Source organism: Pristiophorus japonicus, chromosome 6 (assembly GCF_044704955.1).
Source record: "Pristiophorus japonicus isolate sPriJap1 chromosome 6, sPriJap1.hap1, whole genome shotgun sequence".
NCBI classification, from domain to species: Eukaryota; Metazoa; Chordata; class Chondrichthyes; family Pristiophoridae; genus Pristiophorus; species Pristiophorus japonicus.
In genome coordinates this window covers 256,244,915-256,315,912 of record NC_091982.1, presented here as the reverse complement: position 1 = coordinate 256,315,912, position 70,998 = coordinate 256,244,915, and the positions used below count along the sequence as shown (strand labels likewise).

General features: G+C 45.9%; 3 protein-coding genes and 3 non-coding genes across 13 annotated transcripts in view; 5 read left to right on the top strand and 1 right to left on the bottom strand.

Moving 5' to 3' along the window:
* The first annotated feature begins 20,244 nt into the window (after nt 1–20,244).
* Nucleotides 20,245–46,305, top strand: LOC139265469 (thiamine transporter 2-like). The gene is made up of 5 exons (XM_070882486.1): nt 20,245–20,415; nt 31,818–32,643; nt 37,944–38,136; nt 43,682–43,823; nt 45,968–46,305. The coding sequence occupies exons 1-5, from the start codon at nt 20,245–20,247 to the stop codon at nt 46,136–46,138; spliced, it is 1,503 nt and encodes a 500-aa protein (XP_070738587.1). The 3' UTR covers nt 46,139–46,305.
* Nucleotides 46,306–52,828: 6,523 nt separating this feature from the next.
* eif4a2 (eukaryotic translation initiation factor 4A2) lies at nt 52,829–62,025 on the top strand. 4 transcript variants are annotated; one of them, XM_070883875.1, is made up of 11 exons: nt 52,829–52,922; nt 53,937–53,985; nt 54,068–54,200; nt 54,692–54,831; nt 56,821–56,989; nt 57,416–57,525; nt 58,212–58,355; nt 58,499–58,636; nt 59,641–59,730; nt 60,059–60,138; nt 60,475–62,025. In XM_070883875.1, exons 1-11 carry the CDS (start codon nt 52,897–52,899, stop codon nt 60,617–60,619), a joined length of 1,224 nt encoding a protein of 407 aa, XP_070739976.1. In that variant the 5' UTR covers nt 52,829–52,896; the 3' UTR covers nt 60,620–62,025. The 4 variants fall into 4 exon arrangements, with proteins under 4 accessions (XP_070739976.1, XP_070739979.1, XP_070739980.1 ...); XM_070883876.1 differs by lacking the exon at nt 52,829–52,922 and adding an exon at nt 53,546–53,628; XM_070883878.1 differs by lacking the exon at nt 58,499–58,636.
* Nucleotides 54,376–54,445, top strand: LOC139266499 (small nucleolar RNA SNORD2). Its single transcript, XR_011593742.1, has one exon. It is a non-coding gene; the product is annotated as a small nucleolar RNA SNORD2 (small nucleolar RNA).
* Nucleotides 57,031–57,100, top strand: LOC139266498 (small nucleolar RNA SNORD2). The gene has a single exon (XR_011593741.1). It is a non-coding gene; the product is annotated as a small nucleolar RNA SNORD2 (small nucleolar RNA).
* On the top strand, nt 57,639–57,815 carry LOC139266497 (small nucleolar RNA SNORA81). The gene has a single exon (XR_011593740.1). It is a non-coding gene; the product is annotated as a small nucleolar RNA SNORA81 (small nucleolar RNA).
* A 5,032-nt stretch (nt 62,026–67,057) lies between the features above and the next one.
* rfc4 (replication factor C (activator 1) 4) overlaps nt 67,058–70,998 on the bottom strand; it is a 34,990-nt gene continuing 31,049 nt past the window's right edge. For all 5 annotated transcript variants that reach the window (XM_070883873.1, XM_070883872.1, XM_070883870.1 and 2 more), the window contains 2 exons: nt 68,161–68,277; nt 67,058–67,316 (listed from right to left, as the gene is read on the bottom strand). In XM_070883873.1, coding sequence (XP_070739974.1) covers nt 67,221–67,316; nt 68,161–68,277 — 213 coding nt within the window. In that variant the 3' untranslated portion in view covers nt 67,058–67,220. The remainder of the gene's footprint in view (nt 67,317–68,160; nt 68,278–70,998) is intronic.

Genomic DNA, 70,998 nt, shown 5'->3' with positions numbered 1-70,998 from the left:
AATCGTCCCAATCATCACCAACACAGTACCTCTCGTCTGTGCTGCTAGTGGCCATGCTCGCGTGGTTTAAATCCCAGTTTCTCGTCGCCAATTATATGTCCTTACTATACAGTACAAATGCACACGAGGCCCATACTTGAGAGAAGGTCACTCTGTGAGCAGGAACGTTTATTCCAGCACTGAAATGAAGAAGGTGGGTGGAGCTTCCCCTTTTATACCTGAAAGTCCAGGTTAGGAGTGTCTCCCACAAGTTCACCACCTAGTGGTCAATGTACTCGCGGTGTATAACTTAGGTCAGTTTATACATGGCTTACAATGACCGTTGAACACATGACAGACTGTGTACATCGTGCCCCCCCCCCCCCCTGACCTGCGAGAGAACAGCTCCGCAGGTTGGGCCATAAGAGAGCTGGAACGGTGTACCAACTCCAGCGCGAGCTGCTCCAAGGATTTTGAGATGGGCGACTGGGTGATGTCATCAAAACCCTGGTCACCGTTTTGGAGCTTGGGCAGAAACATAGTACAGAGGAGTGGGAAGGCCGGGGCGGATGAGCGGCGAGTGTTTGTGGCGAGATGTGGTGAATGTTTATGGCGGAGAAGCGGCGAAAGATTGTGGCGGAGGTGCGACAGATGAGGGTACGGGGCCCAGAAGAGGCGAGGGCCCAGGGGCAGCACGGGCCAGCCCACACTGCGATACGTGTGCACGTCAGGTCTGTGCAGCAGAGCAGGTCTCCAGTCGTCTTGGTTAACCCTTGCCACTGGACCAAGACCTAGCTCTGTCGAGCTGGTGTGCAACGGCCACCCCACGTTAAAAAAAAATTCACGCACAGGCATCTTCCGCCCACTCTATTGGAGTTCAGGATCTGGAACATCGGGTCATTCATCGAAACACCTGTGAACTCGTGGAAGCGAGTCATCCTCGTTCGAGGGACCGCCTATGATGATGATGATCACAATAGTAAATGGTTAAACTTGCCCCACGTCTGGGCAGCACTGAGCAGTTTCATTGCTTAACCTGACAGTACTGCAATGATACAGTTGGTCTAAATGCAGAGTCTGCCCATGATCAATGGTGGATGGTAATGACTCACGGTACCGGAGATGGCGATTAATGTTTGCCACTGCTGGTGCTCGTGTCTATGAGGGTACTTGAAACAAAAAGCACCCCTTGCAGTGGGTGCACCATGCCACCGGAGGCACTGGATCGAGGATCACGTCAAAAAGTTTGCAGGTGTTTCAATGAAGGACCTAAAATTCCAGGTCCAGAACTAAATCTTGAAGGGTGGAAGATGCCTGTGCGTGGATTTTTTTTAACGTGGGGTGACCGTTGCACACCAGCCACCACACGGGCTTGACGGAGCGAGGTCTTGGTCCAGTAACAAGGATTAACCAGGACGACTGGAGACCAGCTCTGCTGCACGGACCTAGTGCGCACATATCGCACAGTGTGGGCTGGGCCCGTGCTGCCCCTGGGCCCTCGCCTTTCCTTGGCCCCGAACTCACGCCTCTCCTGGGCCCCGATCACGTCTACAATCTCTCGCCGCTCCTGATCATGGCTACTGAAGTCGGGGCTGCTGTCGGGAGCAGCCCTGTCATACAAAGGGGGCATTGGGCAAGCCGTGTTCTCACTTGGGCATTACACCCTTGCGGGCCTCATCACTCGGATGTTATGTGCTGTTTGGTCCACCGATTGTGTGAATATATTAAACTAGGACCTGTGTGGCATCCTCAAATGGAGTTACGCAAATGGAGATGTAAAGGATGCATTACAACTGAGTGACGTCCAGCCAAACTAACTGTGATTGTGTTCCTACCGACACTTGCCATTCTTCCGTCATCAAACGTATCGATATCCAAACACTACAGCACAAAGTTCACATGAGTTTATTAAGTCTTATTTTGAGAAAAGTTGCACAAATAAATAGATATTAAAAGAAAACATCTGGAAGCTTGTCACTGCACACAGCTCTGCCAGTACAAATTTCAATCCCAGTATTGGAATTTGAAAACTCAACCATTTATTTATAAGTAACTGGCCACAGATTCTTAGAGCTGCCTGCAATTAAATACCATAAGAGTTAATTTTTAAACTTGGTAATTCCAGGTAATATACTGAGCTATTTTATTGCTTAACCATGATAGTGCAATGATTTACCTGACACGATGAAGGAGAAGGCACAGTAGGTCAAATTTCCTCATTGCATTCTGCTTTTTGTTGCATTCTCCACCACTGATTGGGCCCAAAGTTAGCCAGGGGTTGCTGTGTTTTTTTTTTTTGGAGCAACTTGATTTTTCTGGAGTATCTTAAAAATCCCCACTCTGCACATTTAATTTGCGCCAGTGTCAGTGAGTTAGTTAGGATTTTTTTTAGTTTCGTTTTTTTTTCCAAAAGGGGGCGTTACCAGCCACCTATGCCTGTTTTGGCCAGTTTGGACAGCTAATAGTTACTCCAAACTAAGTTAGGCCAGCATATGTGGCCACTTGTGGCCGCACAGAAATCCCTTGTGGAGAGCTAAGAAATTAGCGCAGGTAGCCAGAGATGCTGGGTGGGTGGGGGGGCAGGGAGGGAAGCACAGAGGACCTTGCAAAGCACTAAACACCTTCACAACAACAGTAAAGAAGCATTAAAACCATCAATAATAAATAAAAAATGAATAAATAATAAAAAATAAAACTTAAGTTCTACTCTGCCCCCCCGAGGGACTGGACTTCTCTCCAGGGAAAACTTAATCAGTGTTGGGTCATAACGATTTGACATGTGCCCATACAAAATGCAACGTTCTCTCCACACTGCTGCCTGATAGCCCATGTTTTATCGGGAGGTGCTGTTGAAGATTATCGGGTCGTTGCTTCGGCCAGGGATAGAGTGCGGCGAGCATCGGGTCCCACTCAGCCTGCAGGATGCGCTGGGACGGGCGAGGAGCTACTGCACATGCCTCCGCTGCACATGCGCGCAGTTGCCGGCACTGTTTTCGGCGCAGGGCTGTAGCGCTGCCCCTCTCTCCACGCGAAGGGCCGCGCCGGGACCCGGGACACACAGCAGCGCGGCTAGAATTGTTAGTAAGTTTATTGGCGTCGTTTTGAGCGCACAAAGTCGGCGCATCTCGGGAGAGTGCACCGGAAAAAGGGGTTGAGGAAATTTGGTCCCATTAACATTCTTGAATAGTTCCCAGCCTCCCAGGGGATGCTTCACTGCCAAAGTGGAAAATAACACCATTTGCTGCGCCCTGATGAAAGAACTGGAACGAGCAGCGAATGAAAAGCAAGCTCTTCCTTTCGCTGTAGAATTTCAGCCAATTCTTTTAAAGTCATTTGCTCAAGTTCTCTATTGTGCAAAAAAAATAACACGACCCCGCCATAAAGATGCACCCTGACCCTGACACTCTGACCCTGGCCCTGGCTTTTGGGATCAATTTAATATTTCTAGTGGGCTCTCTGGTTCTTCGGCAAGGAATCCGCCAGTATCATGGAGGGAGACCTTGAAAGCCTGCTCCAGCCGCTGGTGAAACTGGTCAAATGGTTTGCTGAAATATTCGAATCTGGTGCCATGGCCTCTACAATCGCTCGCTCTCCAGCCCATTGCACAGGTTTTCTGGATTTTTTTAATTTTAAATTTAAATTACTCTTCCATCACCATAGCAATGAACATGCATCCAGCATTACTGTAGGCCAAGTGATGGGAAATACATCAAATGATGTCTGTTATGTATTGATGTGTGTATTGTCGTCCTGCGCCCTGGTGGGGGAGGGAAGTGTAATGTTATGTATTGATGTGTGTATCGTCCTGGTACCTTAAATGTAATGTAAGCACAATGCTACACCACAGAGGGCGCTGTGAGGGGGAAACCTGGAAGTACCTGCAACAGGCACTATATAAGGCTGAGCACCACACCTGGGAGGCACTCTGGAGCTGAACAATAAAGGACGAAGGTCACAGCAGTTAGACTTACACCAGCCCGTGTGGAGTCAGTGATTTGTGTGCTACATACACCACAATGTTTTTCTGTCATTTGAATAACATTTCTTTACTACGCCATGGATGGGCAGTTATATTGAAGAACAATGCTCCATTCGCACAGCATCAGGCGGGAAATCTAATGAGCGGAAGAATGGGTGGACACAGCTGAGTCAATTTGCCACCCCACTTGCCCCAGTTCCATCAGAAAATGGAGGGGGGAGATGGTGGAAGGTTCCAGCCCACATTTCTTACTATTTCCTGGAAACTCTCCAAATGATGTGCTGATTTTTTTTGTGGAGCTCTGGATAGATGCACCTCAACAATGTTAAAACTGTTTCCTACAGACACATTAACGGGGTCAGTCAAAAATATCAACAGTTGGTAGAAAAAGCTTAAAATGTGCCTGCAACCAAATGATCACAGTGAACCTTACTGCCATTCGGGAACGTTTAATGGTCTAGTCTCACTGACACAATGGAACCGCTAATGTAATGGTGGGCGCCCGTATTATCAAGAGCATTGGCTTAAGGCCTTCAATGTGACAAAATGCATAGCAGGTTGGGAGCCTGTGAACAACCTGGGTGCAAGGCTCATTGTGGTCCCACATGCCATTCAAATTAGGGGGCTGAAATGCATGATCAGCCATGACCATATTGAATGGTGGTGCAGGATCGAAGGGCCGAATGGCCTACACCTGCAGCTATTTTCTATGTTTCTATGTACAACACCCCTTTCCACAGACACTGACATGGGCGGTCGGCATGCAAAGGGTCAAACTTTGATCGAGAATGGCCCTCTCCTCATTGATTGGCCTTCACAGCCTCCTCTTACACATTTTTTTCCAGCTTTCAATGAGCACTTCCTGCAAGAGGTCAGAGATCTCCACCAAATTAAAAATAACTAGAAATGACAGCGTTTGACTGGCAGCCCTTCACAGGTTGTTGGCACCTGATAATCTGGACTTTGACCAACGCGTTTCTCCCAGTGTATCACATGCTACATTAACATATTTAAATGAACTGATCTTGCATTTTTGTACAAGGTGAGTTTATTGATAGGCTAGTGTTCCAGATGATGCAGCACTAGGACTGTTTTATCAGTCTCCACTGGCCTACATGGTCTTTGAAATTTGGGAATGTTAACCTCAGCCACTAAGACAAATTCAGTCGAATTTGGCAATCTTTCACAGTGTCATGGCCAGCCAGAGACCTCAGTCCAAAGTATCAGGAGATCTGGACCAATTAATCAGATAGGCAGCAGAATGGAAACTGCAATTTGATATAGGTAATGAGGTGATTTATACTGCAACAATAAAAAGCAAACTTGTACATAGTGTTCCATCCAACAATACACATGGGTATTCACAAGCAAAGGGGGAAAATGGTTTGTGAAGCAATTAAATGTTGGTTTACAGCACCAGAACATTTGACCATGAATGGAAACAAGTTATTTCAACATTTATTTTTTTTATTCATTCACGGGATGTGGACAATGCCAGCGTTTATTGCCCATCCCTAATTGCCCTCGAGAAGGTGATGGTGAACCATCTTCTTGAACCGCTGCGGTCCGTGTTGTAATGGATTATCACATGGTTTGTCACATGGTTTAGTATAAGCATGCTCAGTTCTCTCTGGCCTAATAAAACAAGCACGTGGACTAACAACTCACAGTGTCTCTGTCCTTCATTTGTTCTTCCCACATATCTTACATTTGGCGACGAGGATAGGATCCCAAGCCACTTTTAGGGATCATGGAAGGACACAAGGTTCAACCTTCGAGAGGACAAGTTTAAGATGAATTTGTGACACCTAAACTGAATTTTTTTCGATATTTTACCGCTTATGCAGAATCGCCTCCGCATGTCTGTATACACAGCAACAGCAGCGCTGATTCTCACAGGTACACAGGTTGCGAGCTGAGTCACTGTTTGATGGGATCGGGACAATCATGGCCATGCCAATAGGATTCTTCGGATGCCTTGTCATGTATGAATGAGCTCGCGAACCATTCAGTCCTTACATTGAGCAGATGGAGATGTTTTTTAGGGCCAATAACATTATTGAGACCGAAGGTGCCAATGAGAATGTTCAAGCTCAAAATAAAGTAATCCGTGAGTTAGCAATTTTTCTAACGGAGATCGGGCCAGATGTCCACGGAAAATTGACAAGCCTACTCACACCAGGGAAAGCGAAGCATGGGTCATTTGAAGACATTGCTGAGAAACTCGAGGTCCGTTTTGACCCAAAGCCGTTAGAAATAGCAGAGAGCTATAAGTTTGGCACCAGAAACCAAAAACAAAGTGAAACCATCAGTGAGTACATTGTAACTTTTAAGAACCTGCATTTGCATTGTAACTTCGGCACATTTTTGGATTGTGCATTGCGAGATAGGCTTGTGTGTGGACTGGTGGATCAGTGCACACAGTCCAAGTTACTGAACACTCCGAGCCTAACGTTTAACATAGCATGCAAAATTGCCCTATCTATAGCGATGGCGTCTAAGAATGTTAGGGAGCTGTGTCCAACCCAAGTGACTAGCGCAGCTGAGGTCTGCAGAGTCACAAAGCCACCGCCAAACCTAAAGCTGTGAGACCGAGTCTATAGCCTGTTGGTGAAAGCAGTTCAGTGACTTGTTATCGCTGCAAAGGAAGTCACTCACCACAGTCCAGCCAATACAGAAATGTGAAATGTTTTCACTGCCGGAAGCAAGGCCATATTTCAACAGCTTGAAGAGCTAAATCTAAAGTAGGAAATAAGAACCATTCTAGTGGCAATGTAAATCAGCGACAACAAAAGGGAGGTGTTCACACGATTGAAGTGAACACACCTGTTGAAGAACTACACATCTACAGTATCTATTCCACTAGCGGCAACGCTAGCAATCATGAGAAAGACTTCCGTACAAAACTTTTGATCAATGACCAATCTATTGATATGTATCGATACAGCGGTGGACTGCTCTGTCATGAGCAAGGGCACATATGCACATATAAGAGTAATCAAATACCACTTACAAAGAGTACCATAGAGTTTAAAAACCTACTCCGGAGAAATTCTAGAGACATGTGGACAAATGGAATGTATAGTTCAACACAATGCCCAGTCAATAAAGCTGCCTATTTTTGTTGTGAGCTATCAACAACAGGCCAACCCTCACGGGCAAAAATTGGTTGCGAAAGTTAAAACTAGCTGGAAAAACATCTTTAGTGTGGATGCTTCAAAGAAGCGACTCGATACAATGCTGAACAAGTCTGAAAGCATGTTCACAGACAGTTATGAGGGTATCACTGGATATGATGCCCATATCCACATCAAGTCCAACGTGAAACTTGTCTATTGTAAGGCAAGCGGAGGAAGAGCTAGCAAAGCTCAGAGAGAACGGAGTGCTAGTAAAACCTGACAAAAACGAATGGGACACCCTGATTGTGGTAGTGCCCAAAGCAGACAAAACTGTAGGTGACTACAAAGTTGCTATCAACCAAGCAGTTGACGATGAGCAGTACCCGTTACCTACATCACAACATTTCTATGCAGCACTCTCTGGGTCAAAGGTTTTCTCCAAGCTTGACGCATGCTTACACTCAGCTGAATGTTGACAAAGAGAGTCAACAGTATCTCACCGTCAACACACACAAGGGATTGCACTCGTACACCGAGCTGCCGTATGATATAAAGTCCTCCTCAAAATCTTCCAGGCTATGATGGATAAGATTTTGCAAGGAGTTTCAAATTGCTTATGCAATAAAGACAACGTGCTGATCGCAACAAGCAGCGAGGTGGAAAATCGAGAAGTGTTTAGATATAGTGCTTCAAACGTTGAATGCCCCCAACGTCAAATTGAAAAGGAGCAAATGTGCTTTTATGCAGTTCGAGGTTGTGTACCTTGGTCTGAAAGTTGATGCAAATGGTTTGCAACCAGTGAAGGAAAAGGTTGATGCTGTCATCAATGCCCCAAAGCCACAAACTGTGTCTGAGTTAAGAGCTTTACTTGGAATGGTCCAGTACTACATGTGTTTCTTACCTGAGTTAGCGACCATGTTAGTTCCATTGCACGAGCTCCCCAAGAAGGATGTCCAGTGGAAGTGGATGAAAGCACAACAGGAAGCTTACGACACTTGTAAGAGATGCTCTAGCGCGCATGTGCAGAGGTCCCGGCACTGTTTTCAGCGGCGGGACCTGGCTCTGCCCCCCACAGCTCGTGCTGCGCTGCGCCGAGTCCAAAGCCGGCCTGATCATGGAGGAGAATACCGAGGTAAATATTAGACGCGCTTTTCGTGCTAGAAAGTCGGCGGACCTCTCGGAGGTGCGCTGTTCTAAGGGTCGGTCGAAACTTGGGCCCATCATGACTACGCGATTGAATATCGCACTTCAAAGCAAAATGCAATCACAGATGCCTTGTCCAGGTTGCCACATGAGGACTCAAGTGTCGGGAGTGAAGGTGTGATTTACATGCTAGGTGCAGTTGACAAAGACTTTCCTGTGAATGCAACTGAAATTGCAAATGAGACTCAAAAGGACTCCGTATGAAAACACCATATATGGATGGACTGAACAGTGTATGGACACAGAGTTAAAACCATTCTATCACCGTCGTGCTGAATTGTCTTGTGAACAAGGTGGTATCAAGTGGGGAAACAGAGTGGTGGTACCTACTTCTTTGAGAGATAGAATTCTGTCTGAACTTCATATTGAACAGCCAAGAATCGTCAGTATGAAATCAATTGCAAGAAGCTTTGTTTACTGGCCTGAATTGAAAGTCATCTTGAACCACTTGATCATGAACACATACATGAATTTGACTCAGTTCAGACTTCAGTAACTGAAGTACCAGGTTCAACCAAGTCTGAGATAGAAACAGGATTATCCTTGAGTTTGGAACCAAAACAAAACAGCCTGAATATTAGTTCAACACCAAAACCTTCAGTAAGCAGATCAGGAAGGCTCTGCAAAACTGTTGTTAAAATAGATTTGTAACTAATTTAAAAGAAAAAAGGCCAGGGGCTAGAACCTCCACTTTTGAGCTTATCGCCCAAAAATGGGTGCTATTTCCGGTGTGGGCGGTAAAAAAGGGTTTTCAGATCACCCATTCTCAAAACACCTAGTTTACATTTTTGAAAATGAGAGTTACCGTGAGCGATCTCAAATGGGTGGTAGCATTAAATTTTTTTGACCTCCTGCCGTAAAGTGTGGCCGTCCTTAGCAACGGCATGGCAACGCTCGATTCCCGCGCTTCTGCAGGTCAAGGGTCACCATGACATGCGCAGAAGAGGAGACAGAGAGCTCAGAGGGACTGAAGGCATGGCTGGGTGTGGTGTGGCTGCTTTGGGAGGAAGGAGGGAGATTTTAGAGCGTCACCAAATTTGCCCTATAATGGAGAGAGAGGAGGAGGCATCACAGCACGCTGTGGAGACTGACGCTGGAGAGAGGAGTGAGGAGGGAGAGGAGCACATTGGAGGCCGCAAAAGAGCCAGGAGGTCGTTGGACGAGGCAAATGCCTCCCTCCTGCAGGAGGTCGAGTTACGTTGGGGTGATTTGACACAGGGAGGGCGTGGGAAGCCCACCCCAAAAGCCTACCAGAGGATATGGACCGAGGTAGCAGAGGTGGTCTTGTTGGCGACCGACGAGGTTGTGAGAGGAACCAATGCCGTAAACGATGGAACGACCTTGTGGGATCCGCAAGAGTAAGTATTACATTGATTTACATGTACTTATATATTTATATAATTTGATTTGTAACGGTCATGAGTGACTATCAGCAGATGTGAGGTCTTACACTTTTACCGGGAATGTTTGACTCAAAGCCTGTGGTCACGGTGTACATCTTTCGATAAAGAATGATAATAATCACAATAATCATGATTACTTCTGTTGGTTATGTGTTGTATCAGTGTCTGTGACAGTACCTAGCAATAATATCACGCAATGATCTCATGCCATGTCGTCCTGTCACCTTTTACAGAAGAAGCTATCGACGATGAGGTCCGTGCAGAGGCGAACGGGTGGGGGGCCACCAGTCCCCAGCGACATCACGGAGATGGAGGAGCGAGTGCTCGCACTCGTGGGGAAGCACCCCCGGACAGCCACGGACACATCTGCAGACCCTGAAGTGATGGCATGTGAGTAAAGCTTACACCATTGCGTGATGTAAAGTCTATAGATGCCACACCCACTCACATCCGACCAATCATATCTGATAGATGATTTCTAAAAGTGTCATAGAAATAATGCTGGCCTAATGAAAATCATTGCAATGCACAATATGTTGATGGCCATGAAATGTGGTGTCTGCGATGATTTTGAGAGCGGTGGTGCTTTTGTCGTGCATGTGCTGTGTGTAGCGCTGGACTCACCAAGTCACCCTAGCACCCCCTTCTCCTCTAATAACCTCATTTATGTCTTGCAGCTCAGCCAGCAGCATGGCCCCAGGCAAGGCCACAGAGGCCAGAAGGTGGGGGCACGGGGCAGGAGTCGGCGGATGATCCCACTACATCTGGTGCTGAGGGGCTCCGATTGTCGCCCGTCAATCCGCTGGGTCTGTTCTCGACGGATGAGAGCACAGACTTCGAAGAACCTGCATCGTCACGCTCCAGAACCCATTCCACCCCAAGGCCATCTAGTGGTCCTCCGCTCATTCCTGCCTCCACTCTGGAGGTGCCTGCCCCAAGCACCTCTCCACAGGGCACCCCATTTGTCCCCAGGACGGCGCCGACCCCGTGAGGTCTCGTGGACGCGGCAAGTCTGTTCCACGAGCGCGACATGACAGCGGAGAGATGGTACAGTTGTCCAGGGGGACTGTAGACATTGGTGACCAGCTCATCGAAGCATTGGGGGGCATATCCCGACAGCTGGTCACCATGACCGAGTACATTCCGCGCATGGCGGAGTCCCTGGATGCGATAGCCAGGAACACTGCTGTCACAGGGCTCCCAGTGGTTCCAGAACATGGTACTCAACCCCTAGGTTCCACACCACCACTGCGAACAACAGATGAGAGCAAGGACCAAGATCCCGCTTCTGCATCAGAGAATGTTGCCCCCTCGGCACCCCCCGCTCCTGTACCCATCCAACCAACTCATCTGCCTTCACCCCCGCCCCCCCAATGAGGCACTGCCTGAGGAGCTCCTCAGCCAAGCGCCCTGGAGTGAGGAGGGGAAGGGGTGGAGCTATGGAGAAGAAGGAGAGGAGAGAAGGAAAGTGAGGTGCATGTGCGCAGGTGATGGTTGTGTTATATCTCCATCTGGGTGTATGCAATTTGTTGCAATGTATGGGGGCTGGGGACCACGCTCCTGCTTTGCCTTTGTATTCTGTGTTGCTGGACATGTTGAACATGTGATTTATGCCAATGGTGTAAAAAGTGAGATGTAGGCGGGTTGGGTTATTGGCTATGATAATTATGATTTCAGACCAATGTTGGTATTAAACTTTTGTTATCGAACATAACCTTGTTGCACATTGACTCAGATAGCTGCACCATTACACACTGGTGATTCCTTACCGTGAAAGGGTTAAATACAACTTTACATCAATCAACGTTAACTTTAACTGGCACCAAGGTGATGGGCACCATTGATGTCTGAGCTGCACACACACAGCAGTGTGTCAGCGTTGTCACTCACATCAGCGCTCTTTCAGGCAAATCGTTCCGATATCAGCTCCTCACGTAAGAGTGGGATTTAACAAATGCCAGCCACACCGCTGGTGTTCGTTCCGGTTAGTTCCACTTTTTGTGGGCAGTTTTTTGAGCGAGCGATATTGTGGGCGAAATGTGTGCGAGGTGGTGAAATTGACAATGGCCGATCTCTATGGCCGCTAGTTGTCGGGCGTTAATATTGAATCTCGGTGTTAATTCCGTGCGGAAAGTAACGCAGGGCGATATTATGGCCGTTGAATTCGCCAATTCTGCTGATTCCGCCCCAAAAAAGTGGGCAGGCAGTGATATTTTTTCTCGGCGGTAAGCCCATTTGGGAATATAACGCTCGGCAATGTCGCCTAAAAAAGCCCATCAGTTTCCATTTTGTGCCTGAATGGGCGATATATGGGCGTTATACGTCATTTCAGCGGTAAAATGGGCGTTAATTGGGCATTAAGCATGCAAAAAAAGTGGAGGTTCTAGCCCCAGGAGTTTTTGTTGTGTGGTACGTGCAGTGCTGGGAAAGGTGAGCCCATAGTTTTGTTGTATTTGAGAGGGTAATACAAAATTGTTTTGAAGGAGAAAGAAGTGTAATATATTATCACATGTTTTGTCACATAGTTTAGTATGAACATGCTCAATTCGCCCTGGCCTAATAAAGCAAGAACATGGACTAGCAACTCATCGTGTTTCTGTCCTTCATTTCTTCTACCCATATATAACACGTGTGGTGAAGGTACTCCCACAGTGCTGTTAGGTAGGGAGTTGCAGGATTTTGACCCAGCAACAATGTAGGAACGGCGATATATGTCCACGTCAGGATGGTGTGTAACTTGGAGGGGAACGTACAGGTGGTGGTGTTCCCATGTAGCTGTACTGGGACTGGAACAGTAAAGCTGGAGGTGCAGCTAGTTCTGGAGCACAAGTCTTCAGCACAATAGTCAGGATGTTGTCGGGGCCCATAGCCTTTGATGTATCCAGTGCGCTCAGCTGTTTCTTGCTATCACGAGGTGTGAATCGAATTGGCTGAAGACTGTCTTCTATGATGGAGGGGACCTCAGGAGGAGGCTGATATGGATCATCCACGCGGCACTTCTGGATGAAGATGGTTGCAAATGATTCAGTCTTGCCTCTTGCACTCACGTGCTGGGCTCTGCCATCATTGAGGATGGGCATATTCATAGAGCCTCCTCCTCCCATTAGTTGTTTAATTGTCCACCACCATTGACGACTGGATGTGTCAGGACTGCAGAGTTTTGAGCTGATCTGTTGATTGTGGAATCTATCCCATTCAGAACAGATCCCATGTTCTGAACCTATCCCTCACCTCTCGTAGATTGGTGAGGACGAAGTCAAGTAGGTTAGTTCTCTCACCACCTGCTGCAGGTCCAGTCTGGCAGCTGTGTCCTACAGGACTTGGCCAGCTCAGTCAGTAGTGGTGCTACCAAGCCCCTCTTGGTGATGGACATTGAAGTCCCCCACCCAGTGTACATTCTGTGCCCTTGCTACCCTCAGTGCTGCTTCCAAGTGGTGTTCAACATGGAAGAGTACTGATTCATCAGCTCAGGGAGGGTAGTTAGTGGTAATCAGCAGAAGATTTCATTGCCCATGCTTGACCTGAAACTATGAGACTTCATGGGGTACGGAGTCAATGTTGAGTACTCCCGGGGCCACTCTCTTCCAAATGTATATCACTGTGCCGCTAGCCCTGGTGGGTCTGTCCTGTCGGTGGGACAGGACATACCCAGGGATGGTGATGGAGGACTCTGGGACATTGGTTGAAAGGTATGATTCTGTATGATTATGCCAGACTGTTGTATGTCTAATCTGTGGGACAGCTCTCCCAATTTTGGCACAGGACCCTAGATATTAGCGAGGAGGACTTTACAGGTGTGCCAGGCAGGTAATGTACGCCTGCTTCATGCTCTTTGGGGATACTGACCAGCATTCTTACAGAACGAATCACTTTGCCAGTCCTGCCTCTTTTCCTAACATCCCAGTAGTGGGTAAAATGATGGAATCAATTATTAAGGATGTCATAGCAGTGCATCTGGAAAATGGTGACATGATAGGTCCAAGTCAGCATGGATTTGTGAAAGGGAAATCATGCTTGACAAATCTTCTGGAATTTTTTGAGGATGTTTCCAGTAAAGTGGACAAAGGAGAACCAGTTGATGTGGTATATTTGGACTTTCAGAAGGCTTTCGACAAGGTCCCACACAAGAGATTAATGTGCAAAGTTAAAGCACATGGGATTGGGGGTAGTGTGCTGACGTGGATTGAGAACTGGTTGTCAGACAGGAAGCAAAGAGTAGGAGTAAACGGGTACTTTTCAGAATGGCAGGCAGTGACTAGTGGAGTGCCGCAAGGTTCTGTGCTGGGGCCTCAGCTGTTTACATTGTACATTAATGATTTAGACGAGGGGATTAAATGCAGTATCTCCAAATTTGCGGATGATACTAAGTTGGGTGGCAGTGTGAGCTGCGAGGAGGATGCTATTAGGCTGCAGAGTGACTTGGATAGGTTAGGTGAGTGGGCAAATGCATGGCAGATGAAGTATAATGTGGATAAATGTGAGGTTATCCACTTTGGTGGTAAAAACAGAGAGACAGACTATTATCTGAATGGTGACAGATTAGGAAAAGGGAAGGTGCAACGAGACCTGGGTGTCATGGTACATCAGTCATTGAAGGTTGGCATGCAGGTACAGCAGGCGGTTAAGAAAGCAAATGGCATGTTGGCCTTCATAGCGAGGGGATTTGAATACAGGGGCAGGGAGGTGTTGCTACAGTTGTACAGGGCCTTGGTGAGGCCACACCTGGAGTATTGTGTACAGTTTTGGTCTCCTAACTTGAGGAAGGACATTCTTGCTATTGAGGGAGTGCAGCGAAGGTTCACCAGACTGATTCCCGGGATGGCGGGACTGACCTATCAAGAAAGATTGGATCAATTGGGCTTGTATTCACTGGAGTTCAGAAGAATGAGAGGGGACCTCATAGAAACGTTTAAAATTCTGACGGGTTTAGACAGGTTAGATGCAGAAAGAATGTTCCCAATGTTGGGGAAGTCCAGAACCAGGGGTCACAGTCTGAGGATAAGGGGTAAGCCATTTAGGACCGAGATGAGGAGAAACTTCTTCACCCAGAGAGTGGTGAACCTGTGGAATTCTCTACCACAGAAAGTAGTTGAGGCCAATTCACTAAATATATTCAAAAGGGAGTTAGATGAAGTCCTTACTACTCGGGGGATCAAGGGTTATGGCGAGAAAGCAGGAAGGGGGTACTGAAGTTTCATGTTCAGCCATGAACTCATTGAATGGCGGTGCAGGCTAGAAGGGCTGAATGGCCTGCTCCTGCACCTATTTTCTATGTTTCTATGTTTCTATGTTTCTAAATGAAAAGCCAGTATTTTTTCCAAGGGGTGTAATTTCCCCAGTACATCCTGGTGCTGGGGGAGCTCGGCTGCCCGCAGTGTATATTGGACAACGACCTCCGTAGTGTTTCACGGAAAACACCATCCCTTTATTTGCTTGTCGAGGGAGAAGAACCAGGAAAGATGTGCATTATTTTCAATGGGATGGCATTGTGCTGAAGTGACATTACCGCCTACTTGCAGTTTGTCAATGTGCATTTGTAAATCAAAGAAAGAAGATTTGAAAAATGTTTTTTTATCATAAAGACAACGCCCCTTTAGGCTACAACAAACAATTGGGGCAAATGGAATAAAGGGAAGGGACTGAGATGAGTGAAGCAAACAGGAGGGAAATAGCAGATAAGGTCTTTTAAAATAATATAAAAACACTTTCCACTTCTGCCCTCGTCAAGCCTCAATTTTCTGGCCATTAAATCGCAGAAGTAGAAAACTCTGGCCGTCATCTTTGAGCCATAAAGACCAGGAAGATCCCAGGTTTGATGTTCAGCCTTTGCTGAGTTAACTGATCGCTGCAGGAGCATTGTTACAGGTCCTATGATTGGCCAGTGCTCCTGGGATAGGGAGAGAAATAACAGCCAAAGCAATCCAGCAATTCCTGATGGAAGTGATGTAGATAGTTGTTGGATGAGAACAGTATCAGGCTTGGCTGTGAAGTCCTCCACAGTCAAATAGCCCGCAAACACTCACTGTCTGGGTTCCCACGTGAATAATGGTCACTTGGTGAGGTACAGGAACTACCATTCAGCAAGAGAGTCAATGCTTGAGGAGAGAGAAACAGCACAGTGTGAATCAGAGTGAAAACAGGAGCAGGGAGCAAAAGCAAACATTGTAAGAATGAAATGAAAGATAATTGAAAATTCTGTTTATATCCCATTCCCTTTTCACCTGGTTGAAAGCTCGGGTAGCTTGCCCTTGCTCCTTGATTCTGATGCTGACGCTTAATTATAAACTAGTTTATAAATTCAACCGAGGATACACACATTCGGCATTTGTGCTCTAGATCTGAAGGGGTAATTTCCCCTGCTACTTTCTGTGCTATTCTTATCCCCTTTCAGGATGCCTTCTGCCACGCTGTATCCTTAAAGACCACGGAGTAGATTTGACCTTAATTTGCGCTAGCATTATCAGCGCAAAATTGGTGAAATCCGCTGAACCATCACAAAATATCGAGGAATTTTAAACGTATGCTATGTCCAGTGTAAATTGAGTTTCTGCAATCTTTTATGTAGTTTAAAAAACATTGCGTTGGAAGCCGGCCCTGCCCACTAAACCTGCCACGCCCCCTGAGTGAAATAACGAGCATGGCGAGTTTCCACCGATTGCAGCTGTTTGGGGAGACTCTTCAAATTAAGTAGTTTTTTTTTTAGATGCACAGGCACTAAAAGCTCGTTTTAAAAGCTTTTTTACACGTTAAAAACTATTTAATTTATAAAGTAACTGACTAGTGTACACCAATGAAACTAGTAAATGGTTCCTTATAGTTTTTTTCAGCCATTTTCAATGATTTAAAATCAGGTTGCTCACAGGTTACACGTTAAAACAAAATCCAGGCATCTTCCACCCTTCACGATCTAGTTCGGGGTCTGGAATATTAGGTCCTTCATTGAAACACCTGTGAACTCATCCCTTTTTGGCGTGGAAACAAGTCATCCTCGCTTTGATGAGCCGGTTTTCGTGTTTTTCCGGCCATCGGAACGTGTTTTTGAAGTCCAAAGTCCGGAAACGCCCGAGCCCAGGTTCGGGTATTTCCGGATTTCGGAACGCCAGGAACGCATGCCAAGTCCGGAAATGCCTGGGCCCAGGTTACGATATTTCCGGTTATTGGACATCATTTTGTAATTCTTCTCTTCGCAGGCCTTGTAGTCCTCGTTTCTTCGCAACGTATGGTAAGCCTCCCTCTCTGGTTTTCGCCACGCAGTAACTGTACTTAAAGTGAGCTTCCCGGCCTGTATCTTTTGCTACCATCTTCAAGTTTGAAAAGGAATGTACAGTACTCAAGGCATGAAATATAATAAAGGTTTTTAATTTGTAAAACAGTTAAGTTATGAAATATAAAACAGTAAATGAAGGCTTTTATTTGTTAAACAGAGTAAAAATAAACATAATCCTCACTGCTTTCATCCTTTCTTCTGGATGCAAACCCCTCTGCATGATTTCTTCATCTGGAGGCTGTGCTTGAGGTAGAGGGCTCAGCTCTGATGCCTGGGGCTGGAGGCTGTGCTTGAGGTAGAGGGCTCAGCTCTAATGCCTGGGGCTGGAGGCTGTGCTTGAGGTAGAGGGCTCAGCTCTGGTGTCTGGGGCTGGAGGCTGTGCTTGAGGTAGAGGGCTCAGCTCTGGTGTCTGGGGCTGGAGGCTGTGCTTGAGGTAGAGGGCTCAGCTCTGATGCCTGGGGCTGGAGGCTGTGCTTGAGGTAGAGGGCTCAGCTCTGGTGTCTGGGGCTAATGAAGGGCCAGCAATAGGATTATCAAATGTGGAAATTACTGGTGTAGTTGCATGCTACAGGTCTTGAACCTTGTGATGTGACATCTTTTGAAAGATATTTAATATTGTTGTTTGTTTAAATAATTTGGGCTTTTCGTTCACTCATTTTTCCCGAATTCTGTAGACTGCATTATTTCTTTTTCACTTATGAAGCTTCATTGCTCTAAGGCGTGAATTAATTCTTAACAAAGATTGATTGCTTTGTCAATCGTTACTTTTTTGACTTGATCACAGGCATCATCATCCTCACTGCTTTTCTCCTTTCTTCTGGATGCAAAACCTTCTGCATGATTTCTTCATCTGTCACTGCATGCACAATGGGAGCATCGTTGTCTATGTCCATGAATTCTGCGACATCGTCCTCATTCAATTCCTGCGCAGCTTTGCAAGTCAGCCCTCGTGCATTATCTAAAAGTTGAGCAATCATTGCTTTCTCCTTGTACACACGAAAGCCTTGAAAGTCCTGAGAAGCATCATCAGCATCATTGTCGTCAGCAAACATAGTTGTTGACCAAGGTGTCGGCAGTTACCAAGTTCCATGCATCCACAGCTGTACATATGGCGTCCTTGATAGAGAAAGTTTTGAGAAGGCTTTTATTCCCATGCCTGTGTTCACAGCATTAAGCAAACACCTCATAAACTCGTTTTTGTAGAGACACTTCATCGATCTCAAAATTCCTTGGTCCATTGACTGTATCAGTGATGTAACATTTGGAGGTAAGTAGATTCCATGGGACATTATCCTTTACCAAAAGCTCAGCATCAGGATGTGCTGAGCAATTGTCTAGCAGCAAGTATATTTGAATGGCGGAGCAGGCTCGAGGGGCTAGATGGCCTACTCCTGTTCCTAATTCTTATGTTATGTTTTCCTCAAGGCCAGCTTCCATGCAATGAGCACGTGCCTGAGGGACAAAATTCTTCTCAATCCAGTTCAGAAAGATTACCCTGGTTACCCATGCTTTCTTATTGGCATAATAATGCACTGGCAATACTCTCAAACCCTTGAAACATCTTGGACGCTGGCTTCTCCCAATGACCATAAGATTTATACTTATGTGTCCCAGCCACATTTGCAGCAGCAAGCACAGTCAGCCTATCCTTGGCGTCTTTTACACCTGCTGGCTGCGATTCTTCTGCTGCTAATGTCTTTCGCGGTTCGTAGCGCCAAAACACTGCTGTCTCATCAACATTGTACATTTGCTCAGGTGAAAGGTTTTCATCAGCAATTAGTTTGATGAACTCATCAATATAATTTTCAGCTGCCTCATGATGTGCTGAGGGTTTCTCACCACATGCTTTCAGTTGCCTGAAGCCATGAAGCCTTTTAAATTTGGCTAGCCAACCAGAAGAGTACTCGCAGGGCGTTTCAATCCCCAGTTGTGCATGGAATATTTTAGCTTGTTGCACCACCATTGGGCCAGACAAAGGAACCTTTTCACTTTGCCTCTGTCACCACCACTCCATCCCTGCTCGATCCAAATCATCACATCTCGGCTTATGCTTGCTTTTTCTCTTACTCATTTCCTGATGGACATCACCTTTCCGCATAAAACTTCATGAGCTATTCGTTCTGTTTTCTAATATCACAGATGGTGAAGAGTCCCAACACCATGCTCCTCACTCAATCTTCTCACTGAAGCACCTCCTATCTAATCTCCACTTTCTTGGCAATTGAAAGTGAACTATGCTTCCTCTTTCCTTTATCTGAATCCATTGGGGTATCTGTTGACATCTTTGCAATGACACAACACAAAGTCACAAAATTTGTGAAAAACACCATAGCGATGGAGTCAGGTTGGGTGGGGTCTGCTCATGGGGTGTAGATGGATCAGCTGGGGTAACCCTATAATGTTTAATGCCACTAATTTATTTTTTTTAAATGCTGACTTTAAAAGTGCATGTACAGTGCAGGTACAGGTAATATTTTTTTATTACAGGTGTGCAAACTTAAAATCACGGTGAGGTCGGGTCAGCTCCGCTCGGAGTCCTGGGGCTTGGCGATCCCGGCGCGAGGTTGCTGCTTTGGGGAGCTGCGGTGTGCTGTGCAGAGTTTGATTCTGGCCGGGGACTTTGGTGCTGTACAGAGTTGGTGCCTACCCAAGAGCAGTGGTGCGGTGCGGTGACTCTGAAGACCTGGCCTGGAGCAGGTGGGATTGGCGTTTTGTATTCTTGCAATTTTTGTCACTGTTCAGTAGTTGGATTTAATTTTTTGGCGGCAGTAACGGTTTGGCAGGGTGTCTGGATCCCGGAGCATTTTATGGATTCCGGACGACCCTGCCATCAATCGTCCCGGAGTCCGGATTCTGGAACTCCAGATTTTGTGATTAAGCCAATAAGTTCAGGTGGAATCTTGAGCTATAACTTCACTTTGGAAGAACAGCGCAATTTTGAGTGCAATTTGTGCCCAATTTATCGATTGTGATCAAAGCGGTAACTCTAGCCCAATATCTTTGAAATGTTTAAAGTAAAAGATCACATTCTGATTTGATCTGAAGATCTTTTGACCTTATTTTGAACTCTGCTGATAGATTGAAATATTCAGTAACTTATCTCTGTCCTAATTATGCTGTTATTTGAAACGTGAAAACAGAAACATTGAGCATGCTTCCAGTAAGTTTAAAGTCTGTGTTTCAGTGATAAGGAGTTAGATCCATTTGATAAGGAGTTAAATCCAGTGTAGAGCTGCAGCTGTAAACTTGTGCAATTGGAACAGACTAAGAAGGGATTTGCTGCTGGTTGGCACCATGTTAACCTGCTGGAAAGCTACAGGTTGCTGCAAGCCAGCAAGAAGCAATGAATGGCGTTACCCCACACTGCTTCTGTGTGTCTTTGGATTTTTCTCAATGATGAAGCCATCAGAACCTTTCTTAACACCTTACCTTGTTGGACCCGCAAAAAATTTAACCCTTGAGCAGGTATGTATCGGAATACATGTTTTCAATGCAAAGAAAAAATATGTCTAGTTCTGTCATATTTTGCTCCAGGCGGTGGACAAATGCCGTCAGTTATTCATTAGAAATGCACTTGGCCTGTGACCAATCAGATTGAAGAAACATTGACAGGCAGGAGAGTATGAACCAGGTAGTGCCGGTTGGAATAGTTAATTCAATATCAAATCAGGTGAATAAAGAGAGAGTGAGTGAAAGATTCAGTTAAGAGAGAGAGAGCAATACAAGAGATAGAAAGAAAAAGTTTAAAAAAAAATGTCGGGGTTGAAATTTGGTTATGCCCCATTTGGGAGCGGTAACCGGGGTGAGGCGAGATTTCCTGCGCCTGGTGAAAAAGTCCCGCCCCGGACGCGAAATTCCAGTTACCGCCCCTCACAGGAAGTGGAGTGCAATGTTGCGCTATGGGGGGGCTCTCCGCGTAGCACTGACACGTTTCAACGCCCCACCCACCCCCACCCCTTCCGTTAAAGGGGAGGGATGCTGCAAACTCTGCAGGCCCTTTGATGGCCTCCACTGGGCCAACAGGGCTAAGGGGGGGGGGTGGGGGGGGGGCGGCCAGTGCAGCATTGCAGCCCGGACGGGCGAAAGGAGCGGCGAACGGCCTGACCGGTAAGGGGGGGGGGGGGGAAATAACAAAGATGGCAGCGCGCGGCGCTCTTTCAGGTTCGTCCCGCGATGGGTGACCGGCCCGGTTCGCGACGCGCGGCGGCCTCATGGGGTGCTGGCCAGATTCTGCCGCAGAGTGAAAAGGGGCCGTCGCGCATGGCGATGATGTCATGGCCGGAGGCGCAGTGACCCGGGGGGCGTTACCGGCGGGGGTGAGACGCTACCATATTCACTCCTCCAGTGGCGCTAACAGAAGGCGCAGAACATGGGAATTTCGGCCCCAAGGTGTTCAGGAAAGATAGGGAGTGAAAGAAAGGAGGTGGTGTGGCAGTAATAAGGAGAAGCTTACATGCTGGAGAGAGAGGATGTCCTGGAGGGGGTCAAGGACAGAAGCTATTTGGTTAGAATTACGAAACAATAGCGGTGCCATTACACTACTAGGTGTATTCTAAAGGCCACCAACTAGTGGGGAGGATCAAGAGGAGTAAATTTACAGGGAAATTACAGAGAGGTTCAAGAACTATAGAGTACTGATAATGGGGGACTTCACCTATCCTAATATAGACTAAGGGCTGGATTTTCCGGTGCTCTCTGCCTCTGTTTTCACCCCAGAGCGGAGACAATGGCAGCGGCGAGCTCTTCTGGGCGGATGGACCCGCTTTTGCGGGAGCGCGGAGCAGTACCGCCTGGAAGAGGCGAGCCGGTGTGCACCATCCCTGGTTGCGACACCGGCTTGCTTTTTTGACTCCCGACCAACCTGTGTGCCCCGCAACGCGCCCTGCTGGGACCACCTGTGAAAACGGGCAGTCCGACCTATACCGGCTGCAGAGAGGTAAGTACTGTCTACCTCCGGTAAATGTGGTTGTTTTTTTTTTTTTGCGATTTATGTTGTGGTGGCGTAGACTATGTATTGAGAATGTTTTTGGTGTTCTTTTTTTTCTCCCCAGGTCTCTCTCAGAGCCCTCCTGGGCCGGCTGTTTAGCTCGGGATTTTCACCTGCTCAGCCGGCCGAGCGCCCCCCTTAGCTCTGTGCCCCACACTCAGGGCCCAGCTGCCCAATTTCGCTGACTGAGGCGCAAACTGTTCCCGGGCGCAAACTTTACCGCCCCGCCGCCATTACCGCCCCAAAATCAGTAAAGCCAAAAATCCAGCCCCAGGATTGTAATATTATAAATGGCAGAGAGGGAGAAGAAATTCTGAAATGTGTTCAGGAGAACGTTCTTGATCAGTATGTTTCTGGCCCAATGAGGAAGGAGGCATTGCTGGATCTGGTTCTGGGGAATGAGATAGGTCAAGTGGAGCAAGTGTCAGTAGGGGAACATTTAGGGAACAGTGATCATAGTATCATTATGGTTTAGATTCGCTATGGAAAAGGACAGGGAGCAATCTAGAGTAAAAATACGCGTGGAGGAAGGCCAATTTCAGTGGGTTGAGAATGGATCAGGTCCAGGTAAATTGGAATCAAAGATTGGTAGGCAAAACTGTAATCGAACAATGGGCTCTCTTTAAAGAGGAGCTGGTTCGGGTCCAGTTGAAGTACATTCCCACGAGGGGGAAAGGTAGGGTAACCAAAGTCAGAGCTCCCTGGATGACGAAAGAGAGAGAGAGAAAGATGAAGCAGAAAAAGGGGGCGTATGATAGATATCAGATTGAGAATACAAGTGAGAACCAGGCTGAATATAGAAAGTTCAGAGGGGAAGTGAAAAATGAAATAAGAGAGGCAAAGGGAGAGTATGAGAATAGATTGGCAGCTAAAGTCTTCTATCGGCATATAAATAGTAAACGGGTAGTAAGAGGGGGGGTGGGGCCGACTAGGGACCAAAAAGGAGACCTACGCATGGAGGCAGAGGGCATGACTGAGGTACTAAATGAATACTTTGCATCTGTCTTCACCAAGAAAGAAGATGCTGCCAAAGTCATAGTGAAAGAGGAGGCAGTTGAGATACTGGCTGGGATAAAAATTAATAAAGAGGAGGTAATAGAAAGGCTGGCTGTACTTAAAGCAGATAAGTCACCAGGACCGGATGGGATGCATCCTCGGATGCGGAGGGAAATAAAGGTAGAAATTGCAGAGGTACCGGCCATAATCTTCCAATCCTCCCTAGATATCAGGGTGGTGCTAGAGGACTAGGGAATTGCAAATGTTACACCCTTGTTCAAAAAGAAAGTGTAAGGATAAACCCAGCAACTACAGGCCAGTCAGTTTAATCTCCATGGTGAGGAAGCTTTTAGAAATGATAATTTTTTCCTTGATTAACAGTCACTTGGACAATTGTGCATTAATTAAGGAAAGCCCAGCACGGATTTGTTAAAGGCAAATCGTATTTAACTAACTTAATTGAGTGTTTTGATGAGGTAGTAGAGAGGGTTGATGAGGGCAATGTGGTTAATGTGATGTACATAGACTTCCAAAAGGCATTTGATAAAGTGCCACATCTTAGGCTTGCCAACATGGAATAACAGGGACAGTGGCAGCATGGATACGAAATTAGCTAATTGACAGGAAACAGAGAGTAATGGTGAACGGTTGTTTTTCGGACTGGAGGAAGGTATACAGTGGTGTGCCCCAGGGATCGGTACTAGGGCCACTGCTTTTGTTGATGTATATATTAATGACTTGGACTTGGGTGTGCAGGGAACAATTTCAAAATCTGAAGATGACATAAAATTTAGAAGTATTGTGAACAGTGAGGCGGATAGTGATAGACTTCAAGAGGACACAGACAGGCTGGTGGAATGGGCAAACACATGGCAGATGAAGTTTAACGCAGAAAAGTGTGAAGTGATACATTTTGGTAGGAAGATTGAGGAGAGGAAATATAAACTAAAGGGAAAATTCTAAAGAGGGTGCAGGAACAGAGAGACCTAGAGGTATATGTGCACAAGTCGTTGAAGACAGGTTGAGAAAGTAGTTAAAAAAAGCATACGGGATCCTGGGCTTCATAAATAGAGGCATGGGGGAGAAATTGGGCTACTTTGCGCCTCCCGTTAGCACCCCGTAAATGAGTTTGCCACCGGGCATGGCGAGAAATGCACTTCCCGCTAAATTCGGCGCGGATTTTGCGGTGGCAATATCACGTCGTGTCCTGCTCTGCTGTGCCTGGCGATGTAGACCTCATCACTGTGCGTTGTGTCCCGTAACGAAAATCAGCCCTCGCCCCCTGGTTTAGCGCCTGGCACTGACAGCGACAGCTCCAGTGGTCCGGTTTCAGTTGGACGTGGGCTGGAGGTTTAGTCGGCCAATAATGTCTCCTTCTTAGTTTCACATAGGCAGTCAGGCATTTCGACCAGTTCGAGCGATTTGCAGTTTGAGGGAGCGTTGCGTCTCTTAAAGATTCCTGACTTTCATTGAGGGCAGAAACTCCATCATTTATATCGTTTCATGGGGGCTTTGCTGGGACTGGATCTCGCACTCCAGCATCACCGTCAGGGGCGACTGAGGCACAGAGAGAAAGACTGCAAAATGTGGCCAGAGGGAAGAGGCCCCTCAGAGCTCTCAACAGGAGGCCTTACCCTCCCCGGGTATTCCGGCAACAGTTCTCCGACAGCAACCTGTGGAATTCCCTACGGCAGAGAGTTGTTGATGCCAGTTCGTTGGATATATTCAAGAGGGAGTTAGATGCGGCCCTTATGGCTAAAGGGATCAAGGGGTATGGAGAGAAAGCAGGAAAGGGGTACTGAGGTGAAAGAACAGCCATGATCTTATTGAATGATGTAGGCTCGAAGGGCCGAATGGCCTACTCCTGCACCTATTTTCTATGTTCTATAATTTCACTGAGGAACAGTGTGAGCCAGGATGTGGTCACAGAGTACTGCCATCTTCTGCAACCAGACCTTGAGCCTCAGACCCAGGGTGAGGATGGCTCTCTCAGTGGCAGTCAAGGTCACCAACATGCTCAATTTCTATGCCAGTGGATCCTTCCAGTGTGTAACAGGAGACATCTGCAACATCTCCCAGTTTGCCGTCCATTGCTGCATCCACGAGGTCACAGATGCTCTCTGCAGATGGAGGAGGGACTACATTTCCTTCCCCATGACCAGAGAGAAGCAGCTGGGACGTGCATGTGGCTTTGCCAGGATAGGGGGTTTTCCGCACGGTGCATGGCACCATTGACTGCAGCCACGTTGCTTTGCAGGCACTGCCTAACAATCCTGAGGTATTCTGTAACCACAAAAGCTACCACTCACTGTGCAGTTGGTGTGTGACCACACACGCCAAATCCTCACCATCAATGCCCTCTATCCTGGCAGCAGCCAAGATGTATTCATCCTACGCCAGAGCTGTGTGCCAGCTCTCATCCTGTGCCACCACATCAAGCTCGTGGTTGGCTGGTCAGAGACAAGAGCTATCCGCTCTCCACCTAGCCCATGACTCTCCTCCGCAACCCCAACACTCCTGCCCAGCACTCATACGATGAGAGCCATGATGCCACGAGGAACATCATTGAACAGACCATCAGAGTGCAAAAGCAATGATTCAGCTTCCCTGACCACTCGGGAGGAGTCCTCCAGTACTTGGCTGAGCAGGCCCCTTTTCATCGTCTGCTGCATGCTGCACAACTTGGCTAACATGAGGTACCTGCATACTATCCTTTTGTGTTTCATGCACAAGTACCCCCAGGTCCTGCTGTACTGCAGCACTTTGCAATCTTTCTTTATTTAAATCATAACTTGCTCTTTGATTTTTTTTCTGCCAAAGTGCATGACCTCACACTTTCCAAGATTGTATTCCATCTGCCAAATTTTTGCCCACTCACTTAGCCTGTCTATGTCCTATTGCAGATTTTGTGTGTCCTCCTCACACATTGCTTTTCCTTCCGTCTTTGTATCATCAGCAAACTTGGCTACATTACACTCAGTCCCTTCTTCCAAGTCGTTAATATAGATTGTAAATAGTTGGGGTCCCAGCACTGATCCCTGCGGCATCCCACTCGTTACCAACTAGAGAATGAACCATTTATCCCGACTCTCTGTTCTCTGTTAGTTAGCCAATCCTCTATCTATGCTAATATATTACCCTCAACCCCGTGAACTTTTATCTTGTGCAGTAACCTTTTATGTGGCACCTTGTCAAATGCCTTCTGGAAGTCCAAATACACCACATCCACTGGTTCCCCTTTATCCACCCTGTTCGTTACATCTTCAAAGAACTCCAGCAAATTTGTCAAACATGACTTCCCCTTCATAAATCCATGCTGACTCTGACGGAATTTTGCTTTTCCAAATGTCCTGCTACTGCTTCTTTAATAATGGTATCCAACATTTTCCCAACCACAGATCTATACTGGCTAACTGGTCTATACTTTCCTGCTTTTTGTCTGCCTTCTTTTTTAAATAGGGACGTTAACATTTGCAGTTTTCCAATCTGATTCTAGGGCATTTTGGTAAATTACAAACGAATGTATCCACATTCTCCTCGTTCTCCTGTTCCTCCTCCTCCTGAGGTGGTGAAGCTATGCCTGGTAGCTTGGTATCTTGGCCTTTATTGCAAAGGGGATATAGTATAAAAGCAGGGAAGTCTTGCTGCAGCTATACAAGGTATTTGGAATACTGCGTGCATTTTGGTTTCCATATTTACGAAAGGATATACTTGCTTTGGAGGCAGTTCAGAGAAGGTCACTAGGAATGAGTCCGGGGATGAGGGGGTTGACTTATGAGGAAAGGTTGAGAAGGTTGGGCCTCTACTCATTGGAATTCAGAAGAATGAGAGGAGATCTTATCGAAACGTATAAGATTATGAGGGGGCTTGACAAGGTGGATGCAGAGAGGATGTTTCCACTGATAAGGGAGACTAGAATTAGAGGGCATGATCTTAGACCTTAGATCTTAGGCCGCCCATTTAAAACAGAGGTGAGGAGACATTTCTTCTCTGAGGGTTGTAAATCTGTGGAATTTACTGCCTCAGGGAGCTGTGGAAGCTGGGACATTGAATAAATTTAAGACAGAAATAGACAGTTTCTTAAACGATAAGGGGATAATGCGTTATGGGGAGTGGGCGGGGAAGTGGAGCTGAGTCCTTGATCGGATCAGCCATGATCTTATTGAATGGCGGAGCAGGCTCGAGGGGCCGTATGGCCTACTCCTGCCCCTATTTCTTATGTTCTTATGAGGAGGCAGAGGGAGGACGAGGAGGAGGATCAGGAGGAGGAGGAGGAGGAGAAGGAGCTGCAGCAATGACTGAGGAGGCAGCCACTCAATCGGCCTTCTGCAAGGGCGGTCCACGAGCACCACATCAGACTTCGGCTCCAATGAATTCCAGGCCAGTTCCCAGTTGGTCTGCACGTTCCCATCATTTCATCAATTTCCCATTCCATAGCAGAGCCCCAAAACTGAAATGAGAAACACCAAATGTGCAACAGTCCAATTACATTTCTATGATAAAACATTAACCACACATTATATATATAACAATTAAATTGACTATTCCCCCTGTGCAAAACCTTATATCCCCTCTTAACACTGCCTTTACCTATTCTACTGCTCTTCGCAGTGTGTCCCCTGTGCCTGCAGCAGGGCTGGTGGAAGGCTGCTATGTGTCGGGGCCAGAGACTACAGCTGGCCTTGCAGGGCGCCCTCGACCAGCTCTGGGCCTGGAAGGCCAGGCTGTAGACTGCACCACCACAGGCTGGGCGGTGGCGGTCTGGGATGGCTGGATGACAGGCAGGGACAAGTGCAATGGCGGAGTGGCAGCGGTGGGCTCAGGAAATCTGTCATCCCGAGAGAGGACAGCAGGTTCCTGCTCCACTGACCCACTGCCACTCCCTCGGGGCAGCACCTCAGCATTCCCACCAATCCGCAGGAGTAAAGATTGGTGGCCTGCTGCGACACCGTGAGATCCCCGGTCGACTACGGTGGACCCAACGACAATAGTAGCAGTCAGAGCTTACGTAGCACCCAGCTAAGACTACATGAGAGCAGTCTGAGCTTCGATGCCAGCAACCATTATGGCCTGTGTTGCAATGGAAGCTGCCACATTGCCCATGACACGTGTCATGAGATCTGGATTCACACAGTCTCTCGGAGTCCACCATCGTCTGCAGACTGGAAAATGATAGGCTCCATGGTGTGCGCAGAGCTCTGTGCAAAGTTGGAGGCGGACTCCTCCATGCTCCTTACCATTGCTGAGAGGCTCTCGGGCACCTTTTGCACTGCACCTATCATCTCGGAGTGCATGGCCACCCTTGTGGGGAACGCCTCCCCATCGAGGTCCTCATCTGAGTCCTGTGTAGCAGAACTCGCTCTCCGGGGAGCTGGCCCCTGAGCTACCCTTTCCCCTTGGCCTTGCTGCAGGCCACTCATCCCTGGTGCATCACCCAGTGCAGACATCTCTACTAAGCTAACCCCAAACGAGCGCTTCGTGCCAGTCTCTGAGGTGGTGCCTGTGGGTGAGAGATACAATGTGCTTGGGTCCTCCGCCTTTTATCCTTCGTCGCTCTCATAGTGGGGTGGGGGGGGGGGGCTCATGGACAGGCTGGTCATCTGCTGGCTGATTATCTGAAAGCATAAAGGGACAAGACTCGCGTTAAGGTGAGGGAAGGTGGGCCAGTGATGGAGCAGGGAATGTAGACAGTATCAGGAACTGGAAAGTGATAAAGCCTTCTGCTGTGAGGGGGAAGGGGGATGAGAGAAGGAGATGGGATGAAGATACCGTCGTTGCCCCCAACGTGGTCGACGTCGCCAATGGCCACGGCGCCCGCCATCTGCTGCCCAATGAGTCGCAGTACTCGCTCCTCCATGTTTGAGAGCTGCTGGAGCTGAAGCTTGTCCTCTGCTGACCCCTCCTTTTGTGTGCCATCTTGGCCTGCAAAAGGAAGGAATGTGTTTGAGTCAGAGTCCAGCTATGTGTCCGGGAGATATGCCTTCCACCATTGAATAGCTGTGAATATAGGCTAGGCGCGGGATGAGGATGTGAGTTTGAGTAGTTGCAGATGGGGGAGTGAGTGGTGGTTTACGCAGTGTGCATAGACAGAGTTCAGATGCTGGTGTGTCGGACTTGTTGAAGCAGGTGCTCACCTTGACCACTCGATTGAGGATAACCCCAGCTTCTCCAGTCTATCCACGTAACTAAAGTCCCTCATCCTTAGAACCATTCTTGTAAATCATTTCTGCAACCTCTCTAAGGCCTTCACATCCTTCCTAAAGTGCGTTGCCCAAAATTGGACACAATTCTCCAGTTGAGGCCGAACCAGTGTTTTATAAAGATTCATCATAATAACTTCCTTGCTTTTGTACTCTATTTGGGGGAGAAATTCAATAGCGCCCTGTTTGTCACGTTAACTTTTTAAATTTTGAAAATTTATCTCCAGAACAAAGAATTCTGAACTACTCTAGCACCCATTAGCACCATCTGCTGGCACTAATGGGAAGCGCTAAGGGACTAAATTTTTGCCCCTATGAGCTGTGCACAGGGATAATGCCATAGCTGGTATTAGCAGGCAATCATTGTGTACACATGCAATGAAACATAGAAACATAGATACATAGAAAATAGATGCAGGAGTAGATCATTCGACCCTTCTAGCCTGCACCGCCATTCAATGAGTTCATGGCTGAACATTCAACTTCAGTACCCCATTCCTGCTTTCTCGCCATACCCCTTGATCCCCCTGGTAGTAAGGACTACATCTAACTCCTTTTTGAATATATTTAGTGAATTGGCCTCAACAACTTTCTGTGGTAGAGAATTCCACAGGTTCACCACTCTCTGGGTGAAGCAGTTTCTCCTCATAGAAACATAGAAAATAGGTGCAGGAGTAGGCCATTCGGCCCTTCTAGCCTGCACCGCCATTCAATGAGTTCATGGCTGAACATTCAACTTCAGTACCCCATTCTTGCTTTCTCGCCATACTCCTTGATCCCCCTAGCAGTAAGGACCTCATCTAACTCCTTTTTGAATATATTTAGTGAACTGGCCTCAACAACTTTCTGTGGTAGAGAATTCCACAGGTTCACCACTCTCTGGGTGAAGAAGTTCCTCCGCATCTCGGTCCTAAATGGCTTACCCCTTATCCTTAGACTGTGACCCCTGGTTCTGGACTTCCCCAACATTGGGAACATTCTTCCTGCATCTAACCTGTCTAAACCCGTCAGAATTTTAAACATTTCTATGAGGTCCCCTCTCATTCTTCTGAACTCCAGTGAATACAAGCCCAGTTGATCCAGTCTTTCTTGATAGGTCAGTCCCACCATCCTGGGAATCAGTCTGGTGAATCTTCGCTGCACTCCCTCAATAGCAAGAATGTCCTTCCTCAAGTTAGGAGACCAAAACTGTACATAATACTCCAGGTGTGGCCTCACCAAGGCCCTGTACAACTGTAGCAACACCTCCCTGCCCCTGTACTCAAATCCCCTCGCTATGAAGGCCAACATGCCATTTGCTTTCTTAACCGCCTGCTGTACCTGCATGCCAATCTTCAATGACTGATGTACCATGACACCCAGGTCTCGTTGCACCTCCCCTTTTCCTAATCTGTCACCATTCAGATAATAGTCTGTCTCTCTGTTTTTACCATCAAAGTGGATAACCTCACATTTATCCACATTATACTTCATCTGCCATGCATTTGCCCACTCACCTAACCTATCCAAGTCACTCTGCAGCCTCATAGCATCCTCCTGGCAGCTCACACTGCCACCCAACTTAGTGTCATCCGCAAATTTGGAGATACTACATTTAATCCCCTCGTCTAAATCATTAATGTACAATGTAAACAGCTGGGGCCCCAGCACAGAACCTTGCGGTACCCCACTAGTCACTGCCTGCCATTCTGAAAAGTACCCATTTACTCCTACTCTTTGCTTCCTGTCTGACAACCAGTCCTCAATCCACGTCAGCACACTACCCCCAATCCCATGTGCTTTAACTTTGCACATTAATCTCTTGTGTGGGACCTTGTCGAAAGCCTTCTGAAAGTCCAAATATACCACATCAACTGGTTCTTTATCTGCATTGGATACCCTTTAAATGCAGGTGCCATTTTGCTTTAGTTATCCAAGCCCTCCCCACCCCCCTCCATATGACGGCAATAAATTAGTCAAGAAAATATTCAGGAGCACCATAACAGATGGAGCTGTTCCAGCTGGTGAAAGTTTAATAAACCTACAACCGTTTGACAAACATTTGTAACTGCCTCTCTGTAGAGTATCATTCTCCTTCGGTCCTGCAGACCCCATAGAGCCTGCTTTGGAAATGGGGGTTGCAATTTTAACCTAACTTAGCCAGCGGAAAGCGGACTGTCCGTTTCCACACTCCACCTGATTACACTTTCCATTGGAGTCAATCTCTGTGTAAAAAAGTTTTTGAACACTAGGTAGTGACTCACTGACCAGCGAAATAGTTTCCCCAGATTTACTTTATCAAAACCTCTCAGAATTTTAAATCTTTCTGTAAAATCTTCTCAACCTTTGTTGTTCTGATGAAAAGGGCCCAAGTTTATTTAGTTTCTCCTCATAACTAAAGCATCCAATCCTTGATATCATTACTGCACCTCTCCTTGGCCGTAAAAATTTCCTAAAGTAAAGCTGCCAAAATTGGGCAGAATATTCTAACTGAGGTCTAACCAATGAATTTTATAGGGTTTAGCATTACCTCTTTGCTTTTGTACCCATACTTCTTATTATAAATTCAAGGATCTCATATGCTGTCATATACGTATTTTAGAGAATCTCAAGTCTTTCATGGAGTGTTATTCCTATGTTTCCTTTTGTTAATAATTTTTATTATCTTAACTTAGCATTAAACTTATTTTCCCTTTCACTTTCAGGTTACTAATGAAATACTTCCAGTTTGGACGTACTCTTACTTGGCAATGCTATTCCCTGTCTTCTTGGTCACCGATTATCTAAGATATAAACCTGTCATCATTTTACAAGGAATTGCGTTTGTTACTACTTGGCTGATGCTCCTGTTTGTGCAAGGGGTCCTGGGCGTGCAGTTTTTAGAATTCATCTTTGGCATTGTGTCTGCCACGGAAGTGGCTTATTACTCTTATATTTACAGTGTTGTTAGTTCTGAGCACTATCAAAAAGTGACCAGTTACTGTCGGAGTGTCACATTGGTTGCATACACGCTGGCTTCCATTCTGGGCCAAGTTTTAGTCTCTGTTGGGAATGTCTCTTATTTCTATCTGAATGTGATTTCACTGGTTTCAGTGTCCGTAGCTTTCCTATCTTCCATTCTCCTGCCAATGCCCAAGGGAAGCATATTTTTCCACAGGGAAGAGGCTGAAAATATTCAAGGTTCACCATCAACTGAAGCTGTCCAGCCAACATCTGAAAATATTAGTCCCCAAAACAATCTGGATACAACAACATTGTCACAGTTACCTGTGATGGCGGTTCAAGATGCAAATGGTCTGGTGAAAACAGCAGAACACAAGGGTGTAATAAAGGTCCTCCTCCAATTGTGGTCTGATTTCAAACTGTGCTACTCCTCTCCACAAATTCTCTGCTGGTCTATCTGGTGGGCGTTGGCCACGTGTGGCTATAATCAAATTGTGAATTATATACAGGTGTTATGGGACCACGTTAAACCATCCCAAGATGCCACAGCATATAATGGTGGTGTGGAAGCAGTGTCAACCTTTATGAGTAAGTTGAATTACAATATTCATCCACTTTATCATCAGCAGTAGCAACTTTTGATCTTGTGTCTGATGTCATCATAAAGAAAGTACAGAGATTGAGAGAAGAGCATCCGATGCAAGACCAACATGAGGTCATCCCCAGACAAGTCCTGCATAAGAACATGAGAAATCGGAGCAGGAGTAGGCCATTTGGCCCCTCGAGCCTGCTCCGCCATTCAATAAGATCATGGCTGATCTGATCATGGACTCAGTTCCACTTCCCTGCCCACTCCCCATAACCCTTTACTCCCTTATCGCTCAAAAATCTGTCTCTCTCCACCTTAAATATATTCAATGACCCAACCTCCACAGCTCTCTGGGGCAGAGAATTCCACAGATTTAAAACCCTCTGAGAGAAGAAATTCCTCCTCATCTCAGTTTTAAATGGACGGTCCCTTATTCTGAGATTATGTCCTCTAGTTTTAGTTTCCCCTATGAGTGGAAATATCCTCTCTGCATCCACTTTGCCGAGCCCTCTCATTATCTTATATGTTTCGATAAGATCACCTCTCATTCTTCTGAACTCCAATGTGTATAGGCCCAACCTACTCAACCTTTCTTAATAAGTCAACCCCTCATCTCCGGAATCAACCTAGTGAACCTTCTCTGAACAGCCTCCATTGCAAGTATATATGCAGCAATACAAGATGAGGATGTCCCAAGGAGAGTGCTGGTTGAGTACCAGGGAAATAGCAGGTGAGTTATACCATGCCACAGTATGGAACGAGGGAAACTTCCCATCAGCCAGAAGAAGTACACACAGCAACAGATAAAAGCACAAGTCTTAGAAACCAGGTGCATCTAGCAACAAGTCAGCAATAAGTCTAGAAAGCAGTTCAGTAACTTAAAGAAATAAGAATGTGTTGACCATTGGGTGCTTCATGGTTCTGTGAGCTGTTCACTGAAGACTAAAACAAAGTACAGTAAGAACTGGAGCTGAGCTTGAATGAATGGTCTAGTGTATAATTAGTTGATGATTTGTGCAGTTACTCAACTCCTCTGTATTGTTCCATGTCCCCACCTGCTCCAAGTCCCCAGGTTTGTCTTCCTGAATGTTAAGCACATTAAGACCCATGATAGGTCCAAGTCAGCATGGATTTGTGAAAGGGAAATCATGCTTGACAAATCTTCTGGAATTTTTTGAGGATGTTTCCAGTAAAGTGGAAAAGGGAGAACCAGTTGATGTGGTATATTTGGACTTTCAGAAGGCTTTCGACAAGGTCCCACACAAGAGATTAATGTGCAAAGTTAAAGCACATGGGATTGGGGGTAGTGTGCTGACGTGGATTGAGAACTGGTTGTCAGACAGGAAGCAAAGAGTAGGAGTAAATGGGTACTTTTCAGAATGGCAGGCAGTGACTAGTGGGGTACCGCAAGGTTCTGTGCTGGGGCCTCAGCTGTTTACATTGTACATTAATGATTTAGACGAGGGGATTAAATGTAGTATCTCCAAATTTGCGGGTGGCAGTGTGAGCTGCCAGGAGGATGCAATGAGGCTGCAGAGTGACTTGGATAGGTTAGGTGAGTGGGCAAATGCATGGCAGATGAAGTATAATGTGGATAAATGTGAGGTTATCCACTTTGGTGGTAAAAACAGAGAGACAGACTATTATCTGAATGGTGACAGATTAGGAAAAGGGGAGGTGCAACGAGACCTGGGTGTCATGGTACATCAGTCATTGAAGGTTGGCATGCAGGTACAGCAGGCGGTTAAGAAAGCAAATGGCATGTTGGCCTTCATAGCGAGGGGATTTGAGTACAGGGGCAGCGAGGTGTTGCTACAGTTGTACAAGGCCTTGATGAGGCCACACCTGGAGTATTGTGTACAGTTTTGGTCTCCTAACTTGAGGAAGGACATTCTTGCTATTGAGGGAGTGCAGCGAAGATTCACCAGACTGATTCCCGGGATGGTGGGACTGACCTATCAAGAAAGACTGGATCAACTGGGCTTGTATTCACTGAAGTTCAGAAGAATGAGAAGGGACCTCATAGAAACGTTTAAAATTCTGACGGGTTTAGACAGGTTAGATGCAGGAAGAATGTTCCCAATGTTGGGGAAGTCCAGAACCAGGGGTCACAGTCTAAGGATAAGGGGTAAGCCATTTAGGACCGAGATGAGGAGAAACTTCTTCACCCAGAGTGGTGTGAACCTGTGGAATTCTCTACCACAGAAAGTTGTTGAGGCCAATTCACTAAATATATTCAAAAGGGAGTTGGATGAAGTCCTTACTACTAGGGGAATCAAGGGGTATGGCGAGAAAGCAGGAATGGGGTACTGAAGTTGCATGTTCAGCCATGAACTCATTGAATGGCGGTGCAGGCTAGAAGGGCTGAATGGCCTGCTCCTGCACCTATTTTCTATGTTTCTATGTTTCTAAGACGTTCTCCTGCATCTGAAAAACGCTGTAAAAATATCAGGTTGTTGTAGGATTGTATGACTTATTTCAAGTTTAACCAGCATTTGATTGGTGAAGTGTTATCATAATGTTTGACTAGTTAACCTACTCAAGTGCCTGACGAGTTAGTATAATTATGCTTATAAGTTAATAGTGTACAGATGATCCAATGTGTGACAGGATGACGATTGGTATGTGAACAAAGCATCATTAAAGCATTTTGACCTTTTGGTCAATAATTATGCCCCAATCTGATGCAAAATTAAAAGTAGTCAAATCACTGACATGAGTGTTCCAATGTAGAATGTTCGAGTGCTCATTATACACAAGGAAAGGCTAGTCATAGTTTTTTTCTCTGACTGCTTCTTTATTATTTTCATGACAGATTTTTTTCTTATTCAGCTCATTAGCAATGGTTTGATAATCCTCCACCGGTCCATAGAATTGATTTCTCAGCTTTTCTGACCAATATTGGCACTAGTTACCATAAGCAGATCATAGACACTATTTTAGGCTGTATAGAAACATAGAAAATAGGTGCTGGAGTGGGCCACTCGGTCCTTCGAGCCTGCACCACCATTCAATAAGATCATGGCTGATCATTCACCTTAGTATCCCTTTCCCACTTTCTCTCCATACCCCTTGATCCCTTTAGCCGTAAGGGCCATATCTAACTCCTTCTTGAATATATCTAATGAACTGGCATCAGCAACTCTCTGCAGTAGAGAATGCCACAGGTGAACAACTCTCTGAGTGAAGAAGTTTCTCCTCATCTCGGTCCTAAATGGCTTACCCCTTATCCTTAGATTGTGACCCCTGGTTCTGGACTTCCCCAACATCGGGAACATTCTTCCTGCATCTAACCTGTCTAGTCCCATCAGAATTTTATATGTTTTTATGAGATCCCCTCTTATCCTTCTAAACTCCAGTGAATACAGGTCCAGTCGATCCAGTCTCTCCTCATATGTCAGTCCTGCCATCCCGGGAATCAGTCTGGTGAACCTTCGCTGCACTCCCTCAATAGCAAGAACGTCCTTCCTCAGATTAGGAGACCAAAACTGAACACAATATTCCAGGTGAGGCCTCACCAAGATCGTGTACAACTGCATTAAGACCTCCCTGCTCCTATACTCAAATCCTCTCGCTATGAAGGCCAACATGCCATTTGCCACCTTCACCGCCTGCTGTACCTGCATGCCAACTTTCAATGGTTAATGTACCATGACACCCAGGTCTCGTTGCACCTCCCCTTTTCCTAATCTCCGCCATTCAGATAATATTCTGCCTTCGTGTTTTTGCCCCCAAAATAGATAACCTCACATTTATCCACATTATACTGCATCTGCCATATATTTGCCCACTCACCTAACCTGTCCAAGTCATCCTGCAGCCTCTTAGCATCCTCCTCATAGCTTACACTGCCACCCAGCTTAGTGTCATCTGCAAACTTGGAGATATTACACTCAATTCCTTCATCTAAATCAATGATGTATCTGGTAAATAGCTGGGGTCCCAGCACTGAGCCCTGCGGCACCCCAGTAGTCACTGCCTGCCATTCTGAAAAGGACCTGTTTATCCAGACTCTCTGCTTCCTGTCTGCCAACCAGTTCTCTATCCATGTCAATGCATTACCCCCAATACCCATGTGCTTTAATTTTGCACACCAATCTCTTGTGAAAAGCCTTTTGAAAGTCCAAATGCACCACATTCACTGGTTCCCCCTTGTCCACTCTACTAGTTACATCCTCAAAAAATTCTAAAAGATTTGTCAAGCATGATTTCCTTTTCATAAATCCATGCTGACTTGGACCGATCCTGTCACTACTTTCCAAATGTGCTGCTATTTCATCTTTAATAATTGATTCCAACATTTTCCCCAGTACTGATGTCAGGCTAACTGGTCTATAATTCCCTGTTTTCTCTCCCTCCTTTTTTAAAAAGCGATGTTACATTAGCTACCCTCCAGTCCATAGGAACTGATCCAGAGTCGATGGACTGTTAGAAAATGATCACCAATGCATCCATTATTTCTAGGGCCACTTCCTTAAGTACTCTAGGATGCAGACTATCAGGCCCTGGGGATTTATCGGCCTTCAATCCCATCAATTTCCCTAACACAATTTTCTGACTAATAAGGATATCCTTCAGTTCCTCCTTCTCGCTAGACCCTCGATCCCCTAGTACTTCCGGAAGGTTATTTGTGTCTTCCTTCGTGAAGACAGAATCAAAGTATTTGTTCAACTGGTCTGCCATTTCTTTGTTCCCCATTATAAATTCACCTGATTCTGACTGCAAGGGACCTACGTTTGTCTTCACTAATCTTTTTCTCTTCACATATCTATAGAAGCTTTTGCAGTCAGTTTTTATGTTCCCAGCAAGCTTCCTCTCGTACTCTATTTTCCCCCTCCTAATTAAACCCTTTGTCCTCCTCTACTGAATTCTAAATTTCTCCCAGTCCTCCGGTTTGCTGCTTTTTCTGGCTAATTTTATATGCCTCTTCCTTGGATATAACATTATCCCTAATTTCCCTTGTTAGCCACGGTTGAGCCACCTTCCTCGTTTTATTTTTACTCCAGACAGGGATGTACAATTGTTGAAGTTCATCCATGTGATCTTTAAATGCTTGCCATTGCCTATCCACCGTCAACCCTTTACATATCATTCGCCAGTCTATCCTAGCCAATTCACGTCTCATACCATCGAAGTTACCTTTCCTTAAGTTCAGGACCCTAGTCTCTGAATTAACTGAATTATATATCAATTACATGAAAGAAAGGATGATAATGACCATTTAAACTGTCTGTTTGATTTTCTGTTGCTGGTTGCATGACTTCAAAAAGGATTGAGTTCCTTATCATTGTGAATGCAGGTGCTGTGGCGTCCTTTGCTGTGGGCTATATAAAGCTGGATTGGGCAATCTGGGGAGAACTGGCACTGGCCATCTTTTCAGCAGTGAATAGCGGTGCTTTATATGCCATGGATCTGTCAAACAATATCTGGGTTTGCTACGCCTGTTATGTTGCATTCAAAGCCTCATACATGCTTCTGATTACCATAGCAACGTGAGTATGATAATCTACCTGAAAGAATTTCAAAACTAAAGAAATAATAATGTTTTTTAAAGTTAGCATAAAAGAAACAAAATTCTGACCAATAGACCCTTCATTTACTTGACTTTAACCTAGTCAAGATACACTGCTCTTTCTCAAAAAACTGCTTGTATACACTCTCCGAGCTCGGGGTTTGATGAATTCCACCCCAAAAATTAGCCTTTTCCTCCAAGGCCAATCGTTCATTTTCTTGTATTGATTTCCTCTCTTTTTTTATTTCTGTTTACACAAAAAAACTCTTCCAACAGAGAAAATATGACAGTTTCAGATCATGTTCCTGCTATATTAAACCATTTATAATCCCCTCCACAAGTTGGGCACTGGCTTCTGAATGTCTACTTGCTCGAACCCCAGGACACCAGTGGTGTGATTTTGGAATCCTCACTGCCCCATTTGCACTCAAAAAAGGGGCAGTAGAGGATGGAAAATAAAAGGAATGATTTTTACTTGGGGCGGGTATCGTGAGTTTGTGTGTGTGTGTGTGTGTGTGTGTGTGGGGGATGGGTATCATGTCTGTGTGTGTGTGTGTGTGGGGGATGGGTATCATGTCTGTGTGTGTGTAGGGGACAGGTATGGTGTGGGTTTGTGTGTATAGGGAACGGGTATGGTGTGGGTTTGTGTGTATAGGGAAACGGGTATTGTGTCTGTGTGTATAGGGGACGGGTATCATGTTTGTGTGTGTGTAGGGGACAGGTATGGTGTCTGTGTGTGTGTATAGGGGATGGGTATCATGTATGTTTGTGTGTGTGTGTAGGGGACGGGTATGGTGTGTTTGTGTGTAGGGGACGGGTATGGTGTTTGTGTTTGTGTGTAGGGGATGGGTATCGTGTGTGTGTGTGTAGGGGACGGGTATGGTGTGTTTGTGTGTAGGGGACGGGTATGGTGTTTGTGTTTGTGTGTAGGGGACGGGTATCTTGTCTGTGTGGGTGTGTAGGGGACGGGTATGGTGTTTGTGTGTGGGTGTGTGTGTGTAGGGGACGGGTATGGTGTTTGTGTGTGTGTGTAGGGGACGGGTATCGTGTGTTTGTGTGTAGGGGACGGGTATCTTGTCTGTGTGTGTGTGTGTGCAGGAGACGGGTATGATGTTTGTGTGTGTGTAGGGGATGGGTATGGTGTTTGTGTGTGGGTGTGTGTGTGCAGGAGACGGGTATGATGTTTGTGTGTGTAGGGGATGGGTATGGTGTCTGTGTGTATAGGGAATGGGTATCGTGTCTGTGTGTGTATAGGGAATGGGTATGGTGTCTGTGTGTGTGTAGGGGACGGGTATGGTGTCTGTGTGTGTATAGGGAATGGGTATGGTGTCCGTGTGTGTGTAGGGGACGGGTATGGTGTCCGTGTGTGTGTAGGGAATGGGTATGGTATCCGTGTGTGTGTAGGGAATGGGTATGGTGTCCGTGTGTGTGTAGGGGATGGGTATCGTGTGTGTTTATGTGTAGGGGACGGGTATCATGCCTGTGTGTTAGGGGGCAGTTCGCAAGCTCTCATGATGTTGGCAGCGTGAAACCCAGGCCATTTCAACTCCTGGGCCTCATTAACATTTGAGGGACAGGCAGCTCTCCCGATCAGCTGCAGAATTGGGCAGCCCACCCACATGACCCACGCGACCTCCGACACCACCTTCAACTCTACTTAAAGTGGGGGCGCGCATCTTAAAGTGAGGCTGCATCCCCTAAGTGCATTTGATATTAAACAACTCTGGGGGACTTGCTGCCTGCTAAGTCGAGTTGAAGGGCTGCTGATGCTAGTTGAGTAACTGAGGGCCAAAAGAGAAATACTGTTCCCCAGTATCCACAGAAGCATCCAAGGTTACTGCAGAATGGGCCTGGCTGAGAAAGCCAGTGCCAGCAAGCTCACAATCCTCAGGACCTGGGTTCAATGTAGAAAATTGTTCAATGATATCACAAAGGCAGCAAGGATGACAACACCTTTTCACCTCTTAACACCATCTCATAACACCTCCACCCCCCCTCTCCCACCACGCTGTACTCCTACCTCTGTTCCATCACATCCTTCAACATGCAATCACAAGGGCACACTAAGCACCTCTCTTGCTCAAATAAATTTGCTCACCTGTTCCTCTCTTCACACCACACACTAGCTCTGTTCTCTTCTCACGCCCTCTACTTGCACAACTGCTAACTTCCCCCACCATCCCTTCCTCCCGTCCCATCACACACACTTCCCTTTACAGTCACTAGATCCTCATCCTCATTCTATCTGGCTTTTTCTACGTCTCTCTACACATCCATTATGGGGTGGGAGGGGGTTTGTGTGGAGCATAAATGCTGCCGTGGACCATTTGGGCTGAATGGCCTGTCTCGGTGCTGTACATTCTATGTAACTCTATGCAATCTAGGCACAAGCCCCACACATCTCCACTCACCTCCACACACAATCATTGTTGCCCCCTCATATTTTTAAGGACCAGACAGACCATAATGCCAGGGAGAGGTACAGGGCAGATGCTGGAATCGCCAACCTCATCGCCCACGCACAGGCAGAGCAGGAAGCACTGGGGACCACTGGCCCAGGCAGGTTGGTGGCGTACCCAAGCAGGGTGCCTCCATAATCCCTTCATTCAACTCAGGGCAGGCGTGGCAAGAAACTGCGACCTGCATTCTCCACACTGTTACCTGATCATGCACTGCTTCTCTTTTCCATCCCTTTATCTCATCCTTCGAGAGCTTTCTCAACAAGAGGCTCCTGCAAAAGGACAGAACTTGGAATAGGAAAATCCCTCTGAGGACGCACCGTTGGGCACTCCACTCATCCCAGGCACCAGCTCAGATATTGGCACTGCGCGTGGGATAGATAGCAGCTGGAGGGGTTACACGTGGTGAAACACTGAGCATCAGTGGGAAGCAGTAGCTCCTGGTGGGAGAGACCTCACCGAAGGATGAGGCCTGCTCTGGATGACAGAGATGAGGACATCCAGTGCCCAGCCATGAGAACCTCTGGCCTCCCACAGACAGCTTTACGAGGTATTGGAACTGAGAGTGTGGAGAAGACTGAATGCATATCACATGGCACTCTATAGCTTGCCCTGCGGAGTGACAACTGCTAGGGACATGGCAGCAGAGTCCTCACAGCAACAGCCGAGTTCCAGCAGCCTGTGGCCAGCCCTTCACAGGCTCGAGCAGCCGGCCACCAACATCTCAAGGAACCTCCTGAGAAACAGCAGCCTTCCCCCAGCTCAGCTCAGGCCACAAGGGGAGCGCCCCGTAAGAGTAGTAGAATCAGAAACCTTGATTAAGGAAAATCACTGTTGGTTGATCACCGGGGTGAGAAATGAATTTATTATGTTTGGCATTATCATTATCATCTTCGGGACTTTGGTCTTCAGCGTGGTTGAACAGCAGCTTCTGAGACTGCATGTCATTGGTACCTTGTATTGAAGTTGTCTGAATGGTTTGAATGTTCTTCAATGCAGGTTGAAAGGAGTGGTGAAGAATGTGTCAGGAACTGACATGCAGAGGGGATCTTTGAATGTTCCGAGGGCAGGGTGTGAGAAGTCCGTTCAATCGCTGAGCTATGAGCTGACTCCTCACACTTTTGCTGCAAAGCACTGATATGGCCCATCCTCCTTTGCTGGTTCCTCTTCTCTCCACCCCCCCCTCCCCCCCCCCCGCCCAGGTCTTGTTTATCCGGTGATTGACTGCTGATGCGTCTCTTCCTCCTCCAAATACAGACCTCTCTGCAATGCAATGTCGTGCAACATGTAGGAGACGGTGACGATGTATGGCACTCTCTCTGGGGCATATTGCAGGGAGCCTCCTGAGCAGCTCAGACATCTGAAACCCTGCTTGAGCAGTCCTATCATGTGCTCTATAAGGATCCTGGTTGTGCCTTGGCTTTGATTATATGCTGCTCGGTCGTGCTGGGGATGCACAGGGATCTCATCAGCCAGGTCTTCAGTGGGTATCCCTTATCCCCCAGCAGCCATCCTGTCACGTCCCTCCCAAGGCTGAATAGCAGGGAGGTTGGTGAAGTGTCTGAGAATAAAAGCATAGTGGTAGCTCCCTGATTACCTTGTATGATGATGTCCCTGTGGTCGGTCACTAGCTGTACATTGATAGAGTGGTACTCTTTTCTATTGATAAATGTGACTGGCTTGTGTTCCTGTGCGCTAAAGAAAGAAAGAATGACTTGCATTTATATAGCGCCTTTCACGACCACCGTACGTCCCAAAGCACTTTACAGCCAATGAAGTACTTTACAAGTGTAGTCACTGTTGTAATGTGGGAAACACGGCAGCCAATTTGCGCACAGCAAGTTTCCACAAACAGCAATGTGATAATGACCAGATAATCTATTTTGTTATGTGGATTGAGGGATAAATATTGGTCAGGTCACCAGAGATAACTCCCCTGCTCTTCTTCAAAATAGTGCCATGGGATCCTTTACACCCACAGAGAGGGCAGACGATGTCTCGATTTAACGTCTCATCTGAAAGACAGCACCTTCAACAGTGCAGTGCTCCCTCAGCACTGCACTGGAGTGTCAGTCTAAATTTATGTGCTCAAGTCCCTGGAGTGGGACTTGAACCCACAACCTTCTGACTCAGGGGCAAGGGTGCTACCCACTGAGCCACAGCTGGCACTAACCGCCATGTGTGTCCAGTCAATGATGCCCTACATGTGAGGGAAGACAGCAACTGTTGCAGAGGCACGAGCACTGTTCTGTGGACTGCTGTCAGTGGGGAAAGGTGATGTATTGCTTGGCGCCAGCAAATAGGGTGTCGGTCACCTGCTGAATGCAGCTGTGAATGACAGATAGCGAGATGCGGCTGAGGCCCCCTGTTGCAAACTGAAAGGGTCCATTGGCATAAACATTCAGGTGATATGAGCAGAAAAATGCTTCATGCATTTTTACTATATTGCTCTGTCCGCTAGTTTCATTCATACATTTACCCATTTATCTTAAACGAGTTAATGCCTATGCTACACTTAGCTGATAAAAGGAAGTTGCTCTCCCAGGCATCACCCAGATGGATTCAAGACCAAGTGAAGCAGGGTTAGAGGGCAGGGGATAATTGGGCCAGCGTGCGCAGATATAATTCAGTCCCCATTTTAAAGTCACACATACTCTCCTTACTTTTTATTAACATTATAAATTCCTAGAACCAAATTTAAAATGTGAAATCACTGATGCCCCGTCCATTTGTACTTCCTGGCCCCATAAAAGTACTCTGGCTTGCTGCTGGGCCATGCGTGGCTCCCTGGAATCGTCTGCGCCCCCTGCGCCCCCCCCCCCCCCGGACTGTCAGGTAGCTCCATGTAGGAGCCAGCTAGATTCCCACTCTCCCCAGATTGCCGCAAACAGCTGCATGTTAATGAGGCTCTGGCTTCAAAATGGCTCGGGCCTCATGGAGATTACAATGGGCAGGTGGCGAGTACACATTGTACACCAAAGGTTAAATTCATCCTTTGTGTCCTTTTGTTAAACATGAATATTTGAAACAATTTTCAAAGTTTAACCATTTATTTTCTTTATCAAGGTTCCAAATAGCAGCTAACCTGAGCATGGAGCGCTATGCACTATTGTTTGGAGTGAATACCTTTGTAGCCCTAATACTTCAGACCATTCTGACCATTACTGTAGTTGATTCAAGAGGCCTTGGTTTGGATATTATCACCCAGGTGAGTTCAACACTCAATTCTACAAATGAGTTGCACCAGTATGAAGGGGTTGTCAGATGAAGAAAGGTTGAGCAGGATGGGCCTATTCTCATTGGACTTTAGAAGAATGAGAGGTGATCTTATTGAAACATAGAAGATTCTGAGCGGGCTCGACAGGGTAGATGCAGAGAGGATGTTTCCCCTCATGGGGGAATCTAGAACTAGGGGGGCATAGTTTCAGAATAAGGGGTCGCCCATTTAAAACAGAAATGAGGAGGAATTTCTTCTCTAAGGGTCGTGAATCTTTGGAATTCTCTATCCCAGAGAGCTGTGGATGGTGGATCATTGAGTATATTTAAGGTGGAGATAGACAGATTTTTGAATGATAAGGGAGTCAAGGGTTATCGGGAGTGGGCAGGGAAGTGAGTTGAGTTGAGGCCAACATCAGATCAGCCATGATCTTATTGAATGGCGGAGCAGGCTCGAGGGACCAAATGGTCTACTCCTGCTCCTATTTCTTATGTTCTTGTGATTTATGCATTTGGACAAAATGAAAGTTTATGTTTGATTTATGGAGGGATTATTTACCAGCAATTTGTTAATTCCATTGTTGAACATTTTGGTGATTTATTTGTCAACCTTGGACATCGCCAAAGCCTATGAGAAGATTTGGGACCACCTGTGTTTGCAGATGTTCGCTGGGGCTTTCCACTTCTCCCCAGCCCATGATATTTCATCCATTAAAATGAACGGGAGGAAAATTGCAGGCAAGAGAGCTTGGAAGCAGAAAATCCCAGCCTTTTATCATTGTATTATCGTGCTGTACATCTCCGCTGTCGTTAATGGTTCATCCTATGATGCCTTTTTCATCCATTCAATGATTCTGCAGCGCTCCATTCTCTCTCCCACTCTGTTCTTGTAGCCCGGCACTCCGCTTGAGTGCCGGGCTGATGCTACGGCACCCCGCTCCCCGGTGGTCCAGCTAGGGACCTGCAGAGTCGGCAGCTTGGCCCTCCCCTTTAATGAAGGGGAGGGCCCCTTCTACGCACTGCTATGTGTCACATTGCGTAGCGCTGCGCCCCTCTCCTTTCCCTGCTGCCCCCGCTCGCGCCAGTGAATTGCACTGCACTCGCTCTCGGGGGCGGTAACCCCAATATTGCCAGCGGGGTGGGACTTCTGCGCCTGGTGCGGGAAGTCCCTCCGTGCTGCTGTTACCAGCCCCAAACAGAACCCTATGCAATTTTCGCCCCCCCCTCCCACTCCCAGTCGTTAAATGGTGCAAAAGATAATGAAGCTTTATAACTGACACACTAGCAAAGTAGTGACCATGGGCCCAAATTTCCCCATAAGTTGCACCATTTTTTTTGGTGTAATTTGATTTTTCTGGTGTATCATTTTAGTTGCAAATATGGCCATTTAATTTGCGCCAGTGTAAGTGAGTTAGTTAGGTTTTTTGTTGGGTCAGTTTTATTTTCAAAAGAGGGAGTTCCCAGCCACTTACACCATTTATGCTAATTCGGCCAGAAAAAAGTTATACTAAAAAAACTTAGGGCAGCCTATGTGTCCACTTTTGTCCGCACAGAAAGACCTTGCTTACAGTTAAGGAATCAGTGCAAGTGATTACATTTAAAGCACCACCAAGCACCAAACAAAGCACAAAAAGTAATAAGCAATTAATCAACAAATAAAATAGAAGGAACCCTGCCCCTAAAGCACCAAAATCAATCTGTAAATAACAAATAAAAAATAGAGGTCCTACCTTAGGGAACGCAGCGGGTCGCTGATGAGGGAGCCCATTCGGCCAGGGCTAGGGACGACGTGCTTTGGCCCCTCCCACACAGCCTGCAGCGCGCATTTGCTGAAACGGCTTGCCAGGAGCTACTGCGCATGCGTGCAGACTCTAGCGTGCATGTGCAGGGGTAACAGTGCCGGGACCTAGCACCGCCACCCGATCTTTCTTCTGCGCCATGCCAGCCCGAGAATCGGCCATGATCGCACGGATTTTTTTGGGCGCTGCTTCTGAGCTAAAATGCCGGCGGGGGGCTTGGAGGTGCGCCGAACAAACCGGAGGGCCAAATATGGACCCCATGTACTTTGTGCTGATAGCAATTTTTCGAGGCCCAGTGTAACCGGCAGCAAACTGAATGTTTGGTTTTATTTTGCAGTTCCTTGTTTATGGGACTTACTTTGCAGCAATAGCAGGACTTTTCCTCATCAGAGGTATTTACACGTTGATTCGAAATGGGCAGAATAGGAAGAAACAAGCGGGGTCGGAGAACATCAAAGAAAACACCTCACCATCTGGAAACGAGACAGAAACCGTGGAACAGTTTTGAAGATTTGCAAAATTTTTGCTAAAGAAAACTTTGACTTTTTGGTATTGAAATCCTCGCCATGTCCTATTGGTCAGGAAGGTGGAATCTGTGTCCACGAACATCTTCAAACACATCGACGCCATTTTAGCCAGGATGTATATTTTAGTGGGATGGTAAAGGCCCACTCGCCACATGCCATCTAAAACTAGTAAAGCAGCAAATCATTTATTGAAAAAGATTTTATTTGTGATTGAGCTCCTTCTCGTTGTGCCTTTTTTTTTACATTTTGCTTAATTAATCAGTTATTATTGTTGCATAGCAACAGCAAATGCCAGGACTGTGCCTGTGATTCCCTACATGCTGAATTCTTGGTCTTAAACAATTTATCAGCATTGTGAGGGGAAACACATAAGGAAAGCACTGCCTCAAACCTAGGAATGAAAATGTAGGAGGTGGAGCACCTTACTCCATTTTCTTGCACACGCTGCAGGTCTTTTACTAAAAAGTGTTGCCTGGGAGCAACTCTCGTAACTGTTAAGTCTGTAATGTACTTATGAATGACTCCACGAGGCAATGTGTTGTACTCGAACTGTAGTGACCTTGGTCCGAAGGCTGCACTCGCTCACTGGAGGCGGTGTTGGATCTCATCGTCAATGCCTGCTCTTGTTGATAGGAGGCTCCTGAGATAAGGGAAGTGGTCCACGGTGTCCAGGGCCACGCCGTGGATCTTGATGACTGGGGGGTCAGTGCTGTGCGGCGAGGACAGGCTGGTGGAGGACCTTTGTCTTACAGATGTTTAGCATAAGGCCCATGCTATTGTACGCCTCAGTAAATACGTCGACTGTATCCTGGAGTTCAGCCTCTGTGTGTGCGCAGACGCAGGCGTCGTCCATGTACTGTAACTCGACATTAGAGGTTGGGGTGGTCTTGGACCTGGCCTGGAGAAGGCGAAGGTTGAACAGGTTCCCACTGGTTCTGTAGTTTAGTTCCACTCCAGCGGGGAGCTTGTCGACTGTGAGGTGGAGCATGGCAGCGAGGAAGATTGAGAAGAGGGTTGGGGCGATGATGCAGTCCTGTTTGACCCCGGTCCAGACATAGATTGGGTCTGTGATGGATCCGTTGATAAAGATCACCACCTGCGTTTCCCACATCACAACAGTGACTACACTCCAAAAGTACTTCATTGACTGTAAAGCGCTTTGAGATATCTGGTGGTTGTGAAAGGCTCTATATAAATGCAAATTTTTCTTTCTCTCTTCCCTCCCTGTTACCTACTCACGCCACCTTTAATTTCTCCCCTCTCAATTCCTATTCAAGCCCATCATTACTCCCCTGCATCCTACTCTCCTGCCACCACCCCAGGCTTGAACCTTTCTTGGATGAGCCCACAGCTATTCTCTCTATACCTCTTTCGACATTCTTCGAAGGGGTTATGGAGGGACCTATGCTACAAGCAGCAACTCCAGCTGCCCTATCCACCAACCTTCCTGCAGGGAGCTAATCTGGCCAAACTCTGCCACACCCCCTTGGACTCTGCTAAATGTTTGTTCACTTCCGAACAAGACCCTTGCCATCCATGGCCTTATTGTGGACGATTGCATTGTCATTGTGGCTTTGACTGAAACTTGGCCCACAGGCAGCTGCACCTTGCCCCTTACTGAAGTCTCCCTCCCTAGCTATACTTTCTACATCAAACCACTGCAGTGGCTGTGTGGCCCTTATCACCAAATATCACCTTGGACTCCCACCCTTCTCTTCTCGCATGTTCTCCTCCGTTGTGCTCTTCACCTTGTTCCATCCCTCACCTCCTTTAAAATATCTGTTCACTGTTAATCCTCTCACATCATCCTGAGTTTCTCTGAGATAGCTCCCCTCTGTTCCTCCCATAATCTGTGCATTGAGCAACTCTTCATCCTCAGTGATTTTAATTTCCATCTGAACTGACCTTGTCTTCTCTTCTGATATTATTGCCCTCCTGATCTCTCTCTTCAATCTCTTTCTTCAAATAAACTCTCCCACCCATATTCATGGCCACCTCTTCGACCTTGCCATCGCACATAGCCTCTCTACTCCCATGGTCTCAATCATAGAAAAGGCCATCTCCGACCACTTCCTTATATCCCTTACTACTCATATCCCCTTATCCTTGTTAACCCAACTTCTTCATCTGTCGCTGGAATTAACTCTCCCCCAAGTCAGTTACAACTACACTTTCAAACTCCCAACGGCTTGAACTTTGGCTTTCCAGTTGCCGCAATACTTCTGCAGTCGTCGACCTACTCAACCACTCCCTCACCTTTACCTTTGATGCCCTTGTTCCCAGTAAAGGCAATATTCTTTCTCATCCTGGTATGGATCCATTGTTGCTCCCTTAAGTCCAAGTAATGAAGACTTGTGTATCTAGTGCACAACTGGTTTAGTTATCCTTCACCAGATTGGGGTGGCCCACATCAAGCACGACTGGGTCTCACTCTCCTCTGTCAAACTCACCCACTACTCCACGATCATACTGGAGTGCAAATATATTCCCCGGCTTCTTTCCTCTATCACTAACCGTCTGCTTAAACCCCTCTCCCCTCTACCCTCCGTTCCAACCACAAGTGTAAGGAACTCAGGGACTTAGAATCATACAGCACAAAAGGAGGCCCTTCAACCCATTGTGCCTGTGCCAGCCCTGTGAAAGAACGATCCAATTAGTCTCACACCCCTGCTCTTTCCCCATAGCCCTGCAATTTTTCTTTTCAAGTAGGTACCCAGTTCCCTTTTTGAAAATGACTATTGAATCTGCTTCTAACAACCTTTCAAACTTCTTTGTCATTCAGATTAAGTCCAGCCGGTCAGGTGCATTGCCCCCTTCCCCACCTTCCTCATCAGCTGTTTAATACCGGTCCCCGTGTAAGGGGCTTTGTTGAATTCCTGATCAGCGCCAAGCCCTGAAACTTCCCTCGGGAGCCAGCGCCTCACAACTTGAGCCTCCTCCGGGAAATCCCCTCCGTGCCTTTCAGTTCTGCGCGGAGGGGTTTCCTGTGCGGGCTGCTCCTGCACACTCTCAACCTTGCCATCCTCGTCTGCCGTCCGGACACGCCATGGCGTACCATCTTGCCGTCCAGAAGAGGCGGGGGTCCCCAATGGAGGGCTCTCTACGCGGGAGTCCTCCCTTTATTTATCGGGGACTTGGCCTGGAGGGTGTTGCACGGAGCAGTCCTGTGCAATAGGTTTTTAAGTCGGTTCATGGGCTCCCAGGCCGCCTGCAATTTCTGGGATCTAGAGGAGTCCGTGTTCCATATTTATGTTGAGTGTGTGAGGTTGCAGCCCCTCTTCCAATATTTGAAGGGGCTGCTCCTCAAATTCTGGCTGCACTTCAGTCCCACACTCCTGATCTTTGGGCACCCTGTGCAGTGGGGAGTGGGCAGGTCGGAAGGCCTCCTCGTAGGACTGCTCCTGGGCCTGGCCAAGGAGGCCATCAACCAGTCCAGGCAGCGGGCGGTCGAGTGGGTCATTCAGCCCGACTGCCTGCCTCTCTTCCGCGGTTACATCCAAGCCAGGGTGTCCCTGGAGATGGAGCATGCGGTGTCCACCGGTACGCTCGCGGCCTTCCGCGAGAGGTGGGCACCAGAGGGACTGGAGTGCGTCATCACCCCCGGCAACCAAATTTTAATTTGAACCAAGTTTACTGTTAAAAGGTTATTTGTTTAATTTGTCGGTTTTACTGCCCCCGCCTTTAACCAGGGGGCACTTTATTTACTTGATTTACAGGTGCAACTTAAAATAGTTGTAAGGGGCTTTGTAACCCAACATGTCAGCCATGATGTATACGTCCCTGCAAGTATCCAGTGACAGGTTGTGTACACTGGATTGTTTTTGCACAGATCCATCAGATAGATTGATCCTGGATCTGGTACATGTGGCTTGAAGTTTTGGAACCTCAGCTGTGGCTCAGTTGGTAGCACCCTCGCCTCTGAGTCAGAAGGTTATGGGTTCAAGTCCCACTCCAGAGATTTGAACACAAAATTCTAGACTGACACTCCAGTACAGTACTGAGGGAGTGCCACACTATCAGCAAGTGCAGCTTAAGAACAACAAGGCTACGGGAGCGGATGGAATCCTTGCTGAGGCACTAAAGTATGGCGGAGAGGCACTGTTGGCTCAAATACATGACCTCATCTCTCTCATCTAAGAGGAGAGCATGCTGAGAGATCTCAGAGATGCAGTGATCGTGATCATCTTTAAAAAAGGGGACAAGTCCGATTGCGGCAACTACAGGGGAATCTCCCTGCTATCAGCCACTGGGAAAGTTGGTGCTACAGTCCTCCTCAACTGTCTATTCCCTGTGGCCGAGGAGTTCCACCCGGAGTCGCAGTGTGGATTTCGTCCCTTATGAGTCACAACGGACAAGATTTTTGCAGCGTGACAGCTGCAGGAAAAAGCGCCAGCCCTTATACATGGCCGCCTTCGACCTTACAAAAGCATTTGACACTGTCAACCGCGAGGGTCTATGGAGGGAGTGTCCTCTTTCATTTCGGCTGCCCCCAAAAGTTCGTCAACATCCTTCGCCTGCTCTACGACGACATGCAGGCCGTGATCCTTACCAACGGATCCATCACAGACCCAATCCACGTCTGGACCGGGGTCAAGCAGGGCTGCATCATCGCTCCAACCCTCTTCTCAATCTTCCTCGCTGCCATGCTCCACCTCACAGTCAACAAGCTCCCCGCTGGAGTGGAACTAAACTACAGAACCAGTGGGAAGCTGTTCAACCTTCGCCGCCTCCAGGCCAGGTCCATGACCATCCCAACCTCTGCCGTCGAGCTACAGTACGCGGACGACGACTGCGTCTGCGCACATACAGACGCTGAACTCCTGGACATAGTCGACATATTTACTGAGGCGTACGAAAGCATGGGCCTTACGCTAAAGATCTGTAAGATAAAGGTCCTCCACCAGCCTGTCCTCGCCACAAAGCACTGCCCCCAGTCATCAAGATCCACGGCTCAGCCCTGGACAACGTGGACCATTTCCCATACCTCACGAGCCTCTTATGAACAAGAGCAGACATTAATGACGAGATACAACACCGGCTCCAGTGTGCCAGTGCAGCCTTCGGCCGCCTGAGGAAAAGAATGTTCGAAGACCAGGCCCTCAAATCTCTCACCAAACTCATGGTCTGCAGGGCTGTAGTAATACCCGCCCTCCTGTATGGCTCAGAGACATGGACCATGTATCGTTGACACCTCCATTCACTGGAGAAATACCACCAACGATGTCTCCGCAAGATCCTACAAATCCCTTGGGAGGACAGACACACCAACATTAGCGTCCTCGACCAGGCCAACATCCCCAGCATCGAAGCACTGACCACACTTGATCAGCTCCGCTGGGCAGGCCACGTTGTCCACATGCCAGACACGAGACTCCCAAAGCAAGCGCTCTACTCAGAACTCCTTCATGGCAAGCGAGCCAAAGGTGGGCAGTGGAAACATTACAAGGACACCCTCAAAGCCTCCCTGGTAAAGTGCAACATCCCCACCGACACCTGGGAGTCCCTGGCCAAAGACTGCCTTAAGTGGAGGAAATGCATCCGGGAGGACGCTGTGCATCTCGAGTCTCATTGCTGAGAGCATGCAGAAGAAAGAGCGTGCGGCAAATCTGTCCCACCCTCCCTTACCCTCAGCGACTATCTGTCCCACCTGTGACAGGGACTGTGGCTCTCGTATTGGACTGTTCAGCCACCTAAGGACTCATTTTAAGAGTGGAAGCAATTCCTCCTCGATTCCGAGGGACTACCTATGATGATGATGATGATGCACTATCAGAGGTGCTGTCTTTCGGATGAGATGTTAAACTGTCTGCCCTCTCAGGTGGGTGCAAAAGACCCCATGGCACAATTTTGAAGAAGAGCAGGGGGAGTTATCCCCGCTGTCCTGGCCACTATTTATTCCCTCAGTCAACATAACAAAAACAGATTATCTGCTCATTATCACGTTGCTGTTTGTGGGAACTTGCTGTGCGCAAATCAGCTGCTGTGTTTCCCACATGACAACGGTGACTACACTCCAAAAGTACTTCATTGGCTGTAAAGCGCTTTGAGACGTCCGGTGGTCGAGAAAGGTGCAATATAAGTGCAAGTCTTTCGTTTATCCCTCCCATGGGCAGCAATCGGCCTTTCTCTCCTCTGCTGCATCTCCATTTGCCTTTAATTTATCAAACAGTACCGAGGTATTTGAAGAAGTGAGAGTGAGGGTAATTTTCTTAATCTTACTTAATATTAAAATGTATATTTTTTTTTTAAAAGAAATGTACAAAACAGAAGTGTCCCCTGGCCCAGTTGGGGGCGATTGAATTGCCCAGGGGTGTGGGTGGAGGGGTTATATTGGCCATGAACCACTTGAGCAAAAAAGATGCTTTGTGGGCGGGGCCTGGCCTATCCGCCGCCAGGGGCAGCTTGGGAAACCCCGCCGACGCGGAGCGCTCGAAAATCTTGTGTGTAAAAAAAAAATTCCCCAGCGGTATTCATCCGCTCAGGTAAATAGGGCTGAAAAAAACCCTAAAATAAACCGCAACAGAGAGCAGGCGGCGGCGGAGTGGTCGGATCGGAAGTAAGTCGGTGAGTGATCCGTCACAAGGCCGGCCGGCTGGCGGTTTGCGCGCCTCTTGTTGTGAGAGGGTTTGAGCGGGGCACCGGAAGTGGCCGGCTGGCCATGCTATAAATAGGGCGGGCCGGGGGCCGGCACTTCCTTTCAGTCAGGGAGGCGCGTGTGGGAGGCAGCGGCTGCTGGAAAATGTCTTGCGGCTCCACCGACTACAGGTAACGGCCGCCGGCACAAGCCCGGTTCCCCCCCCGGGGGGAGGGGAGGGGAGGCAGTGGGAGACACGCTGCCCCCGGGAGAGGGAGGGAGAGGGGGGGGAACAACCCACCTCACCTCACAACCCACCTCACCTCACCTCACAACCCACCTCACCGCTTGTATATAAAACAAACAAAATCACTTCAAAACAACTGTCGGCGGCGAGGACATGTCGCTGTAGTGAGGGGGAGAGAGAGGGGAGGGCGATCCGGCTAGGCTCGAGACCCAGCCCCACGGTGTGGAAAACGGGCCTCGGTGCGTGTGATTGGGTTTTCCCCCTCCCTCTTTGTTCTGAGGGGGGTTCGTTAGCGCTGGGGGAAGGGAGGGAGGGATTGGGCCGGGTGATGGAGGGAGGGTTTGGGCCGGGTGGGGGAGGGAGGGTGAGGGAAGGAGGGCCGGGTGATGGAGGGAGGGCTTGGACCGTGTGGTGGAGGGAGGGTGAAGGAAGGAGGGCCGGGTGGTGGAGGGAGGGTTTGGGCCGGGTGGGGGAGGGAGGGTGAGGGAAGGAGGGCCGGGTGGTGGAGGGAGGGTTTGGGTCGTGTGGTGGAGGGAGGGTTTGGGTCGTGTGGTGGAAGGAGGGCCGGGTGGTGGAGCGCTGCAGGCGGCCTGCCCCGTGGCTGTAGCCGGGCCGTTCCCCGCACGAGGCGGACACGTGGAGAGCGGCGGGTGAGTGTCCAGGTGCTGTGGGGGGGGTTTATATGAAATACTATGTTTTGAAAATGATAAATTGCGGTGTTTATCTCGAGTACTGCCTCACTCCGAAACAGCGCGCCTCTCTGTTCTATTAAGACCCACATTGAGATGGATTTTCTTTTGCCTCCTCCAGCACGGGATTGGGGAGGAAGGGTAAGGCAGGGCGGCATAGATTTGTGAGTTTGTCAAGGAGAATTTTTAAGGGCGGGAACCATTCATGTGAAAATAAAATTCAGAACCGCATGCCGTCCTATTTAACAATTTTTAAATACTCTTTGCAGCTCTAAAGACCATGGCCCAGATGGCATGGACCCAGATGGTGTTATCGAAGTGAGTAAATTATACTACATTATTTTTGTTTTTCTTGACTCTTTTTTTTGCTTGTGGTAATTTAAAACATCTTTTCCTACAGAGTAACTGGAATGAAATTGTTGATAATTTTGACGACATGAACCTGAAGGAAACCCTCCTTCGAGGAATTTATGCATATGGATTTGAAAAGCCTTCTGCTATTCAGCAGAGGGCAATTATGCCATGTATTAAAGGTGACTATTTTATACTAAATGGGAAGAATGCTTGCAGTGAAAGCTGCTTGTTTTATTGTAGTGGTTTGGCACTTGCGTAATTGGTAGATGCCACTAACATTTCGAGTAGTTTCATGTAATTACTTCGGTAGTGTAATGTTGTTTTATGGGGCTGGTGCACAAGATCTTAAACCTAGAGTGAAATGATGATTTACCATCTTTCGGGACTGACGTACAATGGAGAGAAACTTCTTTACTGATCGCTCTTTGTTTTATGGCTGACAAAGTTCTGACCTGCAGGATAAAGGGGCCTATCTGAGTGGATGTGTGTCTTTTTCTGGATGTTCATGACCTGTCTGAGGATCTGCACATTTGTTAACATTTAGGATTGTTGATTGATGAAAGCTTGTAAGGATTAACCCCTTGAATGTGTTGCTTAAATTGAACAGAATTTGATATTTAAGTGCTCTTTTAATTCAAAAGTAAATTCCGATTTTGCTTTGGTAATTCAGGTTTTGATGTAATTGCCCAAGCTCAGTCTGGCACTGGCAAAACAGCCACATTTGCAATCTCGATCCTGCAACAGCTGGAGCTAGATATGAAAGAATCGCAGGCCTTGGTCCTGGCTCCGACCAGAGAACTGGCGCAACAGGTACAAAGTGGTATAGCAATGAGGTTTGAGCTTTGATTATATCACCATAATAATGCATGGTCTACTGTAGGTGTATTCTGCACTGTTGGATCTCATAGGATCTTGTGCAGGTGCAATTGCCACTTGAATCTGCACTGTACCCCTTCCGATGCCAATATATCTTGAGGTTTGCTGCCCAGAACTGAGAGCAGTCTCAGCAACCTCTTTGAACTAAATTTAGGTCAATGTTCCATTAGTTTTTTTGACTTAAGTTTTCTATCTGTGCACTAGTTATTGGTGATTTAGCTACATGGGCACCTTGATCCTTTTGCTCCTAGTCTGTCGTCGTTGAGAAAATAATTTGAATTTCTCTTTTGCAGATCCAAAGTGGATGACTCACACTGCCCCATATTGAACTCACATCTGCCATAGTTTGTTGGTCTGTGTCCTTTTGTAATTTCCTGCTCCCATCTACACAATTTGCTGTGCCTCCTAATTTGCTGTCATCTAGAAAGTGGATATATAAGCTCTTCCATCATCCAAGTTATTAATATATGCTGAATAGCTGATACAGATCACTAGGGAACATTACTTGTCATAGCATGCCCGAGTGTTTATCTCTCCTTCCCAACCAATTAGCAATCATAGAAAATAGAAAGTAGGTGCAGGAGCAGGCCATTCAGCCCTTCTAGCCTGCATCAGTCACAAGGTTATCTCCAACGTCACGTGCTCTCATAATCTTTTATCAGGTGCCTTCTGAGACAGCATCCATGAACTAGATAATTTCATTGCAGTGCAAAATGTGACTCAAATTTGCCAGTGTTGCGCTGTGTATAAATACATTGCTTGCTTAATTCCCTATCCATTCATGGACATCTAATAATGATAGATCAGAGTGCTTTCTAAATGGTGAAAAGCTAAAAAGAGCAGAGGTCCAAGGAAACTTCGGGGTCCATGGACCAATGATCCGGAGACATGAATTCAAATCTCACCACGGCAGCTGTGGAATTTAAATTCAGTCCAGTCCAGAATAAAAAGCTAGTATCACTAATGCTGACCGTGTAACTACTGGATTGTCGTAAAAAACCCATCTGGTTCACTAACGTCCTTTAGGGAAGGAAATCTGCTGTCCTTACCTGGTCTGGTTTATATGTGACTCCAGACCCTTCAGCAATGTGGTTGATTCTTTAACTGCTCTCTGAAAGCCACTGTCGTATTCAAAAAGGTGACTCACCACCACTGCCTTGAGAGTAATTGGGGATGGGCAATAAATGCTGACCTTGCTGGCAACCTGTGATTGAATTTTTAAAAAAGTGACTGAACTGGCTCGGTAGGCTATATGGCCTATTCCTGTTCCTATCCATGTACATATCAAGCTGAGTACTTAAAGCAGAATCAAAGTGTAGCGGCAGTGCTTTTTCCTCAACCTGCTCCATGTTGAAAATGGTTCCAATTCAATGCAAAATACAGACTATTCGGTACAGAATATCCTACAGGCTGTAGGCCGAGTTGGAATCCCGCGGTATGGATTGCTCTTGACCTAATCTGAAGTGTGCCTCACATTTTTTGTGATGCTCCATTTGTTACATCACTGGAATAGGCTAGCAGCAAGTGGTGATGGACTTGAGGGTTAACAAAACCGTTTTCTTCTAAAATAAAGTGGGGGTGGAAAAGAGGGGTTACTTTGAAGAAAAACCCTATTTCCCCCCCCCCCCCCCCAAAAGAAAAGCTCCATGCCTCGTGCTCCCGACAGCTTCTACTCTTGTAGGTTAATGTTTGGGCTGTACATAATGGCAAGCTAAAATTAAGTAATTGGCCAAATAGTTGCATCAAGATTAAATCTTTCATATATTCCATTATTGTAGTATGTTTCATAATTGTTCAGAGTAATGCTTTGGTAGGTAAATGTTCAGTGTCTAAATAGAGCACAAAATCTATAAATTTACTAGTTTATTTGTGCAGTCAAGTCTATTTTAATTCAAGGGTTAAGTGAATCTGTATCTTTTTTAGATCCAGAAGGTAATCCTGGCCCTAGGGGATTACATGGGTGCTACTTGCCATGCCTGCATTGGTGGCACCAATGTACGAAGTGAGATGCAGAAGCTGAATGCAGAAGCTCCCAACATTGTTGTAGGAACTCCAGGGCGAGTGTTTGACATGTTGAACAGGGGATACATATGTGAGTACTGACCTTAAAATCCAAAGCCCTCAAGTTCTGCAGAGTGAAATGATGTTTTACCATCTTTCGGGACTGACCTGAAATGGAGACAAACTTCCTGACTGATCACTCTCTGTTCTATGGTCAGGTGTGCATACACATTACCTAATAGAAAACAGACTTGAAATTGTTGGGTCTTCAGGATAAAAGGCTTTAGTTTAGGTATTGATACTGAGATACTGATTTGAGAGATTGAGAAAAGGCAAGGGAGGAGGACTATTGGATTTCTACAAATTTGTCAAACTGAGATTTAGAATTCAGATTGCAAGAGTCCCTTTGCTGGTCAAAACTTGCCATTGATCAGTCTGTAGCGGTTTATGTGAATATGTACCAGATTGATGGAAGTTTCTCCATAGATACTGTTCTAACTTGGTTTAAATGATTCAGCTTCCAGGTGGATCAAGATGTTTGTTTTAGATGAAGCTGATGAAATGTTGAGTCGTGGATTCAAAGATCAAATTTACGAGATTTTTCAGAAGCTGAGCACGAACATTCAGGTAAGCTGATTTGTTTTCTGACGGGATGTAATCTGAGCAAGGAATGGCTTCCAGTAAATACTACACATGTTGGGGAACATTGAAATATCCAAAATCACATTTGTTACCAACTTGCCTTCTTCTTAAGCACTCTGCTAAAATTACAAAATTCAGGACCTCCTGCCTTTTGTAATAATGCTAGTCGAGTACACCAGGGAAGGAGAAAAAATGCACAGCATTGCAAATAAGGCTAGGGTGGACCTCTTTCTTAATGTCCAGTGTCCTATGTCTCAAGATTCTGTGCTACAGTTTTTTTTATGGTACACTGGTTGAGACCCATATTGCAGGTAGTGTAATAGTGAAATGTAGTCTTTGGGAGAACAGGGGGTTAGAGGCTGGGAAAAAATTGGACCAGTGCATGTGGACTTTTGATTACATGCATTCTATCTTTATAGTTTGATTTGGTTAAATAGCAATATGTACTGTAATTTAACAAGTAACAATAGCTGGAGCATAGAAATTTCTTTGCACTACAGGCTGCAGATCTGGGAGATTCAGAGCTGAGGTGCCACTATATACCATCATTGTCAAGAATCTAGTTACAGCATGTCAAGTTTACATAGGCAGTTTGTAATGTATGTACATAAAAATATTGTGAATGCCACTGATTTAAAATATAGTACAGCTAAGTAATGTTCTTTCTTTAGGTGGTTTTGTTGTCCGCTACCATGCCCATCGATGTCTTGGAGGTCACCAAAAAGTTTATGCGTGATCCAATCCGTATCCTTGTGAAAAAAGAAGAGCTCACCCTTGAGGGTATCAAACAGTTTTACATCAATGTGGAAAGAGAGGTTTGTTAAACATTGATATTTTATGAAAATCCCTCTTCAGGGTGGGATTAAAAATGAAAATGGCAATGGGGCCAACTAAAGAACAATTTGGAATTGGTGTGCTTTTGGACGCTCAATTCAAACTCGGGATCTTATTCTGACAGGAATGGAAGTTGGACACACTGTGTGACTTGTACGAAACTCTAACGATAACACAAGCTGTGATTTTTCTTAACACGAGAAGGAAGGTTGATTGGTTAACTGAAAAAATGCATGCCAGGGACTTCACTGTCTCTGCATTGGTAAGTTTTCTGTAGCTTTTCCTCTTAATTTCTCCTCAAGCTATTGATTCCTATCTAGTATGGATCCAGTGGTGCCAGTTCTTGCACCTTGCTGAAGTTGCTATTTTCAGTTGTGATGCCCAACTAATGCATTACAACTGAACATAATCTGGCCATTGCAACTTTACAAATCAGGGATAGAAACCTTGGACCCTCTGATATCCACAGCTGTTACTGCCTTTGCTGAAGCATTGGGGATTTCACTGTTGTAGAGATCCTTTATTGCAAAGGGGATGGAGTATGAGTCTTGGTACAACTGTACAGGGTATTGGTGAGGCCACACCTAGAGTACTGTGTACAGTTTTGGTCGTCTTATTTAAGGAGGGATATACTTGTATTGGAGGCAGTTCAGAGAAGGCTCACTAGGTTGGTCCTGGAGATGAAGGGGTTGACTTAAGAGAGGTGAGTAGGTTGGGCCTATACTCATTGGAGTTCAGAAGAATGAGATAATCTTACTGAAACATAAGATAATGAGGGGACTTGAGGTAGATGCAGAGAGGATGTTTCCACTCATGGAATCTATAACTAGGGGGCATAGTTCCAGAATAACGGGTTGGTACCATTTAAAACTGATTAGGAATTTCTTCTCTCAGGCTTGTAAATGGAGTCTGGGTCATTGAATATATTTAAAGTGGAGATAGACAGATTTGAGCAATAAGGAAGTAAAGGGTTATGGGGAGCATGTAGGGAAGTGGAGCTGAGCCCAAGATCAGATTAGCCATGACCTTAGTGAATGGCAGAGCAGGCTTGAGAGGCCAAATGGCCTACTCCTGCTCCTATGTTTTCTGGTAATTGTGACTTTCCCCAAATTAAATCGGAATAGAATCCTGGCACCATCTTGATATCCATACCCATTTCTGGGATTTAACTCTTGTGCGGATTGTTATTACCAGAGTAACAGTTGTTTTTTGACAGCTCAATATAATGGTCTATAATGCATTGCCTTTCTGTTTTGACTATTGCAGCATGGAGATATGGATCAGAAAGAACGTGATGTGATCATGAGGGAATTCCGTTCAGGATCTAGCCGTGTACTAATCACTACTGACTTGCTGGTATGTAAATCGGCACACAGAATTTGGCTGCTAAAATTTGCACTTTCACAATTTCTTGTGCAGTACAAATAACTGCAAATGCAGTTTCAGTAACTGCTGTAAGTGCATCTTGGTAATATTGAAAACTACACACCAAGTTGGTGATGCCAGAAGTTAGTTTTCCCCACCCTTGGCCCAGGGAGGTGGTTCTCTATTCTGCTCATGGCAGAGGAAGGGAAGTCACAAGCTGTTCTTGAGCAGCAGAGATCTAGATATAAAATGCTTTCCCACACAGTAAATTTTATATAAACCAGCTTTTTTATAAGCTAATTTGAATATTCTCTCAAAGGCTCGTGGCATCGATGTGCAGCAGGTGTCTCTAGTTATAAACTACGACTTGCCTACCAATCGTGAGAACTATATTCACAGGTTAGTGTCTTTTAAATCCATCTAAGCAAACTAGCTTAAGTAGCTCATTGAGCGATAGCAGAATTTTGTTGGAAGGTATGCAGTCCTGTGAGTGGACCTGTTCAGTGATGCAAGTGTGGCTCACTACTTTGCATTATGAAATGTTGCTTGATTTTTTTTTTTGGGTGGGGGTAGAGAGAGAGAGAGAGAGAGAGAGGGGAGAGGGAGAGAACTGTTGCAGCTTACTGGGATTTGAGAAATCCTTTTTCTTTACATATTGCAAATAGCTGCTCCAGGATGTTGTATTGTATTTAAGTCTCCAAACTATTGAAAAGAAAATGGTGCTTCTTTACACAGAATTGGACGTGGTGGTCGCTTTGGCAGGAAGGGTGTTGCTATTAACTTTGTTACCGAGGAAGATAAAAGGATTCTTCGTGATATTGAGACATTCTACAATACAACTGTGGAAGAGATGCCTATGAATGTGGCTGACCTGATCTAATGTGTGGCTTGAGAATTTGCATTTGCAGCTGCTGAATTATCAGACTACATGGTGCGTTGTGCTGCTTCACACGAGTTGTTGAATCTCTCCTCCCATGTGCAAACCGGATCAGAAATCCAGCTTTGTGATAAGTGACTTGAGGGAAGCCATCCTCTTGCAGTGTAGACTGCTGGGGTGGGAAGTTTAAGTGATGGGGTGTTTAAATGTATATGCCCTTCAGTGTTTTGAACGTTCTGTAGTAGCATTTGTGTTTGATATTCTTTATCACTTAATAGTTTACTTATGGACTAAAAAATTCAAGTGCTGTGTTAAATCGGCCAATTATGTCAAACTGGCATATCTACAGCTATTTTAAAATGAAGCTTGCCAATCAACTGGTAAAATGTATGCACTTTTTCTAGAGTAATCTAACTACATGTATTTGTATTTAATAAGTTTGAGTTGTGCAAAGATCTACTTGTGCTATGAACCGCACAGTTTGGGCTTACCAGAAGTTTTAAAGGTACCTTGTGTACAAATGTGAAATTTGGCACTAGTTTGGAGAGGAGCTGGATGTTGCAACTTCATTCCTGTATTGCATCTTTATTTTTGTAACTTTGTAGTTTTGTTTATTGTACAGGGGCTCTTATAATTTATGTATTGTTCTCCACCTTATTCTAAATATTTATTTTTTTGTTTTCTCTAGAAAACAACTTAAAAGATTGTATAGACTCTGCTCAATAGTAAAATATAGATCCTTTCAACGTTTAAACCATGTTGATTTAAGATGTTTCTGGAGAGAGTAAATGTATAAGGAAATATCTGTAAATTTGCAATGGTGGTGCATGATTTTGAGCCATGTAAAATGCAGCCAGCCTAAGCAGATATATTACAGGCTCATTCCTCTGGTATTTTCCAAGTAAGAAATGCTATTATTGGAGGTTTACATTCAATAAACCTACTCTTAATAAGGGCTCTATAAAAGCAAAAGATTTGCCTTTGACCAATAAGATTTAAGCATGCATGCACAGGAATGGCTCCATATGCAATGCTGGCCAATTAGAAATTGCAGTATTCCAGCCCTGTCACATTGAAGGGTGAGTACTATGCTTTGGAAGTGAGATTGATAAAAATAGCACTCAAGGCTATGCGAACTGAAGTTTTATATTGATTCAAATTGTTCACTCATTTCAGCTAAGAACCCACTTGGGGATCAAAGTTCACGCCTACTTTATTTTCATAAGTGCTATAAAATATGCAGATTTGGATAAGTATTTTTGTGTATAATTTTTGCATTTTTCTTTTGTATACCCTGGATGACCTAAACCTACATTGAAGTTCTTTACAACAGCAATGTTTTGGTCCTGTTACAGATTCTGCAATTTGTATGGTGGAATTTGCTATTAAAGTTAATTTTAAACTTGCAATGTTTTCTTTTTGTTAGAGGAGCAAAAGCTGCAGGGTGGCTGTTTTGACATGTTCTGAAGAAGGTAACCAATTTCTAACTTTCTTGCCAGTCTTCCTTGATTCTGAGGGACTGCCTATGATGAAGATTTGCTTCTGCTTGTAGCATAAGTTCTTAGGTGGCTGTACAGTCCAATATGAGAACCAGTCTGTCTCAGGTGGGACAGACAGTGGGTAGGCCAGTGTAGTTACCAGGTATATACATAAATATTGGTAATATAATTGCAGTATTTACCTCAATTTTTGGATGTGGATGAAGCAGCTTGCTGATTTACTTTTTCACTGAGTAACTTCTATTGCCCAAAATAAATGACCCTCGATGGCAGAGGATTTTCTTTAGCATAGAGGAAGGCCAGGAGGTTGAAAACTGAGCATGGTGAATGGAAAATTGAGTTTAAGTACCTGGCTTAAAATTGGTAATTGGATATTTTGTAGGATATGATACTTCCTTCCTAGGCAAGTTAGATTTGCCAAATCATGTAGCTGATTTCATACATGTGACTTTAAAATTGTTTAAGCTGTACCAGAATGTGTTCCAAATTTAAAAAAACTGATGCCATTGATGAGCACTGTATTGCTAGAGCTTGGGTTTTGGCCAATGTAAGTTTACAGTATTTTTGGGTGAACACAGGTCATGCAGGAATCTATCCATATTTGCATAAAATCCCTTGTGTAAGTTATGCAGACAGTGAGTCCCAGAAACATTTAATACAATTCACTACAAAATGATTGCACTGTCAATGTTCTGACTTATCCTAGATGTTTTCATCTGAACAATAACTAGGCGCTGGCCTTCAAGTGCTCTTTGTAGGTACCAAACAGGTGGCATGTACATGGTGTACCTTACTCCATTTAGCTATCATGTTTTCTGCCTCCACTCTTGTATCTCAATCTATACCTCCTTCCACTCTACAACATATATCTTGTGGTTGAAGGTTAGTGTGGTGTAAACAAAGTCTTGAGGGCCTGAATTAAGACAGATATAATGCTAGAAGAGCAAGGGGGAAAGAATAGCAGCATAATCACATTCCCAGTGTCATTTCACTATATTATAACATGGAATTTAAAATATACTGAATTGTCAACACAAGGTAAACTCATGCTGTTAAAGGTCTTACAATTAACTCCTCAAATCACTTACTGAAAATTGGGTGGCACAGGTTTATTATACAGTACATGCAGCAGTACACATTGTTGAGGGATGCAAAGTTGGTCAGATTATTGATTCCCATCATTACCACCACTTTATGGGCCCAAGTTTCCACATGATTTGCACCTGATTTTTAGGAGCAACTGGTGGAGAATGGACTATTTTAGAAATCGCAATTCTCCACATTTTTCTTTCTGCAGTTCTAGTCAGGTAGAACAGTTTCACTTTGGAACAATTTTTTCTTAAAGGGGGCATATCCCGCCACTGGCGCCTGATTTGAAAGTTTCCACAGTGAAAACGTACTCCAAACTATAGAATGGAGCAAGTGAAGATTTTTGTAGAACTGAAAAAACCTGTTCTACACATTTTAAAAAAATCGGAGAGGGGGAGGGAAGTCATTAAATTCTATAATAAATCCTTATTTATACTTCTACAAATAAATCCAACTTGAATAAACATTTATAAGCAAAGATTAAATAAACCATTTTCCTACCTGTGTGAAAGTGCTTCAGGCAGGCCTTTCGGGACCGAAGGCTGAACGGGCCGGCCCGAGACTTCGGGCAGGGCCTGTCCCCAGCACCAGATTTACAGGTTGGGGGGGGGGGGGGCGGGGAGAGAGCGGGTGTCAGGTCTGGAGTGGGGGGGGGGGGGAGGAGCCTTATTCACGCAGGCCATTGGGCCAGGGCTAGGGGCCCCTCCCACACAGTTCGGTGCCTGGAGCTACTGCACTTGCGTGCCCACTGTAGCGCGCATGTGCAGAGGTCCCAGCACTGTTTTCAGCGCAGGGGACCCGAGGACCTGCATGTAGGTGGAGAATACCGAGGATTTTTTTAGGCGCACTTTGTGGCGTGAAAAACGGGCGTCCAGGTCGGGACTGTGCTGTTCTAGGTGCGTGTGGAAACTTGGGCCCTATATATTTACTCCCCATGTTAATCCACAATTTTGTATTACATATATAAAAGTTATAACTCCATTTAGAGAATGCCTGGTACTTTAAATTGACACTTAATAGGGATAAGGCTGTCAACCAGGGAAGTTTCAGACTTGCATAGCAGTGTCATTGCAATGTAAAGTTTAATAATTTTACTAGTGCTAACCCTGAAATAATTATACATGGTAGCTAGGTTTTCACTTCCTGCCTCTGCATAGCTGATTACAACAAAATTCTTACTAAATGAAAACTGCAAATAGACCTAGAGCTCAGGGGCAAGACTTGCACCAAAATTGAGTTTTTTCAGATGTTGCAGTCATGCATATATTTTATTTACCTACTGTTTCAAAAAAATTACTGAACTATCTTCACCCACATTGAGCAATGGGCGGGAAAGATGGACCAGCCATGTCCTTTTATAGATTTATCAATAATACACACACCCATGACACAGCTGGAAAAGGAAAAAAAAAGAGAAACATGTACTGTGGCAGTACTGATGAATCTAAAATAACTTGAATTTTAACATAGTGCCCCAGTTGCTTCACAAAGTATATGTTTAGGAATAGAACCAGAAACTTACATCACTGGAGGTGGCCATTTGTGTCTGTGCTGGCTGACAAAGCTATCCAGCCTAATCCCACTTTTCAGCACTTTGTCCATAGCCTTGGGATATGCACTTGAAGTGTTGTAACTTACAAGTACTTGCTATGAGGGTTTCTGCCTCTACCACCTTTCAGGCAGTGAGTTCCAAACTGCCCACCAACCTCTGGGTGAAAACAATTCTCCCACATTACAGTAGTAACTACACATGACTCTATTGGCTGTAAAGCATTTGATCCGTCCTGTGGTTATGAAAGGTGTGACATTAAAAAAAAAATAGGCCGTAACAGCCCCTCAAGCCTGTTCTGCCATTTAATAGGATCATGGTTGATCTGATCATGGACTCGGGTCCACTTCCCTGCCCACTCTCCATAACCCCTTATTCCCATACTATTTAAGAAACTCTATTTCTGTCTCAAATTTATTCAATGTCCCAGCTTCCACAGATCTGCAACCCTCATCTCAGTTTTAAATAGGCAGCCCCTTATTTTATTATGCTGTCTTCCCCCATCAGTGTAAACATTCTCTCTGCATCCATTTTGTCAAGCCCCCTCAATCTTACACGTTTTGATACAATCACCTCTCATTCTTCTGAATTCCAATAAGTAGAGGCCCAACCTACTCAACCTTTCCTCATAAGTCAACCCCCTCATCTCTGGAATCAACTTTCTCTGAACTGCCTCCAAAGCAAGTACAACTCTTTGTAAATATGGAAGCCAAAACTGCACACAGTATTCCAGCTGTGGCTTCACCAATACCCTGTACAACTGTAGCAAGACTTCCCTGCTTTTATACTCCATCCCCTTTGCAATAAAGGCCAAGATTCCATTGACCTTCCTGATCACTTACTGTACCTGCATACTATCCTTTTGTGTTTCATGCACAAGTATCCCCAGGTCCCGCTGTACTGCAGCACTTTGCAATCTTTCTCCATTTAAATAACTTGCACTTTGGCAGAAAAAATAAAGCACATGACCTCACACTTTCCAACATTCTACTCCATCTGCCAAATTTTTGCCCACTCACTTAGCGTGTCTATGTCCTTTTGCAGATTTTGTGTGTCCTCCTCACACATTGTAACGTAGCCAAGTTTGCCGACGATACACTCAGTCCCTTCCAAGTCGTTAATATAGATTGTAAATAGTTGGGGCCCCAGCACTGATCCCTAGTGCACCCCACTGATTACTGATTGCCAACCCGAGAATGAACTATTTATCCCTACTCTCTTCTGTTCGTTAGCCGATCCTCTATCCATGCTAATATATAAATGCAAGTCTTTTTTCCTTCTAAATCTATGCCCTTTGGTTGTTGACCCCTCTGCCAAGGGAAATAGGTCCTTCCTGTCAACTCTAGGTCCCTTCATAATTTTATACACCTCAATTAGGCCTCCTCTGTTCCAAAGAAAACAACCCAGCCTATCCAATTTTTCCTCATAGCTAAAATGATCCAGTCCAGGCAACATCCTGGTAAATCTCTCATACCCTCTCTTGTGCAATCCTGTAATCTGGTGACCAGAACTGCACACAGTACTCTAGCTGTGGCCTAGCTAGTGTTTTATACAGTTCAAGCATAACCTCCCTGCTTTTATATTCTATGTTTCTGCTAACAAAGGCACGAATCCCATATGCCTTTTTAACCACCTTACCTACCAGTCCTGCAACCTTCAGGGTTCTGGACACACACTCCAAGGTTCCTCTACACTACTGTGTCCATTTTGAAATGTAACCATTGCAATGTAGGCAGCCAGTTCGCACATAGCAAGGTCCCACAAATAGCAATGAGTTAAGTAACCAGATAATCTGGTTTAGTGGGCACAAAACAAGGAACAATACATTTAACTATGACACAGACAAGAGATGACAACTTGTATTTATATAGTGCCTGTAACATAGTAAAACATTCCAAAGGCACTATATGCAGGATCATTAACAAAATTTGACAACAAGCCACAATGAGATATTAGGACAGATGACCAAAGGCTTGGTCAAAGAGGTAGGTTTTAAAGGAGCATCTTAAAGGGGAGAAGTTGAGGGAGGGAATTTCAGAGCATGGAGTAAGACTGACAGATAGGAAGTAGGATAAACTGGAAGAGAAGTAGAGGCAGTTATAGGAAGGAAAACTTTTCTACTATACAAGAGAACACGTATAACAAAATATTGCCAAATTATCATAAATCTGTATAAATTTGACATTCAATTCAGCAGCACAAACAATCTTGATGTTTAGCTTCTTTCGAACATGGGGATAAGACAACATTGGTTGTGCTTGTGCACGGAATACTAGATTTGCTGAAATACTCAAAGCCAACAAGTTTTACAAACATAGAAACACTTTATTTGGCATGAAGAGTTGATCTAAAACACTGAGAAACTCAACACTTGGCCGGGGGTCTTCAGCTTGTAAATTGACCTTTGAAGCCCTTGTGGGATTAAATACAATGTGACAGGAGTTATTGCTGCTTATCTGAAGTTGGATTAACTGCTCTGTGTAAACTGTTGCATAATAACTGCAGAAAGACTGATCATCTGCAGATACTCATCAGCACCATCGGCCAAGCACTTGTCAACTTCCTGAAAAAGAAAAAAGAAATGAGCCACTTTTAAAATAAAAGTATCATAACATTCTTTAAAGCTAATTATATATTGCTAGAGATGGATTAGGAAGTAACTATATGAACATTCAACCTCTGAAATTAGGATCCCACACAAGTATCCAGGACCAATTTTCAAATAGTCAAAATGAAAATGTAAGAGTTGCTCTCCACAGAAAATATTTAGATTAAATAGTAATTAATTACAATAAATTTTCTGGTGCATTTCAAGAATACTAGCGTTGAATCAAACTCAAGGATCAGCAAAATATAGCAATAATTCAAGATACAGTATTCAGCAAAACCTGGGCAGGGTCATGAGGGCACCTGTTAGGTTCAGAAATATGAAAAAGGCAAATGGAGATCAGAGGTTTACTTTTTAATAAAATTATTAAAGTACAAAAGAATGGTTTTGTGAGTACTCCCTCAAATAAAGACATCTCCCAACTTCATAGAAACACTCACATCTTATTCAGTCTTCCCATCATTGGGGAAAGGTGGATCCCATTCTAACATGTAAAACAGGTACAATTAAATGAACAATCCTGTTCATCAAAATCAATCTAATGATCACTGTTCAGTGACTCGTTGATGACTAGTGAACTGCATTCTATTATTTATTACATAAGCATTTTACTCCATCATTGTTAAGTTGGGGGGCCAAGACCATTTATTGGATTAAAAAGATGGTTCCCAGAATTCAAGTGTCACACCAGTCTATAAGCATACAACTGGATGGAGCTATGCCAAGGAATTTGGACATTCCACTGAAATCAGGGAAATAGGCAAAACACAGCTTGTAATTCATTTCCGTCCATACTTACTGCTAGTTTTAGTGTGATCGCTGATTTCTGTTGGTCATTAAGATCCTCTTTATCTATGATGACTTCATGTAGCTGGTTGATTAGCTGTGTTGCTGCATAACCTTCATTAATCATATTCTGACAGCAAAACACAATGGTGGATAAATAGAAGCACTTAGTATATACATCACATTGCAAATACATCAATTTTACCCCCTGCACTGACTCGTGTTGCGATGCAGTTCCACAGGTATTACCATAGCTTTAATACTTTGTCCACATTGGCACTTTGCATGCAAGGCTGGGAAACTATTTGATCACACACAATATCAGAGTGGAGACCTATTTAAACAGTGGGAAACTTGGTATGTGGAGGACAAATTCAATCAATACATACAAGTAGCGCTTCTCTGTTCCTACTCCCAATTTTTTCCTTTCTCTTTTAAAGTGTTGACTCATTCTGGGGTTTCATTCAATGAGCGGCAGCAATCACAGTGGGCAATCATAGAAACATAGAAAGTAGGTGCAGGAGCAGGCCATTCGGCCCATCGAGCCTGTACCACCATTCGTTCTGATCATGGCTGATCATGCAACTTCAGTACCCCTTTCCTGCTTTCTCTCCATATCCCTTGATCCCTTTAGCAGTAAGGGCCACATCTAACTGCCTTTTGAATATGTCTAACGAACTGGCCTCAACAATCTTCATGGGCGTGCATATATTGTGACTGTTGGCAGACTATTTAACATGGAGGGCATCACAGTGGAGTCAGATCTGTCCTCATCCAATGTTTACACAAGCGTAATTTTTTTTTTAGCAAAGATCACTAGATACAGAAAGAATAAGATGCCTAGCCAATATTTTGTCTCCTTGGACTAGAGTGCTGAAGCTAATTGGAGCTGCAGCCCAGGCTGAGATCAGCTTGGTACTATATCAGGCAGTGTCTTGATCCACGGGGACCAGCACAAGACCTTGAACCAAGTAGCATTAAGCATATTTATGATTTTAATTGATAATCAAAACATAAAAATGTAGTTTAGAAGAACATGCCAGTGCACTGTTGCAGTTTGAGAGAGATCATAAAGGTGGTTAATATGAGAAATGGAAATATTGCACACAAACAATTTGCTGACTTCCGTGGGGTATTACAAGCAACAGTTGGAAGCATGTTTTATACTTGTACATTTTTATGAATTATGAACTTATGTGCAATCCCATTGTATACAATTTTTATATTTAGAGCTAAAATAACCAAGCCCAAATTAAGCAATAGGATAAGTTTTGTTAATTCACTTCGGAAACTATGTGCATACAATTTTTTTTTTAAATCGCAAGCAGAATATTAGGTGTCTTGAAAGGATACCAATGTATGAGTTGCAGCAATATGGAGCAGGGGTTCTCATCCTGAGGCTCACAAGAAGATTTGAAGGGATCCAGCAGAGAATGGATGGCTTCTCAGGATAGGGCCTTTCTGGAGAAGTCTGCAGCAGAGGGCGGGCTCTTGGGTCAGGTTGAGGAACTGATCGCAGGGTAGGGGAGGATTGCAGTCGGACAAGATGGAACAGCTCAGAATCTTGTGGGACGGCATCAGGTAGATGCAGGCTGGGCCCGGGGGAGGTGTAGGCTTGGCTCGGGTGTGAGGGTCCCTGGCTACCCTGGGTCTGACCTGACTTCATTGTGCTGGGTGCTGGTTACCGAGTCCATACCCAAGGTCTTGACTTGGTAATCCCCTGAAACCGATACTGGGAGGCTCTGATTGATGGGCTGGAGGTGCCTGGCTCGCAGTGTTTCTGGAACCTTTCATTGTCATCAAAGCCCAGTAAGTGAATATGTGACTGGAACTCGGGGGCCCCAACAGACTGGGACAAATTGCCCCCCCCCCCCCCCTCCCATACACACAGACTGGGGCCAACAGCCCCCTACACACAGGCCGGGACAAACTGCACCCCCCCCCCCGCCCCCTCCCCACACAGACTGGGACAAACTGCAACGCCCCCCCCCCCCTCCCCACACAGACTGGGACAAACTGCAACGCCCTCCCCACACAGACTGGGACAAACTGCACCCCCCCCCGCCCCCTACACACACAGACTGGGACAAACTGCACCCCCCCCCGCCCCCTACACACACAGACTGGGACAAACTGCACCCCCCCCCGCCCCCTACACACACAGACTGGGACAAACTGCAATGCCACCCCCCCTCCCCACAGACTGGGACAAACTGCCCTCCTCCTCCTCCTCCTCCTCCTCCTCCTCCTCCTCCTCCTCCTCCTCCTCCTCCTCCTCCTCCTCCTCCCCCCCCCCCCCCCTCAAACACACACAGACTGTGGGACAAACAGCCCCGACACAGATTGGGACAATTTGTTAGCCCCCTTCTCCTCCCTCATTTTATACAGAAAAATACGTGTGTTACAGAAGGTCCATAGAATTTTTATAACACAGGAAAGTTGGCTCGGAAGCGAATAGGTTGAGAACCCCTGATAGAGAGGCCTTTTCTCTTTATCCAACACACAGCTCATCACCACATTTTGAATGTCTGTCTTACTTGACAACATTAACTAGTAAAGAACTGCTAATCCTAATCAATTAATCTAATCTAGACGGTCATATCTAGTCCCTCCTCCCGCCCCCCACTCTGATTCAAAATAAAATGAAGCATTTCCAGCACTGATGTCACCCAACCTGATGAACAGGAGCCTTTTATGTAAAATTTAAAAAAGAATGAAGTTGAGTCCTCACTGTCTACCGAGCTCACCGTATTCGGTCCATGCTCAGCTCAGCACCCGGTCCCAACAGGTTAGCTTGGCTTTGGTTCAAGCTTTCCAGCATCAGTTTACAAAACACTAAATAAATCTCTGT

Excerpts from the sequence above, each read along its gene's own strand:
- eif4a2 (XM_070883875.1), top strand. The coding sequence starts at position 52,897 with ATGTCTTGCGGCTCCACCGACTACAG. Across the intron at positions 54,832-56,820 it reads CCAGAGAACTGGCGCAACAG|ATCCAGAAGGTAATCCTGGC; the intron begins GTACAAAGTGGT and ends TATCTTTTTTAG. Across the intron at positions 57,526-58,211 it reads AGCTGAGCACGAACATTCAG|GTGGTTTTGTTGTCCGCTAC; the intron begins GTAAGCTGATTT and ends TTCTTTCTTTAG.
- LOC139265469 (XM_070882486.1), top strand. The coding sequence starts at position 20,245 with ATGTTAACCTGCTGGAAAGCTACAGGTTGCTGCAAGCCAGCAAGAAGC. Across the intron at positions 38,137-43,681 it reads CTTCTGATTACCATAGCAAC|GTTCCAAATAGCAGCTAACC; the intron begins GTGAGTATGATA and ends TTCTTTATCAAG. Across the intron at positions 43,824-45,967 it reads GTTTGGATATTATCACCCAG|TTCCTTGTTTATGGGACTTA; the intron begins GTGAGTTCAACA and ends TTTATTTTGCAG.